Source organism: Pseudoliparis swirei, chromosome 11 (assembly GCF_029220125.1).
Source record: "Pseudoliparis swirei isolate HS2019 ecotype Mariana Trench chromosome 11, NWPU_hadal_v1, whole genome shotgun sequence".
In the NCBI taxonomy this organism is placed as follows: Eukaryota; Metazoa; Chordata; class Actinopteri; order Perciformes; family Liparidae; genus Pseudoliparis; species Pseudoliparis swirei.
The window spans coordinates 8,296,561-8,368,042 of record NC_079398.1 but is presented as its reverse complement, the minus strand read 5'-3'; the positions used below and the strand labels follow the sequence as shown (position 1 = coordinate 8,368,042).

The 71,482-nt window shown below is 45.5% G+C and overlaps 3 protein-coding genes across 7 annotated transcripts; 1 reads left to right on the top strand and 2 right to left on the bottom strand.

Moving 5' to 3' along the window:
- Positions 1-29,092: 29,092 nt before the first annotated feature.
- supt7l (SPT7 like, STAGA complex subunit gamma) lies at positions 29,093-33,440 on the bottom strand. 3 transcript variants are annotated; one of them, XM_056426316.1, is made up of 5 exons: positions 33,359-33,440; positions 31,424-31,887; positions 30,975-31,299; positions 29,886-30,120; positions 29,093-29,676 (listed from the first exon to the last, which is right to left on the bottom strand). In XM_056426316.1, the coding sequence occupies exons 2-5, from the start codon at positions 31,846-31,848 to the stop codon at positions 29,366-29,368; spliced, it is 1,296 nt and encodes a 431-aa protein (XP_056282291.1). In that variant the 5' UTR covers positions 31,849-31,887; positions 33,359-33,440; the 3' UTR covers positions 29,093-29,365. The 3 variants fall into 3 exon arrangements, with proteins under 3 accessions (XP_056282291.1, XP_056282292.1, XP_056282290.1); XM_056426317.1 differs by lacking the exon at positions 33,359-33,440 and adding an exon at positions 32,442-32,537 and having other exon boundaries at positions 29,093-29,670; XM_056426315.1 differs by lacking the exon at positions 33,359-33,440 and adding an exon at positions 32,442-32,536.
- On the top strand, positions 32,719-39,088 carry slc4a1ap (solute carrier family 4 member 1 adaptor protein). The gene is made up of 14 exons (XM_056426314.1): positions 32,719-33,600; positions 34,018-34,252; positions 34,419-34,547; positions 34,650-34,710; positions 34,806-34,945; positions 35,049-35,209; positions 35,794-35,863; positions 35,956-36,145; positions 36,440-36,536; positions 36,624-36,873; positions 37,092-37,178; positions 37,315-37,397; positions 37,486-37,555; positions 38,121-39,088. The coding sequence occupies exons 1-14, from the start codon at positions 32,791-32,793 to the stop codon at positions 38,168-38,170; spliced, it is 2,433 nt and encodes an 810-aa protein (XP_056282289.1). The 5' UTR covers positions 32,719-32,790; the 3' UTR covers positions 38,171-39,088.
- On the bottom strand, positions 33,597-60,751 carry si:dkey-16j16.4 (uncharacterized). Of its 3 annotated transcripts, none has more exons than XR_008833168.1 (6): positions 60,077-60,751; positions 53,093-53,174; positions 52,379-52,896; positions 44,437-44,490; positions 40,566-40,880; positions 33,597-33,636 (listed from the first exon to the last, which is right to left on the bottom strand). XR_008833168.1 is itself a non-coding variant. In XM_056426326.1 (5 exons), exons 1-5 carry the CDS (start codon positions 60,143-60,145, stop codon positions 40,755-40,757), a joined length of 849 nt encoding a protein of 282 aa, XP_056282301.1. In that variant the 5' UTR covers positions 60,146-60,751; the 3' UTR covers positions 39,423-40,754. The 3 variants fall into 3 exon arrangements, 1 of the variants encoding a protein (XP_056282301.1); XR_008833169.1 differs by lacking the exon at positions 33,597-33,636 and adding an exon at positions 51,656-51,747 and having other exon boundaries at positions 40,846-40,880; XM_056426326.1 differs by lacking the exon at positions 33,597-33,636 and having other exon boundaries at positions 39,423-40,880.
- Between the last annotated feature and the right edge of the window lie 10,731 nt (positions 60,752-71,482).

Genomic DNA, 71,482 nt, shown 5'->3' with positions numbered 1-71,482 from the left:
CGTCATGTATAGAAGCTGCAGCATTTATTTAAGGCTTATTTAAGACGTGATCTGAAGTTATAATCCCCTTTTTTTACTTAAATACTTTTTTTGTATTCTTTAAAAGTGGCCTAAAATAAAATGTCGAGGCTGCTTTTTCCTTTTTCCCACCTTTAGAGGAAATATAGTTAGATTTAAATATATATATATATATATATATATAAATACACTACCGTTCAAAAGTTTGGGGTCATCCAGACAATTTCGTGTCTTCCATGAAAACTCACTTTTATTTATCAAATGAATTGAAAATTGAATAGAAAATATAGTCAAGACATTGACAAGGTTAGAAATAATGATTAATATTTGAAGTATTAATTTTGTTCTTCAAACTTCAAGCTCAAAGGAAGGCCAGTTGTATAGCTTATATCACCAGCATAACTGTTTTCAGCTGTGCTAACATAATTGCACAAGGGTTTTCTAATAATACCCCTCCCCCCACCCCCCCCCGCCCCATCACCCACAGTTTCACGGACCGCATGTGGCTGCTGGCGCTGCTGTGTTGGCGCCCGGGCTGGCTGTTGGTCGGTCGGTGCTGGTTACCTTCTGCCCCTCTGGCCCCCCCAAATGATGTTGTTTAGATCACCTCTCCCTCCCCCTTCCTCCCTCCCCAAGTCATGTCTAAATGTGCGTGCTTATGTATGCTGGTGTTTTTTCCTGCTTTCCCCCACACTGTACCCCTCTCATAGTCGGGGGGGGGGTTTTTTTTTTCGCCTTCTTCCCTTATGCTGTAATCTTTCATCCCCCACCTCTTAATTTTCCGTTTGCTTTGTACCTATACAAGCAAACGACAAATAAATATATCAATCAATCAATCAATCAATCAATCAGATATTAGTCTTCTAAGGCGATTAGCAAACACAATGTACCATTAGAACACTGGAGTGATAGTTGATGGAAATGGGCCTCTATACACCTATGGAGATATTTCATTAGATACCAGACGTTTCCACCTAGAATAGTCATTTACCATATTAACAATGAATAGTGTGTATTTTTGATTAATGTTATCTTTATTGAAAAAACAGTGTTTTTCTTTGAAAAATAAAGACATTTCTAAGTGACCCCAAACTTTTGAACGGTAGTGTATATATTTGGCATAGTTTAGAAGTTGTAATTTTCTTTTAACAGTTAAACAAATTCCTAGAATAACTTGAGTTAAAAACTTTTACATGAATTTCTCTACAGTGCTATTAGTGTTAATTAGTGTAATGATCAGAGTACCGAGGACAGCAAAGAAATGAAACGGAAAAAGATGAGTACTAAAATGAAAAATAAAGGTCAACTCTGCAACCCTTTCCTTTCAGCACTTAGATGTGAACGTGGCATTTACCTTTCTAATAATTGCTGTTGTCTGGCAGTAAACAACATAGCTGTCATCCACAAAGACTTTTTTTCCCTTCTTTTTCACAAACACGCTTCGCCAGTTTTTCCCGCTCCGTATTCACGATCCATCGATGGTTAATGTGTTTCCCAGCCGCGGGCCGTGTGTGCTCTCGCTGAACGTGATGCATGGACTAGTGTTATTCTCACGGCTGGAACACGATTTAAAGTGTCGTGAATCTCTTATTGACCTTCTGTTACGCTGTTTGTTCATCTGTTGCATGAGGAAATAAGAGAAATACATCCTTCACAAATCCCTGCTGCGAGCAACAAGTGTTTTCATCACTATAATCATATTAATTTTGGCAAAAAGTTCTCATCCTGCTCTGTTTCGCTTATCGTCCAGCAGGAACACGTCCCTTTGTGGTTTTGGGTGTCGAGTTAGTGCCGTTTGTTCTGAATTATGCTCACTTCAAGGTTTCAGGACCTTGGAGTGTGTGTGTTTGTTTGTGTGTGTGTGTGTGTTTGTTTGGGTATGTGTGTGTGTGTATATTTGTGTGTGTGTGGGCAGGAAAAAGGTGCATCGACTATGACTCCAGCTGTCGAGCAGAATTGAATTAAAGATGAATTTTATTTTTTTCTTGGCAAACCATCATTAAGACAGCAGCTGTCACGTCACATCTCTGTAATTAAGTCTCTCACACTTTTCATACTAAAAATACTCGTCAATAACTTGCCATAATATAAACTAGTGATTATTTATATTTTTAGCTAAATATTTCACATCACAAATTAACTTTTTTTTGTACATACTGGAGCCAACGTACAAACTGTATGAACATTGGCTGTAAGCCGACTAACAAGAGAGGCCCTTGAACGCACCGCAGAGAAAAGTTATTAAAAGGTCTCAAAGCTAGACTACCAGAGACCTGGACCTCGGATCCCACTGGGCCAACAGATGCTGAGGTTCTCTCTTTGACTATTGGTTGTCACCGCAGTAGCTCCTCCTCCAAGAACCAAAGGATGCACATACAGGAAGAATATTTGGTAATTTCTTTTATTATTAAAGAATGCAGACTGTGTCTCCCGCTTCTCAGTCCCTACTGCTCCTTTATGAAGAGAGACGCACACACACACAGATTGGCCTCAGCTGATGCTGATTAACAAGCAGCACCAGAACCACACCCCCGCTCCACCCACTCTGCAGCCGAGCCTACACACTGCCCGCTGCCACACATTTGTACCACTAAACTTAAACATCCTCTTTGGCCTATTGTACACGGTGCCTAAATATAGGTATCAAACTAAAGCTACGCTACATCAAATGATGATGATGATAAAGGAACTTAATCGGGTTTAAACTGTCTGCAATTTTGTAAATCTAAACAACAACCAAATTAGTCATATAAATAGTACCGAAAGTGTAGTTATTGGCCAAAAACAAGCAAATCCCCCTTAAGGGTTGTTTAATGTGGAATTATGCAAGAGCTTTAGGATTCATACCCTGAATACCAAAGAGCTGCATTATTCTACATATACATATGCACACATATACAGTGTATATATATATATATATATATATACAGGACTGTCTCAGAAAATTAGAATATTGTGATGAAGTTCTTTATTTTCTGCAATGCAATTAAAAAAACAAAAATGTCATGCATTCTGGATTCATTACAAATCAACTGAAATATTGCAAGCCTTTTATTCTTTTAATATTGCTGATTATGGCTTACAGCTTAAGAAAACTCAAATATCCTCTCTCTAAATATTAGAATATCATGAAAAAGTATACTAGTAGGGTATTAAACAAATCACTTGAATTGTCTAATTAACTCGAAACACCTGCAAGGGTTTCCTGAGCCTTGACAAACACTCAGCTGTTATAAATCTTTTTTTTTACTTGGTCTGAGGAAATATTAAAATTTTATGAGATAGGATTTTAGAGTTTTCTTAAGCTGTAAGCCATAATCAGCAATATTAAAAGAATAAAAGGCTTGCAATATTTCAGTTGATTTGTAATGAATCCAGAATGCATGACATTTTTGTTTCTTTAATTGCATTACAGAAAATAAAGAACTTCATCACAATATTCTAATTTTCTGAGACAGTCCTGTATATATATATATCCTGGATATTCAGTGTATTATGAGCAGGAACATAGATGGCAGCCATTTCCGACGAGGAACTGAAGCCGTCATATCGTGCCTCCGGACGCCATTGACAAAAACTGTAATGTTTACCTTGCAGAACGCGGGAGTTTCCATACAGTCCTACCACACAGTGTCTATGTGCTCTTTGGTAAGAGATGGAGTCAACCTTTTTAAGCATCAATACAAATGAGCATCCAGACCTATGTAATCACAATACCACCACTTCCTTGTACTGCATGTCTCCTCTTCGCCTCTCTTTAACATTCCGTGACAATCTCTACTAAAATTCTTTAGTATTAAATATATAAGAGGAGAAACCTTCCTGTCACCTTGAAATCCCACTGGCTAGCCTCTCGTCCTATTTGTGTCCTCGATGAGGTGTCACAGACCGGCCTTGGGGCATAATCATCTCGCCGTGTGTAGTTCACTGACACCATCTTAAAGGGTTTTCCCGACTATTGAAGTTCCATTGCTTCAGACGGTTACCTCCGACGAAAGACGGTCAGCGCGAGTAACATCAGTCGAGGGTCAAGAAGGAGGCCACGAAAAACACAAGAGGAGAACACATAAACATATATGAAAATGGTAATAGGTAACCGGCTGCCCACATCCCGTGCCTCCCCCCCCCATCCAACCCCGGGATACTTGACTCACGGCGATGGCGAAAGCACACTCGGCGGCCCGTTACCAACCTCTCCTCTCATTAGCACATGGCACCGTGCCGTCGGACCCGGTGTCTGGCTTCCTTTCCCCACATTGGTTGGCGGGGGCTCACATCCTCCCCATAGCTGTAGCTGCTGTAACCTCCATTAGCCGGAATGGGCTTATTCCGTAAAGCCACAACCCACCGGCACACGGCTACGTATTCTCTGACACCGCTTCATGCTTCGAGGCACATTCTTCGGCTGTTGTACCGTCCTCATCAACGACGCCGCGACATTTCCCCTCAGGAAAGCGTTGCGTTAAGAGATCTGCTCGAGAAAAAAATTGATATCCATAATCTTGGCTGTGGTTTGAAGAGGAGGCTTTGTGTGACGATTTGTTGCTTTGTTGGCGATGTCTCATTTTGAGGAGGCTATCTGGGGGATTAGCCAGGAGAGAACCCTGGTTATAAAAGAGGGATATTCTTTTAGTCCACCTCTCAATCTTAAATGTTGGTGTTACTTGTGTCCTATTCTCACAGAAAATATGATTATTTTCGAAAATATAATAATATGATACACATAGTCACAACAAAAAAAAATCTCAATCATCACTTACGGCAATCCACATATGGGTTTGGGTCTAAGAAAAAAGGTTTATATGTCCAAAATGTGAACTATTTTCATTACTGTTCAGGCCAAAGGTAATTTGAGTAAAAAAAAAGATAATTTGGTGTCGATACAAAAGCTCTTCTTCGGCTGTGGAGTGACTCACCGGCAGTTGTGTAACGCCAAAGTTAGCTCAAACTGCTACAACGCGAGACAGTCAGATACCAAAAAAAACATCAGACAATGAGTGTCATGATTACATGTTGTGTCAAGTACATGTTCAGTGCTACAGTTGGTATCTAATTGTCACATTCAGAGTTTAGTCTTCATTTTCTTCTAGAACATCAAGTGACTGACGCGTCGTTAGTGCATTAATATAATCTCTAAATGAGCATTTCATCCCAATGACATAATATGTAATCCATTCTAAAAGTATAAACTCACATCCAAAATGAAATTAGTGAATTTTTAAAGAGTGACCGAGCCCTATCGCGCAGCTTATTTGTTTTTCCGGGACAGTTTCCATTTCTTTCTCCGTTGTGTGCGATAAGAAAGCCCTCCATCAGCTCTGGAAGACAGCGCTTGATGCGTGTACGGGGACATACTGTAATAGCCTTCACATAATGGACGTGCTGTGGGATAAATGTCCTTCATAAGGCTCTTCTAGCTTACAGCATCCATAAAATGTCCAGTTTTCTGAGTGCTTCCATTCGTTTGATTATATTTATATGACACTTAAGATGCATTATGTGAGCGTGTGGTTAAAAGGCTCTGGTTCGACTAAATGTCCTTACAGACAGCTTGAAAATATATGTCTCTCTTAACCCGCGCCAAACTCGTCTTTCCCCCGAGCACTTTCTCAAAGATATAGCTATGGCTGATATTAATGTAATATTCAGCTATAATTTCCATCCCGTCGTTCCCCCCGCCCCGTATTATGTATAACGTCAGTCTGGTAGCTGCTGTGAGGAGTCTCTCTACATCCGGACTGTGAACAGATTACAACACCATTGTGAACGGGAGGCGGCCCTCTGGGGAGCAGACGGTCGCACCGAGCCAGACGGCAGCGACACAAGCCGAGAGCCACGGACTCCGAGCAGCAGCAGCGAGTCTCGTTCTCATCTCATTTGCAAACATGAACACGCGTCTCGTCCGCCGAGCGACACATACGAGCCGCGAAGAAAAAAAAAGCGCACCGCTAACGTCGGTTTGCTGCCCGGAAAAGCTAATAAGCCGCTCAGCAGCAGCGTATTAGTGTCAGTGTCACTTGGTGTGGTTCCTGCTCTTTAGTGCCTCGAACAGCCCTGGAGATAAAATGACAGAGCTGTAAATCAATTTGTAGGTTGTGCACGTAATCATGAACCAAAAAGTATAAAGAACGCGAAAAGTCCCCCAATATGGACAGGAGGAGCGGTGGGTAGCTCAAACCTAAAGCGCCGTTCCTTAAGTACAGCAGTCACGTGACAAACACATCAGCGTTGACTCCACACGGGCAAAAAGTGTCGGCCTCCTGGTTGAAAGACCGTTTTTTTGGGGGGTTGGAAGTGAGTCAGATCTCAATAATTGCAAATGCACACAGAGAAACTCACAAATAAAAACACAAAATTTACAAATACAAACAAAGATTCACAAATACAAACACAAAGATTCACAAATACAAACACAAAGATTCACAATTGCAAACAAAAATATTCACAAATACAAACACAAAGTGTTAGAGCAGTCGCATATGTTGCATGATCATTTTATTATTGTGCTACATATCGTGTTTTTGCGTGAACAGGTACATTTTATTTGGTTTATTGTGATTATTTACTGTTTGTGTTATTTAACTCTACACTGACCTCCCTGGCTGTGCAGTGGAGACCCACATGACAATAAAAGCTGCATTTTTGGTCCAGTAGTCTCTGGCTCCAGTTTACTCCGGTTGTTGTGCCGGGTATATCACAGGGACACATACATATACATGTTCATCCCCTTGAACCTTTGAGTACTGTTTACACCGAGCACAGCTGATATCACACTACACTGATTTGAAAGGAAGAAAAGGAGCTTCGGGATCCATTTACACTCTTCTAAAAGAGGAACGTGGACAGAATGCCACTCTCCAGCTGTGTGGGACGACTGCAACGCAGATTAAACAGGACCAGAAGCTACATTTAATCAGCTTCAATGTTCTCTCAAATGGCCTCCTGGAAGCACATTGTCTGGAAATAAACCTGTCCTGTTACTGTGCACTAAGCTCCTGTTCACTGATGATGATGCTTTGTGGAACAGCCCTCTGGTCTCGAGGTTTATCACTTCCACTGTTGACAGGTCTGTTTTTTTCTGCCTCTGTTTCAGTTCATCCACGGCTTAAAAACACGACTGTGATTACACGGCGTAGTTGCACGTGAAAACTCTAAAGTATTCATGTTTGTTAACGGGGGATCAGTCACGGCCTCCATCATGAAACGGGAACGTGTCACTCTGCTCTGACAGACTGGACGAAGGAAGTTAGTGGAAAATTCCAGACGGTGTGAAGTTTCAATTCAGTTTATTTTGTATAGCCCAACATCACAAATTACAAATTTGCCTCAGAGGGCTTTACAATCTGTACACATACGACATCCCTGACCTTTGACCTCACATCAGATCAGGAGAAACTCCCAAGAAATAGAAAAAAAACTTTCACAGGGAAAATAAGGTGAAGAAACCTTCAGGACAGCAACAGAGGAGGATCCCTCTCCAGGATGGGCAGATGCAATAGATGTCATGTGACCAGAAGGAATCATTACAGAGTTACAACACATTCAATGAGTATGACAGAGTGTATGAATAGTTGGTAGTTTGAGATGTGCTTCCTCACCCGAGCTGTTTTCTTATGTTTCTCAGTCCCTTGCTGATTGGTCGCAGCAGAAACTATTTCTAACAATGAGACGGTGGCTATTAACATGGAGATTTCACCCTCCTCCTGTGTGTAGGTGTTTGTGTGTGTAGGTGTGTGTACATATTTCTTTATATCGAGTTAGAAGAATAAGGCTAAACAGACATATATGATTCTGAACTGGTACTGAACTTCCTTCACTCGTTTAAAAAAAAAAAAATGGCGACAGTCCAAAGTCTACTTGTGACAAAGACTCAATAAAAACATTAATAATTGAAGAATGTTTTACTGCCATACCTATTCATGTGCAGTACATGTTAGGACACAGGCCTGGCTTCAATCTTTTGATCTCATTTGACCTCTATCTCTAAATACAAAGGGATACGAGTGCTCTGTCTCATAAATTGGACCAACGTTACGCAGAAAAAATAATCATCATATGAGGTGAACTATCAACCCCTGAGGCCCATCAGGCGGGTTGAATTCCTTCAGAGAGTCATCCAACTATCCAATCTCAGCAGTGATGAAATCAACTTGGCGAGTAAGATGGAAGGAGCAGGTGGGAAACCTGAAAGCTTCTTCCCTGAAGTCACGACCCAGAGCAGGATGCGTGGTCTACGTTGTGGGTGGCTTAATGTCTGGTGGTCACTGGTGTTTGGGGCCCTACTTTGCTTATTCAACCCTCAAATGTTCCAACACGCGCTTTGCAGCTTGCGTGACTGGATGGCCGCCGCCTACCTGGATTTTATATTTAAAGCCAAAATGAAACTCTCCAGCGGGCTTTACCCTCCGCCTCGTCGCCACCTCCCCCAAATGCAGTGTCCTCATCAACTCAACGCAGAGCCCCGAATCGCCCACGTGTGAGCAGCTGGGACGCAATGCTGGGTCCAGTGGAGGGAGGTGGGGGTGAGGGGTGTGATGTAGAGCACAATGACCCTCGAGCGGATGGTCATCGGTGTGTGAACGGCGACGGAGCCGCACCAGCTGTAGAGGGAGGGACCGTCTTGTGAGAGGAACCGGGTTTTTTTCAAGCCATTTGTCCACATGTCTGAAGATACAGCCGACTACACACACACACACATTCTTGTGTTCCTCCTTTTTGGGCCCCACGAGGTAGGTGGGCCCCATACCGTTTCTGGGCCCCACAGACTAATAATTACGAGTACACACACACGCACACACGTGGCTGTATTTGAGAGGACACTCGCCGGCTGCATCCCCTTTAACAATTCACCATGTGTGACTAAAACCCACGCGTATGTAAATGTGTGCCTTGTATTATATTGTAAAGTTGAATGCTTTTTTTCCTTTTCCATAAAACATTTTGCATTACGAATTTCCTTTTGACTCAAAGATTTGCTTTTGTAACACTTTTCATATCCAGATGGCTGGATTTAAAAATAAATCATGTTGAGCAAGATAGTGACAAGAAAGACATACAACATTGAGTCAGTTGGTGTTGCCAATTGGCACATAAGATCATATATGTATTTATTTATTCATAGTGAGTACAGTGTGTGTGATATGTAAATTCGTCAAGTCTTCAGATCCAGCCGCTGCTAATCATGATGATTCTTTCAAACATGTTCTATTTTATATATATATATATAATATATATAATATATATGTGTATATATATATATGTGTGTATATGTGTGTGTATATATATGTGTGTATATATATGTGTGTATATATATATATATTTATATATATTTGTTTGTATATATATATATATATATATATATTTGTGTGTATCTCCATGGAGACTTACTTGTAAATAACAGTCATAACTGAATTTATTTCACAAAGCTCAAAGTCTCTTCCTTTTCGGGCCTTTTCTGTACATATTAAAACACAATGCTTTTTCATGCAGACTTTTAAATGTGTCTTCTTCTTTTTGGAACCGGCTACAAGGCTGGAAACAAAAGGCCTGATCTAAGATCGATGCCTCTGGTCAGGGCATGTGACTGGTGCCGCTGGGATGGCGAATAAAGAACACACGGCAGCTCCCTCGAACAAGTATTTCCTATATAAAAAAATGAAAGTCGTGAGAAAGTTAACTCTGCCTCCGTGCCAGGGAAAAGGAGAAAAAAAACGGGAGAAAAGATGCAGAAGCTTGTCAGTGTTTCACTGTGAAGCTTCTGTGAGTGAAACCCGAGGAGGTAGAGCCTGTGGTTTGATGCTCGAGATACCAAAGACGGGCTCGGAGCTGCTGCCTGGTGCAGCGCCTTTGTTATCAGTGCAGACACCGGTGAGGAGAGCTCTTCCTCCTGTACGGCTCGTCTCACGCTGACTTTCATGCCGAGTGCGGCGGCTCCCGTCACTGAAGTGGCGGGCAGAAAGGAACCCGATCGAAGAGGAGAAACTCTCTGGTCTGAGGGGAAGTGCTACAGCACTAGACGCTTTACATGCGTATCGCACTCCTAAAAAAAAGATGAAATATATAAATGACACGGGATGGAGGTTTCAGGCCGGGTCGGCACCTTTTTGGATTCAGAATTTGGGGAAGTGAATCTCAGCATGGCGTCGCTCTGCTAAGTGATGCAGCGACACAGCTTTCGGATGATGCATTCTGTAGCCCTCTATCAGCATCTTTCTCTCCATTTTGAAAAGCAGAAGGCAGGCTGTAACCGGCCTCTCGCTCGCTCCCAATCACCGAGGTAAAGGGAAGGGTTCACCGTAATGGGGCCAAAGAAACTAAACAGAATAAAAAAATTCAGCATTTCTCTGAGAGGCGTGAATATGGAGATTTGTGCCCCCGGAGATTGTCTTTGAAAAGCTCACATTCCAATCCAATATGCAACTCCAGCGCACCGAAGAGCGTACAGGCTTTATTACTTGTTTTTTATTTCCAAGTCGTTGATACATCTTTAATATTAATGCAAACCTTATTGAGGTTAAAGCTACGAACAATCAATGTTTACATCAGCAATGGATCAAATGATGATTTCAAATGTGACAGGTGTCTTTTTTTCTTCTTCTTTTTTTTACGGCAAGTCAACAGAATATTATCACCAACTCTGGCGTTCCTCACGGCTTTACAAAAGGCTTTCAGCCTTGAGCTGTCATCTACCTCAATTCCAGCAGAAACGAGGTCTGATACACCCGCCGTTCACTTCGTGCCCGGCAACAAGCGGCTTACAGACAACATTAGCGTCTAGCTGGTGAAGACAGGAGGGCATCCAGCAGCTAAAAAGACAAGATATTTGCCATAAAAAAGAAAGAACAAAAAAAAGGGGGGCATTTATTGGACTAACATTCAGGAATACAACTCAAAATAAATGGTAAATGGGCAATTTGTTTGCTGTGATACAGTTTGTCCGTTTTGTGTCTACCAGGCGAAACTTACGGTTCTGCCGATGCGGAAGTGTCTTAAAACGTGCATACTCTCCACTGACCATCAGGGGGTGACTCCTGTGGTTGTATAGAAGTCTATGAGAACATGCCTCTACTTCTCTCTTGATTATTCTCTCGGTACACAAACAAAGTTTTAAACTGAACCCGGCTTATTTTGACTTTAAAGACAGCTGGTGCTGTAAACTGAATGTTTTGTCAATTGAGACCCTGATGGTGTGTTTTTCCACAGAATGCTTCCCAGCGTTGGACGAATGATGGACGTGTTACTAATTGGAGGAACGCTTTCACTCGTGTGCCGCTTCTCTCGGATTTGAAACCAATCCAACATGGCAGCTCGTTTGGAACCTTTTTTCTCTTTTATTAAGAGAAAATAGTTCACAGAAAAGTGTTTCTGGAAGCATAAAATGCAGGAAAATGCCATATGGTTGTCTTTATTTTAGATCGACACGTTTAGAGCTTTTGTGAAGGCCTCAAGAGGCGAGAATCCTGTTGGACGCCCCTGATTTTCATAAAGTAGCCGAGACCGCAAATCTATGCAAATGAGGAGCGGCTAACGTGACGCCAAAGGGCGGTAACTCTCTCTCCTGGCCATCAGGGGGCGACTCATCTGGTTGTATAGAAGTCTATGAGAAAATGACTCTACTCCTCTCTCTTGATTTATTCCCTCAGTAAACATTGTAATCATGAGTCTATGGTCTCAATCTTGAGTTTCAAGTCTTCTTCAATACAGCGTGATGTTCATTCAATAAATAATGGTCATTTAGAGTCAAACAGATCATAATGCTAAGTGCTTTCGGCGGGCTTGTGATCGACAGGTCGCTGACGCTACCAGAGTCGTATATGGCGTCTCTACGTCATTATTTCTCATTTCAAATATGGAAACTTGTGTTTATCGGTTGGCAAAAAACTACAACAACAACGATCTACAGTCGTACTCCGAGACGGCAATGGCGAAATCACCCGGAAGGAACCGAAACCGCCCAAAGTCGAGGAATACTGGTTCAGTAAAGGTATGATAACCAGAAGAGACAAACAGCTAAATAAGAAGATAAGAGAAAATACTGATTGGACACAGGTGGAAACAATCAGGGACAGGGCAGACAATCACAGGGACAGGAAGTGCAGGGAAATAAAACAGGGAACAATAACTCCAGATCCTGAGGTGATAAGTGATCATTCAGAATAAGGACTTTTGTAACAGTCTGTCGACAAATTATACCGTTAAAATACAAAAGTAAAATAATAATATAGGCTTAGTTTTCTCTAAATCTATTTTTTTTCATTTAAACGTTTGGGTAAAATGCAATTTAACTTAACTTAATATAAGATAATGAGAAAACGTAATATAAGATAATGAAGAAAAAAACTAATATGGGGAATTACATATGAATTACATTCGTGACTCATCAATCTTTTCTAGTTTTCTCAAAGCGGTGGAGTGAATGTTGTACGAGCTCTTCGGCTGCTTCAGTCGCTCAGACGTGCAACGTCAGGCTGCACGAGCCAAACGAGGATAGATAAAGCATTCGCCAAGCGATTCCTCCCACAGCGGCTCCAAGAGTGGAGTTAAGACTCGCATTTCAAATGCCAAGTTGGGAGTATTTTTCTTTTAAATGTCAGGAGGAAAGAAAGTAGGCTGCCATTTTATACAGTTTGATGCATTAGGGTTTTCACAATAGTTTTCCCACCTCGAAGGAGATAAATATTTAACGTCGGTGTGAATATGAATGTGTACATGCTGAATTCTAGCACGTGAACCAAATTTTTTAGCAAAAGAAAAAGGAACTCGTGCTCATATGCGAGCCGATAATGGTCAAAAAAAATCTGTAAACACGTCAACGTTGCAGCAAAGGAACATTTAATAATCTCCGGCATCCCCCAGATGGGCAGAGAAAACCGAACCAGAGCCCACCTGCTTATCCCCGCTGCACTAATGCGGCATCGAGATGCAAAAACAGAAGTGGAAAACAAGTATTACAGTTGTATTTGCCATTTATTTCGGCAACCGAGGTGGAATTAACTTAAGGGGAAGCTCCTAACACACACACACACACACACACACTTTTATTTATTCCTTTCATTCTATGCATTCAGCTATTTTTGTGACCTAATGCCTTTCGGGTAGAGTGTTTGTTCAAGTCTCTGTCACATCTTCAGCCCTGATGAGTTTGCACTCCTGATTATTACATTTCAAGCGAGTTTATTAAAAAATGGCTGGTATTACCTAACCCTGCTTGCCTTGTTTTCCCAGCAGCTCTCTCACAGTGTCAGTGCTCCAGCTTGTTATATATTGTTAGATATTAGGTAAGCAGCAGTTTGCTCCCTTTCCCCTGGGTATCTAATGCAATACAGCCCGCTCTTCTCTTCCACCTTATATGTTTGTTATTTCCCCCCCCCCCCCCCATCCTGCAGATGATTCGGCGTACCGGCCCCCCCCCCACACTCGTGCATCCCAGGCACATCCCTTCCTCTTAAAGAGAGAGAACAGGGGAGAAAGTGAAGGGGAGCGATGGCGCCCTGTAGGTGGGGGGGAGGGTTTGACTGATGAACCGTCTCCGCTTCACAGTTGGTTGTCAGTGTCAAAATGGCCTCAGCCTCACATCCATTCAATCGAAACGATGGCGGAGCGGGCGGGGAGCAAGCGCCGCCCAGTTGCGTGCGTCAGGTTTCCAGCGGAATCCAGGTGACGGATGCTGCCGGAGAGGGCGATGCGAGTTCCCCGTCGCCTTCACTGGATGACACCGAGCCTGTATTACATTCCCCTTTAACTGCTTCGATGTTATATGGCTTTGATTCTCCAGCATTACCCATGATGCCTTCTCTTATACTTTTGAAGGCTGTGACGAGAAGTTATTGTCCCATTGCCGGTGTGAACTGGACTCGCGTTGGCACGCAGTAACATCCGTGCAACTGAGGATTTGTTGTGTTTTTGAAAAACTCAAAAAGGGAAATTTGCCTGCATCTGATATCCCACTGACGCATCCAGGTGTGGGCGGGAATTACTGACATTCAGTTATGTTGGCGACGTCGCCTATTTATTGATGTTGAGTCCTCCCTGATAGGTGAGAGGGCTCGCCAACGGATAAGCAGATGGGAGAATATGGGGGCGGGGGGGGGGGGGGGGGAGAGACTTTGAAAGAGAAAACAAATGAGGTAAAGAATAAAATGATGAAGTGGGAGGCCCATTATACAGTAACTACAGAAATTGTCCAGGCTTAAAACAATGGATGCAAGGAAAGCATGCGCAATTACAACAGCTTACGGTACACGGAGTCCTGAGGAAGCGTAATATACTGTCTGACAGACAGGGAGTACACCTCCATGGAGAGTCCTGATACCTCTCTGTGTGTGGCTGTGCATTTAAATCTGCACACATCTATTCCTGTCTGCGTGTCATGTGCAAATACTGCATCAACCTCCGCTGACATTTTCATGTAGATCTTTTAATTAATTTTTTTAGAGCTTTCTCAAAGGGAGCGCCTACAGTACAAATGTCATCGGGTGGTGACACCCACTCCGGATTACCCACAGCAACTGGCGTCTTGTCAGTCTGTCACCAAAACCTGCCGGATTCGACTCTCCTGCATCGGCGGCATCTAGAATGAAGGATCTTGATTCTGGGGGGGGTTGCCATAGCAACTGCTCATCCCCCCGTCGTGCAATCTGATCTTGTTTATTGAGTTCCTCTCCACGTCGGAGCGGCTGCATGGAAACAACCCCCGATGTCTCGCGGTACAAAGGAACAGGGTCCGATCGGAATAGGTATTGATCGCAAAGGCGATCAGAAGTGAAGCTTCTGAAGGATCCCAGAGAAACTCCAGCCAGAGTGTTAATCAGCCCATTCATTTGTGGAACCCATTTGTCCCAGTGTGGAGCCACACAGATTTCCTTGTGAAGTTCCTCATAGATAACTGTTGTTTCTATGTTTCTCAGTTCAACCTTTTTGTCCACAGCTCTGAGATCAATTGAAATAATATAATGATTAGCATATGTGTGGTGGTTGCTGACCATTGTTGTTCCAAAACTACCTGCATGACTGCTACAGTGCAACAGCCTCCACTTTTCCAGGAAGGCTTTCCCACAGAACCCAAGGCCAAGGCGTCCTCGCTCCATAATTGTCCAATATCAACACTTTGCTCGGTGCCCCTCAGGCTCTGATGCCAACTCACGAGGCACCCTTCAGCAACAGGCTTTCAATCTCCAATGTAAATCCATCTATGACGTAATCAGTTGGTTAGGTATACTGTTGAATAAAAAGCAGGAACATCTACATCGGTAGGGTGGCAGAGGTGGATGGACAGGTCAAACGAACACAGGACTTTCACTCGGAAACCCATCCAAGTATTTTTTTCACAATTAATTTCGGTTTTAAGTATCACAAAAACAAAAGATTAAAATGCAAAACTAAAAAAAAAAGAGAACAAGAAAAAAACTAAAAAGAAATAGAAAAAAAAAAGAATACAATGAAAAAGAATATATATATACACACAATATAATATATATAATGACAATATATATATATACAAAAATAATAGAATATATATATATATTATGTACAAATAATATATAAATAATATATAATATATATATATGTATTATGTTTATATGTAATATATATATATAATATATATAAAATAATATATAATATAATATTAATAATATAGATATTGTGATAATGTATTCAGTGTTATGTGAATCATATGGTCTCAGTCCTTGTTCAAGCTATCCCTGTTCTGCAGAAAGCAGCACTTGATAGCGTGCTTTGGTGCCACTGATACTATGCGTGCTGCCTGCTCGCCTGGTGGGGTGTACAGTTTGTCAGTATCAGGGTTTTTATTGTCTTGTGGCTGGCGTTTATATGTCCCCCAGCAGGATGGAGGATGCTCAGTATGTGGTATATGATGTGCTGACCGCACCTGCCTGTAGTGCCTCACCACTGTGGTGTATGTAGCCAGGGCGGTGCAGTTACCGTACCAGCGGTGACAGCAACCTGTCAGAACTGGGTGTACACTCCAGGTGGTTTTCTTTCCGGTGCCATGGGGGGATGTTTCCTCACAGGGAAGTTGTTGGATTTACAGGCCTGTTAGGAGGCGTTGGCGCCGTGGTGGGTGTGAATCCATCCGGGTGGAGGTGGTCGATTGAGGAACGAGGAACTTGAAACTCCTCTCTTGCTCTGCTGACCCTCTCTTGAACTGGCTCCTCTCTCCTCCTCCTCCTCTCTCTCTCCAGCCCTTGGTCTCCTCTTCTTGGCGGACGAGGCTGTTCTCGAGGCTGTTCTCACTAGTCACTGTACCTCCCCTCCTCCCCTCCTAGGCTCAGCTGTCCTCTGGGTGGTGGCCCCAGCTCAGTATCAGCCCCAACACTGTTGTGTTGAGATGATGCGTGCTGTGGCTGTGCATGGGTGGGTGTACCGGGCAGGGAGAGAGGAGGGAGAGCATCTCCCTGAGGCCTGAGGGCTGAGGTCTTTGGCTCTGAGCGGTACTGACCGCCCATCACCACACTCCGGCGGCCCGACAGGAAGTCAACATCCAGTATCATCCAATGGTAGAGTGCAGGCCTAGACCTCTGAGCTTGGTGTCGAGCTTGGCGGGAACAATAGTGTTGAACGCTGAGCTTGTTGCGTTGAGTAAAATCTAAACGGCAAGTAAACCTACCAGGTGAGTTCAATTTGAAAAGAGACTATGGAGGTAATGAGTGGAAATTGTTGCCGTCCCAGATTACAAAAACGTAGACGATTACCTCACAATTTGCGCTTCTGACCAAGTGGAAAAATGTTGACGAGTTTGGAAGAGGCAATGTGCTGACCAGCCAGCAGGGGTCTGCTCCCATGATGCCACATGTGGGATCAGGCAATGCCATTGGGCAATGAGGCCCGGCTGGCAGTCGGCGTTCCAGCTTCTGCAAAGGTGTTTGATTGGGTTCAGATCAAGGTTGTGTTTATTTTTATCAAAGCTTGCAACAATCTTTCCCAGGTAAAAGCATAAGTGAACCCTGGAGTACACATGGTTGGGAATTTGGTTGGGAATCTAGTTTCTGTTTGGGAATCTAGTGTCTGAAATATCATTGTTTGTTGAAGCATAAAATATTTCTCTGTATTGCCTTTTTCCCAGTGCATGCTGGGACTCATGGCATCACCCATGGAGTCCATAGAAATCCATTGGAACAAATGGTTGAGAGTTGAAAACAGGGAGAGTTGATGGGAAAGCTCCAGAGGGATTCAATGATTGACCGGCTGGGAACACACATTTACAACATATATTCAAATGCACTTAGAGAATTCGATTCAAAGTTTTGATTCCGAAATTGCTCCACTGTCATTGATTATGAATGTAATAAATCAGGGACCTTAATGACCGACGTTTTAGAAATCAATATCATGAATAAGTCTTTTTTTAGTTTGTTTAGTATTTGCCTTGGTAGTAATAGCCATGTCATTGGTATGATTGGTGTAAACATAACTTGTATTTTAATAGGCCTTTTTATAGCATTCAATGGCGCACAGGCAGGTCTCTCTTGTGAGTGCTCACCTGAACACAAACAACAATTAGTTTGGGACTCTCCTCTTGTACAATGACTGAATTTGTAATAGGAAATATAGGGTTTTTAATAGAAAATCATAATACAAGTGTCGAGGGCACGGGGAGTTAGCCAAGGTTAATTTCACTCTCTCCTCGCTCTCTGGCAGCGAAGCACTATCTCCCCTCGCACATTTAAAAGGAGCAGTAATTGAATCATTTGTGTAGCAAAGGCATTTGAAGGCCGAGCAGAAAGTACGAACTTCTTCGTGACACAGACTTTCAATCAGCTGAAATTTAGGGGGCGTCCAGTTAATTGAGCTCGAGTAACACTGTTGCTTTTCCTTAATTAAAGAGCTCGCAGGTTCGCATTCAACTTACAAGCAGCGTCTTGTTGGTCGTAATGAAAAGCACCTTGTCGGGTCACGGAATCACAATATGATGTTGTCTATTCATCTGGACCTGACTGAGTTACCATGACAACACCAGGAATATTCCTGGGTTAAATAGGCACACAGATAATCAGAGAGAGGATTGCTCGGCCTTTTTGCAGTGTGGACCAGTGGCCCCCCAGAAAAGATGAGAGCCAGGCATGTGCACAGATAGACCCCTAGTGGTGCTCAAGCACCAGCCCCTTTGCCCTGGATGAGAAAAGTGCCCTTTTTGCTGGAGACACATTTTTTTCATTCATCGGTATTTAAGAATAAAAGTTACTCTCTCGGTCATCAAGTCCCCCCAAATGTGATTTAATATCCGACGGGGCATTTATTTGAGTTCTTGTGAGAATTTCGCCCCGACCCGCTCCGACCTGTTCAGAGGGCCGGGCCAAATGTGGAGGCGGGCCGTTTTCGGCCCGTGGGCCTTAGTTCGAGGACCACTGCTCTTGGCTGTTGATGTCTATCAATATCGCTCATTTTGAAAATGACGTAAGAGGGCAATACGGATCCGTATCAGACCAGCGAGGAGGGCAATACGTGGCTGGCATGACGACCCATTAGCCAATCAGAACGCTTGTACTGTTGTTGCTATATGATAATTCATCTTTATTCATAAAGAAAATGTAAGCTAGTGGTCTGATGCTGCCAGAGGAAATGCAGGTCGAGGACAGCTTCATCGGTGTATTCAACTCTGTCAGAATTTTTTTTTGGCATTGGGTGCCCTTTTTTTTGGTTTGAGCACCTGCCCCCCAAAATGTCTGTGCACGTGCCTGATGAGAGCTGATCGCTGGAGTCGTCAACGATTTTTGAGAGACCCTGAATAACGGTTAGAAAGGCAATAACTACTAACTGCCAGAGTCCTTTCAACCTTAACAAAATGGACTTTCATTTAATATGGACGGCTGGAGCCGTGGATGCTCTGACTGAAGAACGCCGCCGCTCTCCTACCGAGCTGGGCTTCTTTTTCCCTGAGAAAAATGACCTCTTCCTGTAAAAGGTACAATATTTGCCCCTGTAGTGGAGTAGAAGAACAAGGTAGCACTGAATGGAAATACTCACGTGAAGTACAAATATGAATTGCACTTAATTCCAGTACTTGAGTAAATGTACTTAGTTACCGTCCACCACTGTTAATTATGAGAAAGTTAAGTCTAAATAGTGCTCATAGTGGCAGTTATTGGGTATTGCAAATAAATAATACTGAATATATGCAATTATATCAAATAAATACTGAATGTATGCAATTATATTAAAGAATTAATGCTAAATGTATGCAATCATATGAATGAAGTAATACTCAATGTATGTGATTATATTATAGAAGTGGCATTGAATGTAATAGTAGGTTAGATCACAGTCATATATCAGGATGTATTATGCAAATAGACCAGGTAGAGAGCACTGCATGTAATAATCAATCAAATCAAGTTAAGATCACAAAATGTATTTTGCAACTCTAAAGAAGTGAATAACTTTGAATGTGTGAATGAGAAGATGACATGCTCAGGAATGTGAGGTGCAATAAAGAGGGGGATGGAGGATGAAACGGGACACTACAGGACTGGAGAAATAAAAGATTCAATATCCAATCGTGAAACTGGAAATTTTGGACAACGAAAAAGAGGAGGATTTTCTCAAAGAAACAAGACTTGAGATTTGTGGAGAATCTACGGCTTTTTCTCGCGAACCATTGAACAGACCACAGACTACGATGTGCTGGGAGATGGGATGCATTCAAGGCCCCATTTTATGAAACATACTTTCTCGTACTTCAAAACATTATTCAATTCGAAGTACTTTTTATAGAAAACATTTGTATTTATCTGGAACGGTCGATTTTGGCTTATTTCTGTTCGACGGAGCTCTCAGACGGAGAAACTCGCTTGGAGAAAGCCGTCAGATCTTCAGGAGAGAAAACATGTTTAGAACCCTGTTCACAGTGTACGACCATACAGGCTCATTTAACTCTGAGAAAGAAAGAAAATTACTTTGAATGAACAATTTCCTCAACTGCTGTCTGTCCTTTTCATCGCAGCCGGGTGCCCCTCCCCATTAATCCCTCACTGCGCGACAAAGCAGACGATACGAATTCAGTATATATATTTTTTTCTTCCTTTCCTGAAAGCACTTATCCTGGAGAGTGAACGAGTGTGTCTCGATGTCAGCGATATGAGACACCGACGAAACAAGTGAACACTGCCGGGGCCGTAGGGCGATTCATCTGTAACGGAAGTGGAACACAGCGAGGTCAACGAGACGAACCAAACACCATTTGTTGCAGTTTATTTCTGTCACGAGGAAAGGGAATCGGCCTCTCGGCCCGGGTTTACTCGATTGCTCCGTTCCATCACATCTTCCCTTTTTTCTTTGTGAAAGGGTTTTTTCTATTTCTTTGGGAGTTTTTCCTGATCCGATGTGAGGTCTGGGAAAGGGATGTCGTATGTGTACAGATTGTAAAGTCCTCTGAGGCAAATTCGTAATTTGTGATATTGGGCTATACAAAATAAACAGAATTGAATTGAGTTGAATTGAATGTGTGCGTTTGAGATCTTAATGAGCCGCAGAATAATGAAAGAAAACATGTCAAAAAGCATAAAAAGTAGTGATGGGGGTGGGGATGAACACATGTTTGTGCCAACTACGCCATGGCCCTGTTGAGACTCCGCCAACTCCTCCTCTCTACCTTCATCTGCCTGATGGATCGTGGAGGTCTCCATCGGGGAATATGCCTACTATGAACTATTCATACACTCTGTCACATTCATTGAATGTGTTTTAACTCTAATCTGTCATTCTGTATACACATTACATCTATTGCACCTGTCCATCCTGGAGAGGGATCCTCCTCTGTTGCTCTCCTGAAGGTTTCTTCCCTTTTTTCCCTGTGAAGGGTTGTTTGTGAGTGTTTCCTGATGTGAGGTTTTGGGACAGGGATGTCTATGTGTTCAGATTGTAAAGCAATCTGGGACAGATTTGTAATTTGTGAAAATGGGCTATACAAATAAACTGAATTGAATGTTACAAAGAATGTGTCAGATTGTAGTTCATAGCTTCTGAATAGAAAAGTAATGTCATGACTGTGTTTGAGTGGGAGAGGAATGATAAGAGGCAGGAGTGTGAGGAGGACGAGGAAGAGTGTATCTTCACAGGTGCACTGTTGACTACAAGGAGAACCAACAGTATCTGGAGGTGGTGCTGTCTTCTTTTGCCCTGTTGATTGGAAGCCAACCGGATTGTTTACCTGCAACGTTGCTCCAGGGGAGATTCTACAGAAAGGTGAAGTCCCCACTTCTACACCACCTCGAGCAAGTAAACAAACTCTCTGCACGTCTAAGTTTGGTGGCTTTGTTGGGAAAAACGGCGAACAGCCATCACTATTCGACGGCGTTACGTGTGTGTGTATCAAAAGAACCGCGCGCCTCCATTCCGAGCTACATCTTCCTGTCAGGCCGCCGCCTATCGCTCTCTCGGCTTTCTTTTTTTTCTTATTTTTTTCGATCTCAAAAGTGTTTTGACAGTTCCGTAGAATGTGGGAATGGTGTCACACACTCGACAAGCCGACACCGAGGAATCATCAAAGCGCCACATGGAGTCGGCGTGCTCTACGAAGCCGCTCTCTTAGAACGGGCCGCAACCCGACGACATTTGCTATTTACATTGCGGGGACAGTGTGCGTCGGGTGATTGTGGTTTAAGGGGACGCTGCATTTCTACTGCAATCTTTGCTGCTTTTGTCTAGTAGTTTCATGTCCGGGCCCAGAGGTTTATGGGGGAATTCAGGATGCAAGCCGTGGGGGCTCAGATACTAAGTGAAGGGAAAGGGACGGAATGTTTCAATACCATAAAAGCACCCGGTGGCCACAATTGGCGTTGCACATTTTACTCCCTTCTAAATGCACACCACTAGAACTTCAGAAATATATTTTTTATTCAGTTTGATGTGACTTACACCTGCAAGATTATGTTACCTGCAACCCTCTTTATTGGAATAAAATAGTGTAAAAGTGTTTCTTAGAATCATAATTTTTTTTAGTTTTAAGCAATCCAGTGAGACATCCATTGGCACTTTGCAAACAAGAGCTGCTAACAGCTAATTTGAAACACTTTGGGCTTTTTCAGGACTTTAAACCAAATTTCCATGAGTGAAATCTCGGTGTATAAATAAAAAAAGTGACCAAATGTAGTATTTAAACTAACAAAGAGAATTCTAAAGTATACCATACGAACCTTGGACGACACATGAATGAGAGACAATAGTTTCATTAAAAGAATTAACATTTATGTCTTTTCAGTTAAGGTGCGTTCACTTGCAACGCGAAAAATGTGCGCGTATGAAAGAGCGTATGCCGGCTTATATTTAGAGCGTCATTCTTTTAAAAACATTAATTATTTAAAACCCAGCGTTGATGCACATATGATTTTAACAAATTGTCCTGTCCTTTCCAAAACTTCAGGGATAAAAAAAAAAAAATGGTGCCGGTTTTCCAAAATGTGAACAAATAAAGGCTGGAAACTAACATGGAATCAAGCAGCACTAAAGCCCCATGACCAGGGCAAAGGGCATCTTCAGCCTGTTTGAGTTTGAGTGAGTCTAATGAATATGAACACTAAGAGCTTGCGTACAGTAGATGGTGCGATCTTTATAATATCGATTACATCATCTTAAGTGCTCTCGGGCGCTCGATGTGAATACATTACCCCGCAGACGTATTAATTGTGGTGGAATGGAATGAGAAAATGGCGGCGGCTATTTGTGTGCACATCGCTGCCAGCCATGTGCAGGCGAGCTCCCCTTAATTGGTTATCGTAGCCCTCGCGCTCGACGAGGCAGATGTGAGAAAACAGTGAACTGAAAAATCTCGCTGACACGGATTGACAATTAGGGATTGGGAAAAAAAATTTGATTAATTTGTCTTTTTAATGAAAGGTGCACATTTCAGTGAAATGAAATGCACATTGAGATCAAATACTGACATCACAGTGGGTAGGAAAAAAACTTAAAAGTGACAAGCCTGCAGAAATGTGTATATATATATACATATATATATATATATATCTCATGATGAGGAACACATCCAACTGTTCACTGGTGCTCATTGGTGCTGCTGGGAGAGGACACGCTTGGTTGGTTCGATACATCCCAATCCGGACATCCAGGGGAACAAGCAGGAGCTAATTACTTGTGTTGAGTAAATGAAATCATTCAGCGGCGTCTCGGCGGCGCTCTGCAACATTCTCATGCCTCAGAAAATGCATCGCTCACTCTGCAAGGCTTGGGAGTGCCCAGGTCCCGGTGGTAACTGGGACAATGCTAAACCCTACATTTTGAAGGAGGAGGCTGCAGTGTGTGAGCGGCAAAGGACTGCCCTCCGGTGGAGGTTTGGCGAAGTGCAGCTACATGCAATCAGACAACCCCTACCACAGAAATGTGTCACTTCAAAAGACCGATGGTGGTTCCAGTAAAAATAGACTTTTCGCTGGAGAGCGATTAAAGCATCAATGCATATTCTATAAAGATGAAAGCTATCTTATGAAAGCACATTACTGGGCTACATAGAAATGGACTATTTTGCCCTGAGCGCTGCCTCCCCATTGAGTTCTACCAATCAAATGCTTTGGGGCGTAGGTGTTTCAGGTTCTGGGTACTGGGCTCCCTGTATCTGTGTCTACGGTTTATGAATGTGACATGCTTGTAAGTCGCTTTGGATAAAAGCGTCAGCTTAATTTAATGTTTTATTTTTATGTAATGAAGTACAATCACGGATGGGAAGAAAATACTCAAATAAAAAATACTCTAAGTTTAAACACTTTTTACTGAAGGAAAAGTCACATACACAATCATACACGACAAAGTGTTGATTCTTGTCTCGAGCAACAAGCAAATAGAAACATTTATGGAAAATTCATAAAAAGTAACAGTAAAACAATATTGCAGTATGTTTCAGAGAAATGTAATGATGACACAATGAAACAATGTTTTCAGATAAAACGTTTTTCAGTTAAAAGTATTTACTCTGAAATACATTAATGTCGAGGTGAACACTAGTAGAACAACATCACACCACGGAGCCCGATGTATAACCAACAATAAGTAAATGTTCTATAGGCTGCACTCGCGTTATACAACGTATTATTAATATACAACCACCCAGTACAGTCAGTGTAGCCTCACAAGAATTAACCAGAAAACGTGCACACACAACTCAGACGACACAAAATAAGAAGAGGTGACACTGCGGCGACAAGCATGATTAATAAATGAAATAGCCCGTGTTGAGAGTTTTATAAGTTGGTTATACTTTTGAGAACTTCGCTCGTTCTCAACAACTTAAGTAGGAACAGTCCACTTTCTGTCCAACACGACCCCCCATGGGTAGTCAGGAGTGAAAACACACTGCTCAAAGTGTGTCAACTCTTCAGGCTGAATGAGGTCACATCAGGGGTTATTGACACAAATGATCACAAAACAGCAAAGAGACACAAACAACTATAAAGAGACACAAAACAACTTCAAAGAGACAAAACAACCACAAAGAGACACAAAACAATTTCAAAGAGATAGAACAACCGCACAGAGACACAAAACAACCAGACACAAAACAACCTCAAAGAGACACAAAACAACCACAGAGAGATACAAAACAACCAGAGATAAATACAAAACAACCACAGAGTGACATAAAACAACCACAGAGAGATACAAAACAAAACAACCACAGAGAGACACAAAACAACCACAGACAGACACAAAACAACCGCAGACAGACACAAAACAACCACAGAGAGATGCAAAACAACTTTAAAGAGACACAAAACAACCACAGACAGACACAAAACAACCACAGACAGACACAAAACAACCACAGAGAGATACAAAACAACTTTAAAGAGACACAAAACAACCACAACGAGACACAAAACAACCACAACGAGACACAAAACAACCACAGACAGACACAAAACAACCGCAGACAGACACAAAACAACCACAGAGAGATACAAAACAACTTTAAAGAGACACAAAACAACCACAACGAGACACAAAACAACTTTAAAGAGACACAAAACAACCACAGAGAGACACAAAACAACCACAAAGAGAGACAAAACAAAGAGACACAAAACTGTGGGACTTCAGATGAAAAGTAGCCTCTTGGCTAACCCTGGCACATTTACTGAAATGTTTTCATTACAGTTTTTGTCCGTTGCTTGAACACTATAGACACATGTTTAAACCAAAGTAACATAACTTGAAGTTGTTGTTACTATACCTTTGCACTTTAGTTGCAATTCTGTAACACACTTTCTTCTTTCTGCAACACACTTGCTCCGAGACACTACACACTATTTCATACATAAGACACTTAGTTCAAAAATGAAATCTCAGGGTACCATTGGGAAAACACCTCTATTCAAAATTCAACACACATTGGTTAATTGAAAAGACATAGACACACACCTGAAAACACTTACTGACAAAACTGAACACCAATCAGCCAGCTACAAAACATTTTGTTACAGAGAATCTTGGACATGGATGGAGCTGCCCAGCCGCATGAATGTATTTACATTGACGAGGCTGGATTCAACCTTAGCAAAAACAGACAACGGGGACGTAATATAATTGGCCAAAGGGCAATTTTGCACGTCCCGGGGCAGCGCGGGGGAAACATCACATTGTGTGCTGCCATGAGTCTTCGAGGGCTCCTGCACCATCATGCCAAACTGGGAATGTGCAACACATAATCACATTTATAGATGCACTTCATGATGCAGTTGTACAGGATGGACCAGAGCAGCCCAGGTTTGTTGTTGTCTGGGATAATGTTAGTTTCCATCGGGCTGCTCTGGTCCAGAACTGGTTCACCAACCATGATCAATTTGAAGTTCTGTACTTGCCCCCTTATTCGCCATTTCTAAATCCTGTATATAGGAATTATTTTCCGTTTGGAGATGGCGCGTATATGACCGCCAACCACATGCCCGTATGCCTCTTCTGCAGGCAATGGAACAGGCCTGCGGAGACATCGAGGTGAGGTCAATCCAGGGATGGATTCGCCACACAAGGGGATATTTCCCCCGATGCTTAGCGAGAGAAGACATTGCTTGTGATGTTGATGAGATCCTGTGGCCAGACCCCAACAGACGGCAGGATCCATAAGCCCACTTGCGCACAATTGTGTTTTTCTGTGTTTACAGTAGTGTATTGTTTGTTTTATTTTTGATTGAACTAAATGTACTGTACTGTAAAATATACTAATGTAATGATTTTGAATTCAGTATTTCATTTTTTTGGTTGTTGTGAAAATATGCCCTCTATGGAACTGAATAAAAACATTGAAAACAAAAGCCTGCAGTTTTTTATATAAAGTAGACTAGTGTGTTGCTGCTGATCTGAAAGTGTATTCATATGATGCAAGTGGGCATCATTTTGTCATCAGAGTGACATTTTGACAAAGGATTGTTAGGTTTTGATAGCAGAGTTTCAATTTGACAAAGATGTGAATGGTTTATTTCCCAGTGTGGTGTCTTCTTTGCTTGTGTGTAGAGTTTTGACACAATGAGCCAAATTTAGCAAAACGTGTGTAAGCAATAGGCAAAAACTGTAATGTGCACTGTCCCTTATTAAATAAACCCAATTTAAAAAAAAATGTAAACAGCCACTGGAGGTTCATCAGTGAGTGGATTATTTTCACAATGCCGAGGTAAAACATTGTCAAGCTCAACTCAACCCATAATGACGTCCTCCTGCATTTCATTGCATCATTGTGCTTTTTCTTTTTACTGCTCTGGGCGTGAGCTGTGTGCAGAGTGTCTCCTCTCAGTTGCCCTTGTTTCCTTTGTTCCACAGCTTATCGGAACCCATGTTTTTCCTCTGTGATGGATTCATCTTGAAAATGTAGCAAAGTGCAATACTCGAGATTATCCTTTGACTAATTTACAGGACCAAACCTTTCACTTATCCTTCAGTTAACAGTTTAAAATGCGTAAGTCAGCCCAAGTGCACACACAAAACACACTGACTTTGTTACAGCAAGTTGAGCATGTGTAAATAATTAGTAACTCCCGAATTATACTTTTTCGGCCGGATGGATTGCAGGTGGATGAGACTCGTCGATTCCCGCTTCATTCTGACAGTTTCAGTCACATCCTCTCCCGGGAGGAAATCTGTCCATTGATTGATTGATTGATTGATTGATTGATTCAGACCGACACGCTGGCGGTGGCACGTGGAGCACGCGACCCTCTTTTTCAGCGGTCACATCCAGTGCGTCTGGCGATCCATCTTTCCCTGTGATGCGAAAACCCCTCGTCTCGTAAGTCAGTATTTGTCTCCACAGCATCGCTGACACGGTGACATTAAATAGGCTTCGAGACAGAGTGTCTCCTTTTGCGTGATTCGCTCAAAGGTGGATGAGCGCCCTGAAGGACCATTCAAGCTCATCAACACACTCTGAGTGTCTCACAAGAGACCCCCCCCCCCCCCGCCGCCCAACACCTTGACATTTTTGTGATTACACCTTTTCAGCCCAGTGAAGAGGAAACTGGTTGTTTTGCAGCCAATATATTTACTTTCAAAGTGTTTTTGTCTCCTTTTACCTGCCACATCAAAAGCTGTTAATTTATTATTATGAATACAAAATATTCACTGGAGAATAAAGAAAGAGATTGTCTGAAGTGGTTGCGAGGAGCTCAGCACATTTATTTAGTTGTTCTTAAGCACAATGTTTTACTTTATCCACTTTACTTCTGTTGTTACTCTGGGATGTTGCACATTTTACAAGATTTGATTGAAGCTGAAACAAATGCGATGTATGGTTGAAGATTAGCCCAGAGGGTTTAGCATAAATTGAAGTATAGGACAAATTGATGGGAATATCTCAAATTCCTTGAGTCTGGACCAAAAGGGTTTATATTGTATATATGTATATATATATATATATGAAATATAAAAATATTAAAAATTAAATATAATATATATATATATAAAACAAATCCATATATTAATTATATATATATACATAAAAAAATCTCCATATATACTTTATTAAAAAAAGAAAATTTCTCTAAATATATAATATCTATATATTTATTATATATGTACATTATATATCAAATATATATGATAATATGTAAGTGGTGAGCAGGGTTGCCCTTCAATCAGAGGTTCTCGTCTCCGTTGAAGCACTTCGAGTGGTCGGAAGACTAGAAAAGGTCCATCATGGATTTATGGACGCCGTCTTTCTGCTGCAACTGGAGTTTGTGGCAACCTGTTGGATCCACGGGACGTTGCTCACGGTTACCAGAGCATCGGCAGGACAGCCTTCTTCCGTCAGCAGTCTGGAGCACCGACTTGGTTTCCCCAGCTGACCCACAGCCCACCTGGAGTCACACGGCGCCGCAACATCCGACACGCTTTTAAAGTTGCAGACCCCCCAAAAAAGAAATCAGCTTATCAATGCAGCTTATTGAATATCAATATATGACCCACATCCGCACTCGCCCTTAGGCACATGCAATTACCTGCCCACACAAAAGAATACAACAATCACATGTATTCAAATGGGCCCGGCTTGTTTATCATGCAGAATTACGCACGCCGTCATTAATTTGCCATTAAGAGCGGATTGATGTCGCCGTCACGACGCAGACAAGCCGGCAATAATTGCCTCCAGTGTTGCGATTTGCAGCTTTGCCTCATTAATGAAACAGATGCTAATTTAGCAGAGTGGCTTCAGGTTGACAGGTCTGCAGTGTGTGAAGCAGTTGTGTGTGTGTGTGTCGTTCCACTCTGCTGTGCTACATGTACAGTAGAGTGTGTCGCAGAAAGGGAACACATCTTAACATGCAACAGCGTCTTTACGAGAGCGATGAGCCATTTATTAGGATTAAAAGATGCTCCGCTGAAAAAATAAATAATGTTTTCCTTTTAATCCTAATGAATGGCGCAGGCAGTAAGTGGTAATTAAAGAGAAAGACTTAATAGCTTCGTGAAAAACAAAACCATTCTGATGAAATATATAGCCGTTTGACAAAATGATTTGCTTTTGGACCACTTCGGAATTTCTGTTTCCTGAATCTCCAAATTCATGAGAGCTAATCGTCCCCCTCGTGACCTGAAAATAACTTAATAAAAAGACAGACAAAACTGGTACTCCCAAAGAGGTTTATTCTGTTGGCAGTAAACCCCGTTCTGAAGTCAACGGCAACGTCTTTGACAGAAACGATGAAAAAAATAAAAAAACTACACTTCACCCCCCCTCCCCCAGTTCAGGCCAGTCATGACATTAAAGTCGGTTTAAGCCGCGTCCGTTGAGCTCAACAGCTGCACAGCGGCTGCGTTTCACCGACAGATTTGTTCCTGCTGCTGGTGAGCTCAGGGTCCACCTCTCAAGTGCTCCCACCGGTCCGTGAACGCCTCCTCACATCTTCCTCGGACGTTTCTTGGGCCTCTGGTTGAAGACGGGGGAGGCGCCCATCAAGGAGTCGGGCGAATGAGACACGTAGCTGGCGTCTGACGCCACGCCCCCAGGAGAGGGCGCCGTGGCTACCCCCGACTCGCTCATGGTGGACATGGGCCCCCCCTCCTCGAACACGTCGCCACTCAAAACGGCATGGTGGTGGTGGTGGTGGTGCTGGTGGTGGTGGTGGCCAGCACCCTGGCCCACCTCCACATCCTGCGGCTCCATTTTGACCTGTGGCCACAGTGGGGAGTTGTTGGTGCCAGCTGCACCTTTAAAAAGAGCAAAGGTGATTTAAAGTGCATTAAAAACATGTTTTTAAAAAGAGTAGGGCTGCACAGGTCGTCAAATGTTATTGAATTATTAGATTATTTAATTGACGCCAAAAACCTGCAGTTCCTCGAATGTGCCACGTGAGGCTGGGTTCAAAAGAGTCTATCTCGAGGCGCCCACGGTTCATGTGCAAAGTCTGTGGTCTCACCGGAGGTGTGAGGAGAATGGTCACCATCCAGGCCCGGAGCCAGCCGCTCGCCGTGGGCCCCGAGGACCCCCACGGGCAGCGCTTGGTCCCGAGAGGCCGAGTCGGCCTCGTGCTCCTCGCTCACGGGGAACGAGATGTCGCTCATGGGCTCCTCCTTGATCCTCGGGGGCTTGGAGTCCTCCAGAGCCTTCGGGTTCACCAGTCGTTCGTATTCCTCGGACAGATCTTTGCTCACCTGGAGGATGAACATCTTTTAGGAGTCCAATTCTACTGATGAGATGAAAGAGACACGCGAGAGCCGAGCCGACAGGATCGAGTTTTTTCACTCATCAGTATGAAACCTGATCCACCACATTGTGAGATCACTGGGTGATTTGGATCAGCCACACGGGATCATTTAACATAATTACATCTGCCCACTGTTATTGCAAATAATTGTTTTGTCTACAAAATGTCCGAAGCTTTCCAAAGCCGGGGAGGGAATTTTGGCGTTTCGCCCTGGACGTTAGTTATTGGAGGTGGGACCTCCCCACGATGAAACGCTGTCGTGAAATGTCTTGTCTGAGCATCCCAAAAGTCTCAAATCGCCATATATTTAATTTATAATGATCTAAATAAGTGCAAAAAGTAGCAAATTCTCACATTAAAGAAGCTGGAACAAGACATCGGTTGATGTTTTTGCATTATAAATGAACAATTACTCGTTCAGGATCCATATTCTGTGGATGAACTATTTGTCCACTGCAGAGCAAGACGCTTCCTGATGCATAGCAGCCATGACTAAATGTGTGGGCACTAAGAATAAAGTCTTAGATCCTGATAAATGCCATTATATATCCAGATATCTATGTTTACTGACACACACAGGACAAACTGGCGGGAATACAAGAATGTAAAAAAGCTATGAAAGACAGAGCCGCTCATTGATTTAGAACATTGGCCACAATGACCTCATGACCACGTATTTTGAGGCTGATATCCCTGCATAGGAAGCGAGCAAAGATCACGGATGGTTGACACAAACATCGTCTCACAGGGCAGATGGTCAAGCGACGCCACCCCAGGACCGAATACTCCTCCCAGCCTCACCTGCAGCATGTAGCTGTGGTAGTCCTTGATCCGTACTTGCCAGAAGCGCTGCAGGGCGAGCACGCTGCCGATGCCCACCTCGTGGAACACTTGCTCCACCACGTCTGGGAAGGGACTCGCTCCGAGCCGGGCCTCGCGGTCCACCGCCACGCGCAGCATGTGGGTGACGCGCAGGTAATGCTCGTGGACCAGGTCGGTCAACGTCTCCAGCACGCTCTCCTGGGCCGACTCGAAGCCGGCGTGGGCCAAGACGGTGGCCACCGACTGATAGAGGAGCGGTCGACAGGAGGACCAGCTCAGCTCCGTGACGGGCTCTCCTTTGCCCCTTGTGATTGGAAAGAGCCAGAAGAGATGAATGATGATCGGTTGATAAATTATCTGAGATCATGGCTGTGAAAAATGCAATATTTATCTTGGCTCTGCCACACAAGTCAAACAGATTAACTCACTTATAGAAGTCACTTTCCGGGTCACTGTGGCGGAGCAGGAAGGGCTGCCGCGGGGCTTTGCTGTCCACGGGCAGCAAGTCGTCCGGCATCACGGGCGGAGTGGGCGGACGCAGGGGCAGGTTGGCGTCCGCCTCCTCCGGCTTGCCGCCGCCCTCGGAGGACGCTGAACTCTGACCGTGAGCCGCCGACAGGAGGCCACGGAGGCGGCGGGCATGCTGACACAGCTGCACGGTGTGGATAGTGAGGCTGCAGGGCTCCGAGGGGATGTCCAACATGGTGGTGGGCCGCGGACGCTGCGCCGAGGGCTGGTGCAGGGGAGGGTCCTGCATCTCCACCGTGCGGAACTCACGCTGGAGCAAGTCGAAGGAGCTGCGGCTCGGGGAAGCCCCCGCAGGCCCGGGGATCTCGCCCCAGTAGCGCATCATGGCGGGGGATCCCGGGCCAGTGTCAAACTCAGAATAAAGCTAGACAATTGAAAAAGTGGAAGCTGGATGAAGTGGGTCAAAACATGAAATTAATACATTTGCCACTTCATTCAATTTTTTAATTATATCACATTACGAAAAAGTTCAAACGCTGATGTGTGTTGCTGTTCCAGAGTGACAACAATGTACTAGTCTGATTATATATCGGGATACATCTGATCAATCGCAAACAAAGTGTTAGTCATTACAATCATGCCCTTATAAAGACTAACGGACACAGGCAACGTGAATGTAAAGTGAACGTTATTGCTGAAATCGGGAAAAAGCAATTAAGTGGACTTAATGTATGCCAGTTACAAAAGTAGACTGCATTGATTAGAGCAAACTATGACGTTAATGTTGAACACGGATGTCCGTTTGTCCGAAGAGCAAAACAACAACAACGTCTGTCAGGTGAGAAAACAACAAACAAGTCATCCACGGAGGAGCAACCACGAAGCTACGAACGGCTCACTAAGTACGCACCGTGCCTGTTTAGCTAGTTATATTATTTCTTAAATTAAATAATATATTAAAACCCGAGTATAACTCACGTAGCGCAGGGATAGATGAAGCGTCTGCTAACATTTATAAACAATACCCCTGATATCTTTGGAGGAAGTTGCATAGGAACTAGTTACGCGTTTTGGTCCTTCTTGTCAAAACAACTCGGGGTGAACTGCAGAACACGATATTTGGTTCCGCAAGAAAACCGTTTATTGTTTTACTTCTTTTTTTTACTGTTTTTTTTTTTTTTTTACAAATGAGAGTTCGATTAAAATCCTGTGGACTCGTGTTTTACATGCACTTTCTTGGGGGGGGGGGGAGATTTTATTTTTATTTTCTTCTATTTTATGGCGGCTTCGAAAACACGGACACATTTCACGGTAGGACCAAATAAACATGGACGCCTCCCCGCCGTCAGTCGTGTGTGTGCATAACATGGATGGAAGCACGAACCCCGCAGTGGAAACGGACGCGCGCTCGCCCGAGGAGAAGGATGGCGGACACCCGCGGGGAGCTGGACAAGACACGGACACTTTTAAAAAGCCGGCCCCCTTCGCGGCGCCCTCCCTCGCCGCTAAACGCAGTGGCGTCGCGGCTCCGTCCAAAGCACCAGCGGTCGAGGCGAAACGTGTGAAAGAAAATAAAGATGACGAGGTCCGAGACCCCCCGAGAGAGGAGCCTTCCGGTCTTGCCAGTGAAAACAGAACCACGGAAACGGGCCCCGGAGAGGAGGAGGACGGCGACGGCGGTGCGGCTCCTGTTAAGCCCAAGCCGGAGTCTCAACCCAGGGTGTTCTCTGCTCAAGGGCCCCCGGTGGGCAAGTTCCCCCCGATCCCATACACGGAGCCGCCATGGGGTGGCAATGCCCCGGATGTCCCCTATGCTCTGGAAATCATTAAAAACGGCACCATCGTGGACACGGTGCCCCTCGCGCACAAGAGCTACTTCGTGGTCGGACGTTTACCCGTGTGTGACGTCGCTCTGGAGCATCCGTCCATCTCCAGGTACCACGCCACCATCCAGTACCGCAGGCAGGCCGGAGAGGGCGAGTCCGTCGGGGAGGAGAGAGGCTTTTACGTGCACGACCTGGGCAGCACGCACGGCACCGTGGTGAACAAGAAGAAGGTCCCCCCGAACACCTTCATTCGGATCCGTGTGGGTCACGTCTTGAAGTTTGGCGGCAGCACGAGGCTTTTTATCCTGCAGGTAAATCCTGACGGGGAAACCCTCTGCACCTGCACGCTGATGGATGGTTACGATACATGTATTCAACAAAAAAACAATAAGATAATCCGTTCAGTCGCTTATCAATTACACAATAGTCATTTACTGTTTCCCTTTTTATTTTGATCATTGTCTTTTCTTTTGGACATCAGTTTTTGACTGCCATTAACACTGTACATGCATTGTGGGGATTTGAAGGGCATATGTGACTGTTATGTATTTAATAATATAATGTACCAGTGTTGTTGTGGTTTTAAATGCCATTGCACAAGAGCATGGAGTTGTGTTTTTTTAACCAATAACTTTAATCATAACACAAACATTTGGACTCTCAGTGGTGCGTTGCACTGTGGGTAATGTAGGCGGCTGATTGGACTGTTCCTCTTCCTCCTCCTCCAGGGTCCAGAGTTTGACGAGGAAGAGGAGTCCGAGCTGACGGTGACGGAGCTGAGGGAGAAAACCCGGAAACAGAAGGCAGAGCTGGAGAAGAGGATGATGGGAGATTGGTCTGATAACGACGATGATGATGATGGTGGTGGTGATAAGGAGAAGGAGGAGAAGGAGGGAGAGAGACAAGGCAGCAAGGGCCAGAGCAAAGAGTCAAACGAGGGATCGGGCTGCTCGTGGGGAATGGGTGAGCTTTTCATGCTTCCAGTACTTGTCGTGATCTGTGTTCACGCGTTGCCGTGGTGACTGAGCTGCTGTCGCCTTTCTCTCTCGCTTGGCGGGAAACTAAAGCAGCACAATAATCCCCCTTTCCCCCCCCCCTCCCCTTTACTTTTGTTTATTTGCCCCTGCAGATGAGGAGACCGCCCCGGAGGAGGACGAGAACGAGGAAAACCCTTTCTCAACGGAGTTCCAAGAGGACCAGGAAGCCGCCTACCTGAAAAACCCAAAGAAGGCTTTGCAGGGCTTCTACGACAGGGAGGGTGAGACGACCTCCCGTCAATCTGCAGACGTGTGCTTTCCTCTTCATTTTTGATCCTAGTTCTTGCACTTTATTGAATTTGTTGGCATCCTTTCCATCGTAGGAGAGGAGCTGGAGTTTGAGTACGAAGACCAGAGCCACGGCACCTGGCTCTGCAGGATAAAGTGAGTCATGTGGGAACCACCAGATGTCCCATTAAGGTGGGGTTAAGGAAGCGTGTAAAGGGGGTACGGGGTCACACGGTTCATGTTTCCGGCAGGCTTCCGGTGGACGACGCCGCAGGCCGGCAGCTGGTCGCCGAGGCGACCCACACGGGGAAGAAGAAGGACACTGCCGTCCAGTGCTGCCTGGAGGCGTGTCGAATGCTGGAAGCCCGAGGGCTGCTGCGCCAGGAAGCAGGTGCGAAGCAGAATTTATGAAGCGCCGCCTGGCGAGGGTCGAGCTTCGTGCTCTGCGATGGTTTTGAGTTGTTTTGTCTCCCGTTTGTCATCCGACGCCGAAGTGTCCCGCAAGCGCAAGCAGAAGAACTGGGAAGACGAGGACTACTACGACAGCGACGACGACACCTTCCTGGATCGAACCGGCACCGTGGAGAGGAAGAGGACGGAGAGAATGAAAAAGGCGGGGAAGGTCGACGAGCGGCCCGAGACCTACGAGTCACTGGTAAAAAAAAAAAAAATCATAATCTCCTGCCATTTATGCACACGTCTCAAGAATATCACAATGTTCTGCTCGGTGCTCACGCTGACATTCAATTCAGTTTATTTTCTACAGCCCAATATCACAAAATTACGAATTTGCCTCAGAGGTCTTTACGATCTGTACACATACGACATCCCTGACCTTTGACCTCACATCGGATCAGGAAAAACTCCCAAGAAATAAAAAAAAATCCTTTCACAGGGAAAAAAATTGAAAAACCCTTCAGGAGAGCAACAGAGGAGGACCCCTCCCCAGGATGGACAGAAGAATAGATGTCATGTGACCAGAAGGAATCATTACAGTAGTTTGTACTCGGCATGGTCCACGATCCAGAAAGGGGGGGGGGGGGTTGGCAGGGGGCATCAGCGACATGCTGCAGGTGTAATGGTTCCCATAGTTTAGTTAACATTTTGCACCATTTGCCAATTGACACACAGAACACAATACCCCAAAACTGAGGATCGTGTGGTGTATTCATGCACGCTGCGATGCTCGGCACGCTGCACGTTTCCTTGGTAACGCCCAGGCATTTGATCTTCATGCAGGTGGCCAAACTGTCGGCGGTGGAGTCGGAGTTGGCCGAGTCTCAGAAAAAGCTCAGCGGCGGTCGCGGAGGTGAGTCACGATTCGGGACGGGACGCCACGATGAACCATCGCTGCGCCATCGCTGCGCTTTAACCGCACGTTCTCGCCTCCTCCTCCTCTAGGCTTCTCCGGCTCCTCCGCCGAGGACCCGCTGGACGTCTTCATGACGGCGGTGCAGAGCGAGGTGGCGATGGACGCCGTGGAGCGCAGGAAGCTTCACGTGCACGTGGCCAGCCTGCGCAAGGATGTGCAGAGTCTGCGCAAGTTGGTGGAGCTCACGCGGCCCGCCCGGATGCCCTCGCTGCTGCCGAGGTCAGACACAACGTCATAGCGCTGGCAATATACGTATATGTATATATATATATATATTTCATTTTGAGAACTAAAACCATGATGGGACTAGTTAGCGGATGGCGAGCTAATGTTAACGAGCTACGGTAGTTCACATTGTTTCCCCCCCCAGTGTGGGCGGGACTTAATTGAGCTCCTTCTCTGTAGCTTATTTTAAGCATTCTCTTAGGTGAAAGTAAAGTATTTTATTCTAATCCATACTAGGAAGCTTATAAATACTTCTAAGTACACTTTGTGTGTGTGTCGGTGTGACAGTGGCAGCTCGGAGGCAGAGAAGCCCAAAAAGTCCTTACCGCTGTTTGGAGCCATGAAGGGGGGAAGCAAATTCAAGCTGAAGACCGGCACCATCGGGGTGGGTGGTGTTCCATAAGCCGGTCCAGTCATCCGCCTCTCTCTTCATTGGTTTTTCTCCGCTCTCTTTCCTCCACCAACGTTGTAGAAGTTGCCGGCGAAGCGCCCCGACTTGCCCGCCGAGCTCTTCAACATGAAAGAACTTGTGCCCAGTGGAAAAGAGGATGACGAGGAGGAAGAAGAAGAGAAGGCAGCAGCAGAAGAAAATGAGGATGATGATAAAGATTGTGTAATCACTCCTGAGACGGACTGTGAGGCGTCCGGAGCGTCCGTGGAGATGCCTCCGCCTGGACGCCAGAGACCAGCGCGGCAACCGGTGCGCTCACGAGAGCCAAAAGGTGCGAATGCAAAAAGAAGTGAAGGAAACTCCGTCTGTTCTCACACGTCTTGCAGTGCATCCCTTCTGCCACTGGGGGGCAGGAGATGTTTAATAGACTCACAAAAGCATCCTGTTAGTTTCTCCTCATATCAGTTGTATAAAGAAAAACAATCAAATGTCCAGCCATTTGTGCCGATGCTAATAGTTCCTACGTCTATGTTTGTGACTTCCTGTTAGAGCCAAGCCTCCAGCGGGGGGGAGGAGAGTCTGCTGAAGCTCTGCAGCAGGACCCCCGGCTCAAGGACGTGGCCTCGTCCAGTCCAGGTGGCTACTGTGTTCTCACCTTTTTCCATTTGAGAATGCGCCAACACCAGTTGTTGTTTTTAGTCGGCGTGGTATCGTCATACCTAACATGGTAAACTGTGTACACACACACACACACACACCTATGTCTCTACAGAGTCCAAAGCGGAAGTTGATGGAGGACTAGCAGCGAAGCCCCGGCCCAGAAAGAATTTGAAGAAAGCGATGGGCCCCAGCAAGGTACACACGCACACACACACACACACACGCACACACACACAGAAAAGCGTGCCGTCAACTGAAGTCTCCCGTTGATTCGTCTCCACAGCCGCCACGACAACTCTCGGAAAAGTATCCAGAGGACGATCCCGACTATTGCGTCTGGGTTCCCCCGACAGGTATGAACCGCCCGGCTGTCTGCACCAGACGGATCGACCAATCGGTCGCGTCTCCAGGTTAAAGTCGATCTCGCCGAGCGATGACCTCACAGAGGGACGCGAGTTCTCGAGGGAGTTGTCGGACCTGGTGAATAAGAATTTTAAGATATGCAGGGAGGTCCTGGCCCACTGTGGACAGGGAGGGGGAGGGGGGGAGAGAGGGAGAGAGGAGGAGGGTCTAGAGGCCGTAGGACCGTCTGTCATGGTCGACTCGTAGAGCTGAAATTGCGGCGACCGTTCTCCTGGAGGAATGCAGATCAAAGTCACGGAGAATCGATAAGATAAGCTGGAATGAAAATAAACTTTAAAGCGGCTGCCAGACGGAGCTCTGCTTCAGGGTTCAAGGCCAATCGTGCTGCGCCGTTTAATTCTTGGCGTTTGTGATCGGTTCGGCGATTGCTCGCGAGTCCGAGCGTACGTTACGTCGCTCTCATGGGACGTCTCGCTGTTTGTTTGACTCCTTTCTGTATCTGTGTGTGAACGTCCTTTCTGGATTTCAAATTGGTCTTTTTCCTTCCGCTCACAGATCAGAGTGGAGATGGACGCACACACCTGAACGACAAGTACGGCTACTGAGCGAGACCAAGCGAAGAGAGAGAGAGAGAGAGTGTCCACTTCACCAGCTTCTCATACCTGCAACACAAAAACCTCCTCAGCGCTGACCACTACCCCTCTCTGCCCGTCCCGAGGTGTGCTTCAGCCTCAGAGATGAGGAGCCTGTAACAGACCAGACATCGTAGCGCTGCACCTTTTCATCAGCAGCTTTTTTTTCAAAAGGGGGGGTGGGGGGTTGCATTCTCGGAAAACCAAAATTCAAATTAATCTGGCGGCTCAGGGAGAAGACAGCCGGCAGTTTTTACCCACGACAACAGCAATAGAGATGGGTTGCTCTTTAATTGTGTCCCCTTTAAAAAAAATAGAATGTTTTAATAATAATTTAAATTTTTTAATCATCCAAGCAAAGACATGGGAACGGGATGGAGCAGTAACTGATCTGAAATCAGCTTTCTGGTGTCTGTCTGCTCCTGCTGCTGTTTAATCCACCTGACATCCAACACGCATGCCTCCTCTTTGGCTTCAGTTGGTCACTGCCACAACGTGTGTGTGTGTGTGTGTATGTGTGTGTCAGAGAGGGAGAAAGAGAGCGTTGAAGCAGCTTTTCTGACCATCTGGACACTTGGATGGCTTACTGGATGAAACGCAAGCTGATAATGACTCAAGCTAAGTGGAGTGTGTGTGTTTACACACACACACACACAGCCCAACCTTCTCAAAGTTCTCTTTTTAACGAGATTGTCTTCACGAGTGAGTCAGCTGTTGGGGTGTCTGCCTAGAGCAGGATTCCTCGCTCTGTGAGATCCCACTCAGTGCTGTTCTGTTTGGTGTCCTGCCACCGTCTCTCTCTCTCTCTCTCTCTCTCCCTCTTGTCGGGGGAAGGTAAATAAACTGTATTTTGTTATATAAGTGTAAAATAAAAATTGTCTGTACAAAATCGTTGAGTTACTCTTTCATGTATTTGCTCTGTGCTCCATCTCCCCTCCATCGCCTCTGGTAACTTGTTGTTATCTTCCTCCACACTGAAGCTGCTCCTTCAGGTAGCTGCGGCTCAGTGAATCCAGAGACTTGGATAAAAGGTTTGTGACATTCACGCGTGTCAAACTGAAAGGAAAAGTATCTTGAACATTTTATTATAGGACGAACCAGTAGAATCTGTCTCTGTGGGGTTGACCACGCCGTTTGGCTGAGAGGTGTTCGGATGATACTTCACACGTCGTGTTCCCTTTGCCACAAAATGTTTTGTACAGTCATCAAAATCAAAGATCTCCTAAACAAGAGGCCACCGGGCATTTATTGATTCATTTTGTGCAACAATGGAGCAAAACATGTCACCGTGTCACATGTTCACTTCCCTTCTGCCAGACAGTGGAGACGTGGACCCGCTTTACACCGTGCGTTGAAATGCATTTTATCGTTTCCCGGTATGATTAACTTTTTACACCGGGGTATTAACGTGTCTCCGGGGACATGCACCCATCGCCTTTGAAATGACTGCTTTTCCTTTTAAGGCCGTCCAGTAAATTTCAATCCGATCGGCCAAAACGCACTTTTATTTATCCCTGGCCAGGGGTAAAGGAGGTCGTTGCGTTCATTGAGCCTATCGGCTCAACTCAAAGTGTCATACGATACGACAGGAATGTGATTTCAAGGCATTTTAAGAGATCTTTACAAAGACACTGGGGCGTCTTGGGTACACCAGCGTGGTCCTCTTCTACCTAGAAAGTAATGAGGTACAATATTGGAAAAATACATGGCACACTACAAGTAGGCTACGCGTAACCAAAGCACCCGTTACGCTTAATGTGCGGCGAACTATATTCTTGTACGTCCTCAGACCAACGCGTACCTTCTCTTTCGGCGTCCATGCGGGGAGAGAGCGGATGCAAGCACTCTACTGACTAAAAGTGACAAATTCATTCAGAAAACGTACATCGTCAAAGGTCGGCCGGTCGGCTGCACACACACACGTCATACATGTGTCATCTTGGCTCGTCTGAATATTCAATAACAGACGGACGAATGTGACCCGTCTTACGCTTGTGTCGCCATGTTTAGGACAGGAAGTTACTACGACTTTTACAAGATGTCCAGCAATCACATCGACAGAAGTAACCCTCACAACCGGTTGATTGTCTCATGCATTGTTTCCCTGGAATGTGGGTTTTTTTTACCCAGAATTAAATTCGGGTTTCAAAAAGCGTCCCTTCTTCGTTCCACCTTCTGACCCCAGAGTCCATTTCCCTTTCTGGGTCATCCAGTCACAGCGTCTTTTTGTCTTCCAGAGACACGCGTAATACCTGAAGCATCCTGTAGTAATGTCGTGTTTAGGCCCATTTTTTTGTTCCCGCTGGTCTCACCGGGGGAACGATGATCAAAGAAAGAGTGACTGCGTAGTTGTACAGGGTGGGATTACCTGAGTGTGCAATAGTTTGGCCACCGTGGAGAACGAGAAGTCTTTTCCAGCAGTCGGTTTTTCACCGACGGGGCCGCTCCTCGGTCTCGCCACAGAAGCCACGGAAAGAAAAGAACAAAGCAGCCATCTGGGAATGGTGAGCGAGAGGTGAGGGAGGGAGACGGTTATCTGTCGGTGGGCGAACGTCCTCTACGAGCAGGGAGGGTCCTCGGACGGGGTCAGCGGGCTGCAGGGGGGCACCGCGCTCAGGGAGCGGAAGCTGAAGATGGAGGGATCGTAGGTGTACCGGGGCGGAGGGCGACTGCCTGTCAGAGTCTGGAGAGAGAGAGAGAGAGGGTGATGACATCATCCGTGATCCGTATGATTATTCCGCGTTAACCGGCATAGTGTGAAGTGAAGTGAGGTTCTACTGACGATCGGTATCCACCAATTATTCCGTCAAATATGCAATCGACACATGGATACAATCATGACCGTGAAGTGATGTTTCAATGTAATGCTCGTTAAAACTTGAATAAGTTGTCTGAAGATGTTTCCACAGCAACATGTGTTTTATTGTTTACTGAAAACAAATAGACGGCAGCCTTGAGGAGCAGCTGCTTTAATCAAACACATGGATCTGTATCTCGATAATATGGATCATTATTGTTTTCTTTGTGCTGATGTAAACAGTGACCGTCGTCATCCATCGTTCGTCTTTTCCGTAAAAATAAACTGGGCTGTGAGAAAAAGTGAAAACCGAACATGAACATTGTTTCACGCCAACTTGTCCTTTTAACATTTGCGCTGCAGGTTTCGGTGTAAGATGAATGCCCCCCCCCCCCCTCTCTCTCTTCTTCTTGACTCTACAAATCTCCTGTCTAAAATTAGCCCTGGGCAGTTTTCCCCCCCTCCCTCCAGGAAACGGCAGGAAATGACTTTGTTGGATTTGGCAGTGAGGCAGCACTTTCTCCAGAGAAGGCTGTGTGTGTGTGTGTGGGGGGGGGGGGGGGGGGGGGTTTAAGAAGATGGAGGATTGAGAGCTTGGGACATATTCACTGTAATTAAAGAGCTGACCCGTTGGTGATATGGACAGCTGTCACCTCTCTGAGAAGTGAGACGTGCCAGTAGCTGGTAAAGTAGCCCAGGGCACGTGAGGATACAGGTGTCGCTATGACTTCAGCCAACATCTTGGGGGGATTCTGAGCCGCTGTAACGCGGCAACAATTCCCATCACCACTTAGTGCTCCTTTATCCACCAATGTTTGTATAAACAGGCATGACAAATGAAAGGAGGAGGAGGGAAAAACAAACTGTGGCCCAAGAAACGAGTTACACTAAACTTGATAGATGTGAGTCTTCATATGGGGGAGTCAGGGGGGGGGGAGTCGTACATCAGGATGAGTTCCTGTGCATGTTAGCGATCCCCACAGAGTCGTCCTGCAGTGGGGGGGCATGGAGGGCCCGGCGGGGTCAAACAAAGTGCAGGCCCTGAAAGCTTGTGAGAAAGATCAGGAAACCCGGCGGCAGCATCTCGTCGGTCGCGTTGGACAAAAGTGACTTTTTGTGAATTTTGATTTGGGCCCCATTGAAGAAAAGTTTCCACACTGCATTACCAGCACCTCTTTTAAAAGGAAGAGTTCAGTTTATTACATGGCTGGAGGACTGCATGGGCACTGACCCAAGGGGTGGGGGAGGTCAGAGGTCAGAGAAGGAGGTGGAGGCCCTGAACAAGAGCCTCTGTGTGAGGTGATTGGTATAAACATTGCTTGTTGGAAAGGTCAAAGGGGTCAAGTCAGTCGCCGTGTCGTGAGCTGTAGAAAGAGCTTTTAAAAACTCTATCGGCCCAAACAGAGTCCGACCCAATATGTGTTTGTGTATAAAAGTGAAACGGGCACTTCTGTTGATGCTTCGCTTTCATATTTCACAAGTGTGTATTTTTGTTTGTGGCGTGCCAGAAAGCTTTGGTAAGACGTCGCCTCTCAACGACTCCACCAAACACAATATGTCTGCTGGGTAGGGAGACCGTCCACGGCTAATTAGTTTTTTGGCAAAGTCGTCTTTGGCTCAGCTAACCGACGCAGCTTCATATTTAACACACAGATATGCGAGAGTCGTATTAATATTCCCAATAAAGTCTCTGCAAATCTCCCAAAATGTCCGCCCAACATGCCTCGACATCCCATCCAGGCCACTTCACTTTCATCAAAAATCAAAGTGGTACGCGGCACATTTTCCTTCAATTTACTTTTCCCCCTCTGCACTCCGCACCATTCCCCTCACCTCAATCAATCTTCGTCTTCCTCCCCGCCCGGACTTTTATTCACGGTGGCTGAAATCAGACGCCATCACTCTAGGCCATGTTGCAGCATGGGGAGCTCGTTTACCTCCAACCCCAGAGAGAGCAGCAGCAGCGGCAGCCAGAGCTCTGTTTTCCTACTGCTTCCACATTACCCCCCCACCCCCCTTAAGACACACACACACACACACACACACACACAGCCAATACCATCGACGTCCTCAGCGCCTGGAACAACTCCCATGCTTGAGCGCTTGAATCCAGCCTCAAAGCCGGGGGCCCCCGTCCAGATCCAGTGTCTCTGCTGGACCCTAGCCAGAAAACCCGGGGTGGACAGATAAAAAGAGGGGAAGAGAGAGAAGGCAGCAGAGAGAGAGAGAGAGAGAGAGAGGGATGTGGTGGATTCACCAAGTGTAGAGAGAGTCAAGGCGAGCCTCCGATTGGCTCATCAACCCACAGAACTCGCCGTGTACTCACTTCAAGAAAAATATATATTTTTAAAACTGCTCTCGGCGCTGGAGCCGCCCGGTGGCCACAGACGTCACTGACGGGGAAAACAACAGCGCAGAACCGAGGACGGTGAGCAATATCTCCATGGACTCGCTAAACAGATCGCAGCCGGCCGGGCTATAAATGGAAAATGACTTCATCCCTGGAAATACACCACATGGGGAACCGACAACACTTCACCACCTCCTCCTCCTCCTCCTCCTCCTCCTCTCCGTCTCTCAACGACACTCGCTCGTTCTTCCTCAAACACTCTTGCACATAGCAGATCAGTTTTTACAATTCTTGTTCATCCGTACTTCCTTACGGAGGATTAGAGCGACCTAGATGCTTTTCACACGTCGGTGTGTGTGACGAGGATCCACTGACACTAACCCACACAACGTGATAATAACGTGACTTTTCTCACCACACTGCGCATCCTTCTGGAGTACCCAGCTCCGTGCCAAGAGGCCCAGGCTCTTCCAGCACGCCCCCTGAACCACAACCAGCCCATGCGTGGTGGCAGTGGAGGCTGTGCTTTGGGAGGGGGGGGGGGGGGGGACACTGATGGGGAGATCAGTCGGGACACAATCTTGGGGGAAATATCTTTGTTTAGAAAGCTATTTCGGTGGGTTGAATGTGCACTTCTCAGACCGCTAATGGGAGAAGTGGAAGGAGCTGCCATTTAAAGGAGCCCAGGTATCACCGCGGTGAACTGGGTTGAGTCCGGCGATCTGACGGTGCTGTCGGGTTTGGTTTCCCCCAGATGTCTCCGGCTAGCGGGGCCTGGGAACAAGTGCTGTCGCCAGATGCCGTCCCAGTGTGCAGTGGGATAGACATCAAGGTGCTGGCCGGGCTGTTCACGGGTAAACCCTGCAACCATATCACTGCTGTAATGGAGACCCGCCGATTATGGGTCTGCATGAAAAGGTTTAAAGTGTGTGTGTGTGTGTGTGTGTACAGTCATATTTACACCGCTTGTGTGCACCACTCATCTTTACGACAGCCAGCAACCAGCGACAGGGTTTATAAACAGACAATTAACTGTCTAACTTTGTCACACTTGAATAAAACAAGAGGTTTTTTTTTATGTGGGAAACTCACCCGAATTTTTATAGTCCGCGTTTTCCCTCCACAGCTTTTTTTCAGCAGCATTTTCTGTTGACGACAAGAATACACAATGTCAGTCATGGAAGAAGCATACAACAACAACAACAACAACCACACTTCTATGTACGTCAATGTCACTTGTGAACCCCAAACAGCCCTTCTTGGATACAGTCACTCCATGTTTATGTGCATGTGATCGCTGATTCTAATTAGGGTCCTCGAGGAACGAGGAGCTGAGGAACGAGGAGCGACTCGCCGCACTTCAACGTGTCGTAAAGGTGCGTTCACAACAAAAGCGAAACTATTTTTTCAAGCGACTGAATCCCATGAAAAGTCAACGTACAGACGCGTGTGGCTGCGATAGACGCGATATTTTCCCGGGCGGCGCGTTTTGGGCGTTTTGGGTGACGCGATGTGGCCGACGCGTTTGCAGCGGCGCGTTTATTTTCGCCCCGAGTTGAAATATTTCAACTTTGAGGCGGTCATCTCGCAACTCGGGCCAATCAGCTCTTGAGTTCCGCTCTCGTAGCGCTGGAAGCGGAAGTCTTTCAGACGTAACAGTAACTTCATCGGTGAAAGTGACCGAGCTGAGTGAGCCTACGGGTGATGTCATGAACCCAAACACGAGGGCGGTAGGGTGTGGGATGTCCACAACAAATATAAAGCAGAACTAGTGGTTAGTTATTCTGGTGGATGAAGGAGATGATAACGGTCTTTACGGAGACGAGACACATCGGACCCTATGAGACGGCATAGATCCTCTCTGCCTGATGGATCATCGAGGTCTGGGTCGTGGAATTCCTGCGACCGACCACGCCACTGCCCTGTTGAGACTCCGCCCACTGTTGAGACTCCGCCCACTCCTCCTCTCTACCTCCATCTGCCTGATGGATCGTGGAGGTCTCCATCGTAGAATATGCCTTCTATGAACTATTCATACACTCTGTCATATTCATTGAATGTATTTAAACTCTAAATCTGTCCTTCTGTACACATTACATCTATTGCATCTGTCCATCCTGGAGAGGGATCCTCCTCTGTTGCTCTCCTGAAGGTTTCTTCCATTTTTTCCCCCTGAAGGGTTATTTGGGAGTTTTTCCTGATCCGATGCGAGGTTTTGGGACAGGGATGTCTATGTGTACAGATTGTAAAGCACTCCGAGACAAATTTGTAATTTGTGAAATTGGGCTCTACAAATAACCTGAATTGAATTGAATAGAACACCGTGAACGGTCGAGCGAGTAAACTCACGCGTTTTGGGTGACGCGAAAAATTGTTTCGCTTTTGGTGTGAACGCACCTTTAGAAGCTTCACAGGAAAGCATTATCAAGGTCTAATTTTCTAATTATATTACTGAAATTCAACCATTTCACATCCATCACTGGCAGAAATCTTTACATTAAAAACAGCAAAAAATAACAAACACCATGTGCTTCGGCAGTCAATTAACATTAGACGGTGATGATGGAAGACGAGGCCGATCCAGCTGTCTCACTAAACCAAACAGTCAGTCAGTGGCGCTTATGCAATATACTGTCTCCCACTCCCCAACTCATCTGAATTGTCTGGAGTTGGGAAAGTAGCTTCTGAAGGGGGAAGGGAGCACGGGAAAGAATGAAAACACAAGACTGCTGCTGGTGTGCACTTGCCCTCAGGCTCTCCTGTCAGCTCTGATTTTTTTTCTTTAGTTTTATGCTTGAACAAGGATAAAAATTAGAATAAACGTAACTTGTGTACTCTGAATCTATAGGTGATTGAGTAAAATAAAATAAAAATGATGTTCCTCAAATGGCCACTAGAGGCTCCAATAAGAAGTCAATCCTTCGAGTTGAAATGTCCAACTTTAGAGCTCATAAACATATTTACAGCCCGGTACAAAAGAAACGTTTTGGTCTCTCGAGCTAACATCCCCGTCCATAACAGACGGGCTCATCCAGCGTTCGGAGCTCTACCAACGAAGAAGAATGTCAGGTAATCAGTAGATACACCACGGACGTATTCAGAGTGCTGTGTGCGTTGTGATCGAGAACGAGGAGGTATAAAAACAGTATAAAAACAGGTCCAATAACCAGCGACCTCTCAGCTGGTGGTTCCCCGTTTGAAACGAGGACAGTTGATTTATTAGTCACTTAACTTGCGCGACGTAGTTCCTTAACTCACTGAAATCTAATGCAGTAGTTTTATCGCCCAACCTCAACAGAGTCGTTTTCTGTAAAGACGGAACTTTATTTTGAAAAGCTTGAAACTTGACACATGTTGCTGGACGCCCGAGAGGAGGAGGAACCTTTTTATGAAACATCGTTGAATGAGGTTACGCTGCTTTTCAGGGTGTGAATTTGTATATCACTCATCAGTTTAAATCTAATTATGGTGTAAAGTTTAAATAAATATTAACCCTTGTGTTGCCTTCGGGTCATTTTGACCCGAATCAATATTACACCCTCCCCCCGCCTTTGGGTCATTTTGACAATGTTTCACCCTCCTGTTACCTTTATATTTAATAACATATTTTACCCTTTGGGTTCAATTTGATGCCAGCAATTAAAACCTCCAGAAAATTATTAGAATTAATATTGTTTTCCAAGTTTAAGTGTGAGGCACTTTATGTTTGTTTGTTGACTACCGAAAGAACACCGACATTAAACATTGAATGGGGTCAAATTAATCCTAAGGCGGGGGGAGGGTGTAATATTGATTGGGGTCAAAATGACCCGAAGGCAACACAAGGGTTAAGGAATAAAATTGGTTAATTAAGCTCACAGTCGTTTTAACATTAGTTCTGTTCTAATACGTCACCTCACCTCAGCACCAATTCAATTCAGTTTATTTTGTATAACCCGATATCACACGATTTCCCCAGAGGGCTTTACAGATTGTACACATACGACCTCACCAATTACCTCTCTGCCCATTCCCACTCGGGTGACGTCAAGGAGACTCCGTCCATATCTTACGCAGTTCATTCTTTTTGTTCAATCCTATTTTTTTTATTACTCACTTTAAAAAAGGGCCGTGAATCTGTATCTAAGTAAAGTAGATTTTCTACAAACGAGTCAAAGGCAATATCTTATTGATCGGGTTTGAATATTGACTTTGCTTTCCATCCCATATGTGTTGCACCACCCTGACGGCAGCACGATCATCTGTTCACCGCCACCCTACACACACAGACACACACACACACTCACGGCCAACAGGTCGTGACTTGCCAATGAGCCACTTGTTTTGGTTATTCATCAGAAATACAAAGAGTAAGTTATCTTTGTGATTGTTTGGGGGGTGATTTAAATCACATTTCGTCTTGGTGACGGTTGGCCACGTTTCTTCTGTTGTTGTCTCAAAGATTCATGTAAATAATCTAAACTGCCTCATTGTGTTTGAATCCTGCTTCACAAATAAAGCTTTGGCTTACTTTATCTGGGCTAATCCCCAGTGAGAGCTATATAGCATAACCACTGGAGTGTATCACTTTCTTTATTGTTTTTTTTAAATATACGCTTCTAAATGCATAACAACACAACTGTAATTAAAGCTGCAGGCAGCGATGAACGGGTCCTTGTTCCTGCTTCGCACGTCGGGGGTGCCGGCCGGACGCCGGCCCCCTCGGCCGAGAACACATGCCCGCCATTCGGGCGTTTTACCGTTTGTCACGCGACACTGATTTGACTTTGCTAGTTGGTGGCGCTTTGCCTCTGAGTGAAAAAAGGCTTGTTGATACCCTCTGGCCGTGAATTCTATGAAGCATGAGAAGTTTGGAGTACATTCAAACGAGTCCAGTGTAGCCAGTAGGGGGCGCTTTGACAATTTGAACATTTACATGTGTCATGTGTATCCACGTGAAGTCTTGACCTTGTCATGTAAATTACATGTGAATGTGATGCTTTTTAGGCTGATTTGCTTTGGCCGCTCAGTGGCGCGATGACTAGAATTTAAAATTAGCATATGGATGTCTTCAGGGTCAGTATGTTATGACATACGAGGAATATGGAGCAAATTGGATAATGTATGGCCGAGTTACATCAACTTACATTTTAATGGCGAATGGTGTTTCTTTGCCGGTCCGGCAAACGCACATAGTTCAATATTTTTGAAATCCTTCAAATTTTTTTCAAGACAAAGGTCTCAAGATCATACTGCCTAAGTTTGGAATGAATCGGGTTTAAGCCCTAGGAGGAGTTAACTGTTTTACAACCCCTAAAATCATGAAAAAAGGCCCAAAGGGCATATTTTGAGGGATTGATTGTATTAAGGTAGGTTAAGGGTGTCCTTGTGGACATAGACTACCAATTTGGTGAAGATAGTCACAGTGATTTGGAAGTTAGGTGTCTTTATATATTAGGCCACACCCCTTGGATGTTCACTGGTCCATATCCTCTGAATGAAATAAGATATCGACAATTCCTGAAATTTTTTCCTTTAAATTGAACCAATAATGGACCTCAGACAATTTGGTAGGAATCGGAACAAGCGTTTTGAAAAAAAGTGCACAAAAACAGTTTTTTACAAAATTCAAAATGGCGGAAAATCTAAGTTGACGTAGCCTATGGTCATAATAATATTTTTTGTAGAGCAGGTCCAAGCGGAGATGTATGCTGAATAACGAGTCAATTAGTCATTGGAGGAAAAAAACGTGGGCTTTTGAACGAAAATTCATTCTAGGGGGCGCTATCGAGCCATATTGTCAATCCGAAGCATTCAAATCATATCAGGTAACTACATATTTGACTTTAAAGGTGTGTGCCAAGTTTAGTCACGTTTCGAGCATGTTACATTGTTTTTTTGTTCACGGCGAAGGATCAAAGTTTGCTGATGCTACGACTCGCCATACTTCAACGTGTCATTACGACCTTCACAGGGAAGCATTATCAAGGTCTTACATCTATTCTGGTATATGTTGAGAGGGATCTGAATAATCTGTGAGGAGAAGGGTATAAAAGTAGAAAACATGTAACTTCCTGTTGCCATTAGGTGGCGCTAAGATCATAGTTAAAAATTAGCATATGGATGTCTTCAGGATCAGCATGTCATGATATATGAGAAATATGGAGCAGATTACATAATGTATGGGTGAGTTACATCAACTTGGATTTTTATGGCGAATGGTGTTTTTTGATGTTCGACCCACCGCACAAAGTTTAATATTTTTTAAATCTTTCAAAGATTTTTCACGGCAAAGGTCTCAAGATCATACTGGGCAAGTTTGGAATGAATCGGGTGTAAGCTCTAGGAGGAGTTAACAGTTTTACAACTGCCCAAAACATGAAAAAAGGCTAAAAAAAGGCTAAAAATGCAGATATTGAGGGATTTATTGCAGCGCCCCCTAATGTTCAAATATTATGAAAAAAATTAAGTAGTTTAAGGGATGCGATATGGACATAGGCTAGCAATTTGGTGAGGATAGGCCAAATAATGTAGAAGTTGTGTGACTTCAAATATTAGGCCACACCCCTTGAATGTTCATTGGTCTATATTCTCTGAATGCAATAAGATATCAACAAGATTTTCAGTAGTTATGATGACATTGAACCATTAATCATGTATTACTCATGGTATTACTCATGTATTACTCATGGTATTACTCATGGTATTATTTATGGTATTACTCATGGTATTACTCATGGTATTATTTATGGTATTACTCATGGTATTATTCATGGTATTACTCATGGTATTACTTATGGTATCACTCATGGTATTACTCATGGTATTATTTATGGTATTACTCATGGCATTACTCATGGTATTACTTATGGTATTACTCATGGTATTATTTATGGTATTACTTATGTTATTACTCATGGTATTACTTATGTTATTACCTATGGTATTACCTATGGTATTACTCATGGTATTACTCATGGTATTATTTATGGTATTACTTATGGCATTACTCATGGTATTACTCATGGTATTACTTATGGTATTACCTATGGCATTACTCATGGTATTACTCATGGTATTACTCATGGTATTACTCATGGTATTACTCATGTTATTACTTATGTTATTACTCATGGTATTACTTATGGTATTACCTATGGTATTACTTATGTTATTACTCATGGTATTATTTATGGTATTACTTATAGTATTACTTTTGGTATTTTTGTAGTTTGGCTTTCTTGAAGAAACGTTACTTTCTTGATTCTTGTTGTCCTTGTTGTTTATACTCGTGGTTGATTCACTTACTGTAAGTCGCTTTGGATAAGAGCGTCTGAAGAAATTAATTGTGATGTCATGTAATGTCCTCCCATCTGATTGGGGGCGTGTACGATGAATGAACCAATCAGCATTGGGCGCAGTTTCTGTAAGCCAATCACGGCAATGTTATCAAACTTAAAAAAAATATGTTCTCCTCTCTGCTGCTGTCAGTTGTCGTTTCAGCTCAAACCGATCCGACCCTCGACCCCCGATTCTCTTCAATCCTAGAGGGCAGTCTGGCACGACTCCCCTGGGTTAGTCACCTTTAAATTAGTTTAGCAGCTCAGTCAGCTTTGAGTCTCAGGTTTTAAACTCCAGAACAGCACGTGATGTGAAAGAAAAGACGGTCAACGTGTAGAAGTTGAGTCAGACTTGGTGTCTGGAGGTGGTCCAGCTAAAGGGTTAATGGAGAGACTGGAGCTGAGTCTGCTGGCTACCTCTGTAGGCCCCCTATTGTATTCCCTGCAGCACCTCCCATTCCACTTGACTGAGTGTGCACACTCTCACACATACAGACACACTTGCACTGTGGAAACACACGCATGCTCACACATACACACACACACACACACACAGTGATACAGCAACACACTCTCAGACAGGAGAATGCAGACATGCACACACAAAAAGACAGGATAATAGACGGGTACCCCAGCATTTCTCTCTCACACACACACACACACACACTTTAATTTGTTTCTCTGCACCCCTCTCATTGCTGCCCGCTGTCCCTCATCATCTGTTCTTTCCCTCTAAGAACCCAATGGACATATGGACCCCTGAAACCTGCAGTTTCTATCTCTGCAAACACACACACACACACACACACGCACACACACACACACACGCACACCCTTTCCCATCCATTGGCGTGGGCCAACAAGTCTATTGGATTTTAATGATTAGTGGACCAGCTTCTCCATGACTCATTAGTGGCCGTGGTTTTTCTGTCGTGTATTTAATCCTCTCCTTCTGCCTTCACCCCTTCATCGTTTTCCCCTCGCCTGCCAACCTTTGTGAGGGAACGAAGGCGGACATCTGCCGTCCGTGCCTCCATCTCCTTCATCCCTCTCCAGCCGGACCACCGTGGCGGCGCGCGTCCGGCTATCGAAAGGAACACTTTGTTGTTGCCGTGCACGTTTGTATGGCCGTGGTTGTGTGTGTGTGTGTGTGTGTGTGTGTGGGAGGGGGGGTTAGTAGTAGTATTAATAGTCCATCATTGTATCGTTGGGGCCAAATCCTCGGCCCGACATTGGCTGTTAGTGGTGGGCGGGGGGGTTAGACATCTTGCTACAGTTAAGTATCAAACCTTGTGGGATAATGTATCATACGGCGTAACAGTAACCCCTGGTTACGGAGAATTACTCACTCACTTCCCTCTGAGGGGGCGACAGTTCACTATGTTTAAATTATTTTTTTTAGGTTCATAGTGTTATGTAATAATTTGACTGCAGATTCAATGTCTTAAGCCAAGCTAGTCGCCCTGACACAGTGCAATGTGCATTGAAGCCCTGGTCTAGAGACATGAAACTAACAGCTGAGTGATGATTTGCTTGGGCCCTTCACAATAGTGCGGAACATAATTGAAAACAATCGTGCGGAGCATAATATTCTAAAAGTGCTCAGCAAAGGTCATATAAGATACTTAAGATATCTTGCAACGCTGATATTTTGTCAAATAAAATAACAAAAAAAAGGAGTTGAGAGGTATCGAACCACAGCTTGGACTACTAACCTGTTGCATCTTCTCCAGATCCAGACTCGGCCTCCCCGGCTCTCTGCCGTAACTGTGCCGATACTTCCTATAAGGTGCTGACTGGTCAAAGTGGGTCAAAATGATGGGCCGCGCCACCGGCTGCACCGCCTGCAGCTGAAAGCGCATGGGCGGCGGCTTTAGGCTGCGCGGCGGACTGGAGCTGAACAGTACGGGGCTCGGGGAGATGGCCAGGCAGGCGCCCGCCTCGACCAGCGGCCTGGCGGAGGCGGCCGGCGACACGCAGCCGAAGAGGTCCCGCACCTCCTCGTCGCTGGAGGCGCTGCTGTGGTGGTCGCCGTGGCACGGGGGGAGTGCCGACACCCACTTCCGGCTGTCGCCGCGGCTGATCCGCTCGAGCTCCTCCTCCTCGGAGGAGTGGCGGTCCAGATTGGCGTCTAAGAGGAGGCGGAGGCGTCGTAACCGGGCCGGGGAGAGGGGGCCCTGGTTGTGTTGCTGGCTGGTGGCCAAAGGCGTGAGGGCACAGTTTCTCCGCCTCTCTGGAGGGGGTCGACCAACAGGGAAATGTCAAAGGGGGAAGGTGGAGACGCGGTTGCAAAAAGAACGCAAATGCCATTTTTTTGGGTATCTATTGACTTGAAACGTCTAATTATAATGTGCAAGAATCAATAAGCGCCGGGGAGGATCATCGTCTATTTACAGCGGAAACGTTTTGGTTTGACAGAGGGCGCCTACCTCTGTCAATCTGTGCAAGCTCCTGGTTCTCCCCCTCCGAGTCGTCACTCTCCCCTCCCTCTCCACTGCCATGGTAAGAAATCTAGGGAGGAAAAAAAGGAAAAGAAAAAAGGATTGAGCTCAAACTGTAGGTCAAACATGCCATATGGCAACGCCTCAAAGACTGAACACATGTTGTTTAAGTTCATTCGGGGGAAAAAAGGATATTCATATTTTCTCTCCAGTTCAAATGTGCTCTGATCCACTGTGAAGGACTTCAGTCTCGAACAAACAACGTCAAAATAGCTCCAGAGTCTATATAGAGCAACGATTCAATCCAAAATAAGGGAAACCAAATCCTGATTCGGAGTTCTGTATCATGTCGGAATTTCCCCACGAACCAGCCACACCGATACAACCTCATGATGACACCATCGTCTGCATCGTGTTCTGCAGCTGCACCACGTACTGTATGGAAGATGCTTTGAATGGCAACACGACTGTAAAGAGTTGGGTGGCGGTTCTGTCCAAGTCCGATCTGCTTTCTTCCCCCTTACAACTTGAACCAGCGTGTCTCTTTTGAAATCAAATTCGACAGCAGAAGCAACAATACAGAAACGCTGCAGACCGCGGCGCTAAGAGTTAAGTAATTACTACTGCGAGGCCGCGCCGAGCAGCTGCCATCTGTGCTCGCGTGTGCGCGCGTGCTTACACACACACACGTGCATCGTGTCATGCCTTCTACTCTCGGACACACACACACACACACGCTCACTTCCTTTCTTCCTGAAAGAGGGAAAAGGGAGAAAGGAGCCAGGGTCTCAGAGCCCAATAAGGGAAGACTGTCTGCATGGCAAGTGTGAATTCCAGAATATAATTTCACAGATCAAAAGGCCACATCGCATAAAACACATTACTGTGTTTTACAAATGTAAAAACTTCTCCTGTCATCACAAACATCACTGCAGCTCAGATAGGTAGTTTCCTAACATGCCTTTGAAACTCTGGCGTTGTTCCCCGCATCATGAATATGTAGTTTAATGTAGATATTCAGCATATAATGTAAGTTTTATGAGATATGAATAGATATGTCATGGCCCTCTGAATAGATCAGAATAGACACCAAAGAAGGCTAAACAAAGGTAAAACACTGCCAAAAGTCCCAGTTCCCATAAAGTGTTGTGGTCCAGTCCATGTTTACGGTATCAAATAGCACATTAAGTATCGACACATTGCCGAAGAATTTCCAGGTAAGAAGTTTCAAGATACTTTCGATAAGGCCTGAGTGCCGCCGTGTTGCCTTTTGAGGGTACAAGAGCTGTGGGACAGATTCTCAATGAACAATTCCAGAGCACGTGTTCAAGACCAACAACAACAAAAAAGGAAAAAAAATAGCAATAGCGTTGGCTCTTGAGGAGTCTCCAGCTCGCGTCACTTCATGAAATCTGTCGGAAAATTACACCGAGGAATAACTGTGGGAAGGAAATGTATTTTGGCAAGCGGCTGTCTCTGGGCTTCAGCTGCTAAACCGTGAATCACCGTTGGGCAGCGTCCATGAAACGGCTGAAAACCCTGTTGAAAGTCACTGCTGCGGGAAACCGAGAACGAAGTGGTGGTTCATAAACAAGTTTAGTCCGAGGCATTTGATTCATCGGGATCATCGCTCAATTTCCCGATGCTGAAACGCTAGAATAAGCAGCTTGGATTTCTCAGAGTCTCTCACCGCAATCGTTGTCTGTTCCGACTTGATGATGTGGCCTTCCTCGCCCTGTGGGGACCCTAGGTAGGGTCTCAGTGGTTGTTGATGGATCAGAGAACAGGCATGTAGCATGTAGCACGTGTGTCGCTAACTTGAGCAAGACTTTTAATGAGTTTCCGTCTGCATCGCAATATCATCACCTTGTGTGTCTCAGTTATGGGCCTGGACATTAAATGCACAACTCGCAGTGACTTCCTCAATGCACCAGCACACAGGTACACCATTCTGACCTGTGACACTCACTGTCACTTGGATGGCTAGAGCTCAATCTGAGAAATGGCGGCTCATGCAAAAGCAAGTCAGTGTCAAGTAACAGAACATAAAACGTTATGCAAATCTCACCAGGGACGTGGAGCGCAAAGGCCGAGCACAGCGTTCAAGTACTTGACGAGCTATTCGCTCCCAATCATAGGCCGCATGTAAGAAGTGGACGTAGTGGACGTAGAGGACGTAGTGGACGTAGAGGACGTAGAGGACGTAGAGGACGTAGTGGACGTAGAGGACGTAGATGACGTGTCGCCACCCGTTGGGCTTGTGGACTGAGGTTTTCAAGCATTGAGTTAGTTATCTTGGATTATTGCAACCAGTGAAGGGAAGTGACCATATTTAGACTGCGGAGGAGTGATGTAGAGACACCGTATACGGCTTTGGTAGTGGTAGCGACCTGTCAATCACATTGTAGCCCCGCCCTAAAGCATACTCTGCTTTATGGTCTATTTGACTCAAACTGGACCATCATTTACTAAATGAACATCACGGTGTGTTGAAGAAGACTTGAAACTAGAGATCGAGACCATAAACTCATGTTTTAGGATACACTGAGCACCTATCTCCTCTTTTCTCTCTACTTATGGATGAATCTACATCTCTCCATCACACATTACTAACAAACAGGGGAGCCAAAGACACATGAAGATGGTGTATGAAAAGCTAAATGCACCTCTCAAAATATTCAAATAGTGTACGAGGTGAGGATTTGGACCAGCCGTGACAGCTATGACAGCCATCAGACATGATATTGGCCTGCGGGGAAAAAACTGCACCAAACGAGCTTGGAAGCTCTTTCCATCTTTTTCCCTCCCACTTTGTCCACAATGTTTTGCCGTACTGAAGAATTACATTTCGAGGTCTGAGACCTGACCAAAGGGTTTCTAATCTTTGAAATTGATATGCTTATCTATGACGCAATGCAATCCAATGCAGTCCCATTCTAAACATAATTGAAGACTGGATGCACGCATTAGAGCAAATCGACTGCGATACGATTTGTTTCGAAAAAATATCTAAATATAGAGCCTATTAGGGAGAGAGCGAGATAAAAACGTCATTTTAGATTTCCTCCAATGTGCAGCGTCCAGACTGTGTTGATAAGGGAATAATCCTTTCTGGAGAAAATGCACGGCCAAATAATCAAATTGTCAAAAATCAGATTTTTTATTGACATTTTTTGTAACCCACACGAGAGTCTTCCACCAGCGTCTATTAAGCGTCTATAATCACAGACTGCTGTCGCTCACAGAACTGAGACGCATGGAGCAAAGTGAAGCTAAGACAAAGAGTTTGTGTGTCAAGAACATCTGACTGAAATCCTTGTCTGTCCGTTGCGTCGCTGAGCAGCTTGCTAAGCTGGATCAATGGCGATGTCACAGCGTACGCACACACGTCGGCTTTGCACTGTCCTTCTGCACCGACGACGTCTCGTGAAAACACACCACACAGGGTCCGAGGCGGTTCGTTTGCTCTTTGCCTCACAGTCGAAGGGATCGTCCTCACAGTACAGTATAAGTAGTCTTGATTAGTGTCGGCTCCTAGGACAGGCCCTGTGAGACCTTGAGACTCTTTTCACCTTAATGGCCCCAACATGGTCAATGAGCCCTCAATCACCTGGGGAGCAGCGTGGCAGACTTGGTCATGGTAGGGTGCACTACTCACTCGGTCGCCTCACGAACATGAATGTGGAGCCAAAGTTCTGTGAAGGAGACTTTTAGCGATGGAGACCGAGAGAGAGACGGACCTGTGAAGAAGACGAGCTCCATCGCTGCAGGGCATGAACATGGAAAGACATCGAACATGTTAACGCAACACCCAGATGTGTCGCTCACTGGAAGGAGGTAAAAGGTAGAGATGCCTTTTCCGGTTTGACAGCGTATCAGGACCTTTTGCCTTCTGGGAAAGTGTCTTCTCTCCGTTAAAAACCAAGATGGCAGTATCAAAAATAATTCTGCTACGTCAACAAATCCTCAAAAACTACATCTCCCAGAACCAGAATTCTACTTTACGAAAAATGTGGACGGAAACAGGGTTCACACCAGGTCCATCATGTTTCCTGAGGGAGTACACTTGAAGTACTGTGCTGAACACAGTTCAATTCAATTCAATGCTGTTTATTTTGTATAGCCCATTATCACAAATTACAAATTTGCCTCACATCGGATCAGGAAAAACTCCCAAGAAATAGAAAAAACCCTTTCACGGGGAAAATAAAGGGAAGAAACCTTCAGGAGAGAAATGAGTAGGCTAACGCAACTGATCCCTAAATGTACTGTTTGGATTGTCTTCATGTCATGGAACTGACCGGCGGAACTATTTTAAGATGCCCCAGTCACTGAATTTGGCCGCCGATACAGATTTACGATCGCCCATGAGCCACTTCGGCCGATGGATTGTTTTTGTTTTAGCAGATATGGAACACAGGGCTCCAGCAACAGAGTTATCATCTTGGGTTATTACTAGAGATGCACCGATCAGGTTTTTTGTGCCGATCACCGATCTCCGATCACTGAAATCAGTATCTGCCGATCACCGATAATACCGATCACCGATCACGGTGTCGATTGAAGCATTCTATTTATTGTGTAGCATTATTGCCTAGGACTATGAGGAAATACATATATAAAGCACCTCAAACATTAAAGAAATTACAGATTTCTTTAAACATTTAGGACTTTTACTTTGAAAAATGTCCTAATTGATACATTAACATTGTTTGATTGCTATTGTAGGGGATTTCAGATATGTATGGAACACATCTGCATTATTCATTTCCTGGAACTCTTGGGGAAATCTATTTACAGGACTTTTTTTAACATACAAAAGTCTGACTTATTTTTATAAACTCTTCCTTGGTACAGTAACAATGTTTTAATGTTAGCATAATTTAAGCTAAATCTCAGAAACGATCTATAAAGATACAAAATCAGTTCATTGTTTACTTTTATATGCTAGTGTATGATTTGTCGACATCTTATTTTGATAAACGGATGTTTTTTCACGTGGTTCTTTTCGCTAACTTTGCAAAACCGGATGTTGTCACTTAAATCCTTCCGATAACTTTATCAAAACCCTCGCGCTCCCGATCAAATGCGTTTACCGTCAACATCAGTCTATAGGGGCTCAGACATGTGAGAGTCGGCTGAGTCGACCCAGTGATTCAACTCTGGGGACGGGGACGCCGCTCGGCGCGTGAGGATCCCCTCGTGGACCTCTGACCTCTGCGGCCCTCGCCGGGCGCATCGTTTCCGTTGCGATACGCTGCGATTGAAACGTCTCTGATAGTTGTTCTCGCAGATGTTACGTCATCTGATCGGCCGTTTTGAGAACGCCGATCAAAACCGATAATGGGAATATCGGCCGATATGGATCGGCGCCGATCAGATCGGTGCATCCCTACCTGTTTCCATGTCGTACCCCTGTTTTCCCCCCTATACATTGGGCCACTCTTTCCCTTGTCTGTTGCTGGATTGTTGTCTTTTTTCCGTCGTCCTGTCTTTCGTGCGTTTACCTGATCCTGCCTGTTTCGACCCTGCCTGCCTGCCCTGAACCCCGATTCTCTGCCTGTCCCTTTTTGGACTTTGTTGTTTTTGTTGTAACCCGTTTTTTGCCTCATTAAAGAGCGCCTTTTTGTTATTCAAGTTTTGATCCTGCTTGTTTCTCTGCGCATGAGCTCCTGCACCTCGCTACCTGTGACGTCAGGCGTGACAGGAACAGTAGTCACCACTCACATTCACACATCCCGCAAACCACTTTCAGCAGGCACACACACACACACTAACAAAAGCAGACAACGGGGATGGCACGCTTTGCCCCGCATCCTCCAGCCTTTCAACTGGTGCACTTTTGCACAAAATGGCTACCATGCAACTTTAAAGTCGGTTGACACGCACACACACAGACACACACAGACACACAACCTTTGTTGCAGACGGAGCAAGTTGGTGACCCATGCAGGATACAATTCAACCCCTCCATCACCAAAAAAAAAAGCCATTATGCAAATCAATTGGGCCACAACAATTGTGGCACACGTGGGATTCTGTTGTGGAGAAACTGGGAAGGGAAAGACGGGACGATGTCGGGACAATCGAAGTTCACGACAATGAAGGGATTCTCGTCTTTGCTGGCCGTTACGCCTAAATAAACTTACCTCGCTACCACCACACCCACACGCGCACACACACACACACACACACACAACTATGTCCTGCTTCCTCTCTGTAGATGAAGGACCTGGGCTAATTTCACGAGTATCTTCTCTTCACTCACACACAAGTCTGGAAAATGAGCGTTGAGTGATTCACACTGTGTGCAAATGACACGACTGTCAATGCCAGAGTCACGGAGTGAATGATCTGTGAGTGAGAGAGTTTGTTGACACGCCACATGTTTGCTGGCGTGTTTGGTAGAACCGTACGGATTGTTTTTTTCTTTCTTTTCGTCTCGTAAAACATCTGGCTCGTTCCTGTAAGACATGCCAATGAATGGGGTCGAGTTGCTTGGAAGCAAAACAACAACAACAACCTACAAACAACACACTTTAAAACATAAAGGAGACACAGGCTGGCCGTACAGTCTACTATCTGTCTTATGGTGTGTGTGTGTGTGTGTGTGTAAGGGAAAGAGTGGTAATGAACTCACTATAACTCCCCCCCCACCCCCACCCCCCGGGCATAGGTCACGCAGGCTGTGAGCTCATCTAAGGTGCGTGGTGAAACCGGCCCACAGAGTGAACGGAGTCACAAGATTTATTATTTTTTTTAAGTAAAAAAAGAAAAGTAAAAGCCACGCTGTCCACAAACAAGCTAGTGTGTGTGTGTGTGTGTGTGTGTGTGTGTGTGTGTGTGTGTGTGTGTGTGTGTGTGTGTGTGTGTGTGTGTGTGACCGCAGCTGTGCTCGCGGAGGCCCCGCGGTGTAACTTACTGACAGCCGGCGCGGTGAGGACGTTGCGCTGCGGCGGCGTCACAACTTACCTTCAGCTGGAAAGGATGTATCTCGTTGAGCGAGTGTCGTCTTAGCTTCTTCGTCAGCGTCTTTAGCATTTTTCTTCTCCTTCTTCTTCTCCCCTCCTCCCTCCCTCGCAGTAGCTTATGGCTTTATCCCTGACTATTACGCTGTAGTACTGTTACCGTGACGGCTACGACTTCATTCACGCCGACGTGACGCGGTTAGAAAGAAGAAGGCACACGGGACTACGACTCGACTGTTAAACCGCCGACCGCACGGACAACATTTAACAAATACGAACAAAATACTGAATGAAACAACAACGGCGCGAGCAGCTGCAGCACTTCTCCTCGCTCCAAGTTAAGTTCGCTAGTGTCGGAAGAGCGACACACTGCGCAGATGCGGCGTGTTTTCAACGGCTGCGCGTAGAAAACTTGTTATTTCGAGTTCATTAGAGTCGCCGTCGTTGTGGAAAGTATGTTCTCTCTCTCTCTCGCTCTCTCTCTGCTCTCTCTCTCCGGTTCCTCTGAAAGATGCCTCACTCACCCTCTTACTTCCGTGACTTAATTCAAAGCTCTCTTTAGGGAGAAAAATAAATTAATAATAATAATAATAAATATCAACTTGTTGGCATTCAGACACGCACGCACGCACGCACACTCTCGCACACGTACACGCGACAAATGTGCACGCCACCTGCACGATCAACACGGAGTTGCTCCTCCGGCTCGAGTGGAGCTGCCCACTGATTGGCCGCGCTTCCGTGTGACGTCACGTTTCTCCCCGGAGGAGGAGGGCTGAGAGTTAAAGCCACATGGGCTTGACCGTTGTGCTTCCTCTTCTTCTCGTATCGGGATCATCACCCCGAATGCAATAAAAACATGTCCGTCTTCTGCGTGATTTGAGAAAGCAGCCCCTGCTTTTGATCAAGGGGAATGGCAGCCATTATAATTTCACTTTAACTGATGATATCATCTGTCAAAGTTGCTTTGTTGCCTTATCTGCTTGTGTTGAGGACAATGTTAATCCATTTACTGTAAATGGCCGATCAACTGACTTTTCTCTCTCTCTTCACAATATATATATATATAGACTTGCCATGTAATAAAAGCAGAGGTGTAATTAATACCATCATATTGGTGATATTGATAACTTTAGACATATTGTAGTTGTTTCCATTCGGTGGCATTGCTTTCCAATGAGTCCCATACTTCCATACAGGGACACTTTAATGAAGTAGAGCCATTGTTTATTAATTTATTAGTTCCACCTGTGACTTTCCACAGCATGAACTATTCGACCGTGTGCAATAAAAGCAAAGAGTCTATTAGTGCTGACTTTCTTTAGAAGGAGACGTCAGAGCAGACTTCTGAAATGGAGAAAGGAGGTCAAGTTATCCAATATACTTTCTCCTGGGATATAGATATCAAACTGTAATTGACCCAGCGGTGACAAAGTATTTAGATCCACACAACAAAATATCAAATCACAAAAAGAAAATTCTTGCATTGAAAATATATAATGTATTGGTAAATGCACTTTTAATAAAAGTGTCTGCATACAAGTGTATGTGTGGAATGTACATTTTACTTTTAGACTAGGTAAGTAAAATAGACTCTCCTAAATTGTAGTACAAATATCAATCCGCATGAATAATACTCATATACCTTCTGCTAACTTTCCACCACTTCAATTCATCATGACAAACTTGTCATATAAACTGAATGTAAAAAAATGTAAGTCATAATAATTGGACTGATCGGAATGACTTTTCTTATCCAAAAAAAGTTGTTGTAAATAAATTGTCTTACTACTATTGTGACACATTTTCATTTCCGGTCACACCAAGCTCAGTCTTACATAAAGATTACTATTATACCTCAATATTTCTTCTTTTTTTTATCAATAGAATAATGTCCATCATGGAGGCCAGCAACAACCAGACCATCACATGAAACTATAGAGGGAGAGAGAGAGAGAGAGAGAGATATAAAGAGAGAGAGAGAGACAGACAGACAGAGGGAGATGTGAAGAAGGAGAGCATGTCAGGTATAATTGGTGTAAGTGGGATCCAGTTTCAATGATGTCATTCTTTGCAAACATTGTCTGGCTCCTCTCAGATGTTGCATGCGTATCCTGCACTGTAGCTGCGTTTGTTGTCTCAAGCCGGAATGCGTTTCCTTTAAAAAGCCTCTGGCTCACTAGTTTTGTGTGTGAGAGGTTTTCTCACTTAAGTCCTCCGGCCAATGACCCGGTTCACTTTCCAGGGAACCTTCATGGCTACGGGTTTGAGCTTCAATGTAAATCCAATTTCCCACTGGATATAGCTCCATTTAAACAGTGAGTGCTTTTAATACCGTCCAAAATAACAATAAAAGATAAAAAAGTACATAATGGTTATGTAGGGAAGAATGTGGCTCAGTCAAGGGTCGTCTTTCAATCAGAGCATCAGTGGTTAGATCCCCGGCTCCGCTAGCCCATGTTGATGTGTCCTTGGGCTAGACTCGTCCCCAAAATGCTCCTGTGGCTGTGAATGTGTGTGAATGTTAGTTAGTTGGGGGTGGCTTTAGCTCAGTGGGGTAAGAGGGCCGTCCTGCAACCGCAGGGTTGTGGGTTCGATCCCCGCTCTCCCCATTAGTTGCAAGTCGAAGTGTCCTTGAGCAAGGCACTGAACCCCCAGTTGCTACCCGGGCGCTTCACCGCAGCCCACTGCTCCTTAATAACTAAGGATGGGTTAAATGCAGAGAACTAATTTCCCCTTGGGGATTAATAAAAGTGTATATTCTATTCTAGTCCTGATGTGCAGGTGGCTCCTCCCATCACTGTGTGAATGATGTCATCTATTGTTAAAGTGGTCAGAACACTAGAAAAGTGCTCTACCAGTCCAGCTCCATTCATCATGTGTGGTCCTGGACAGATTATATAAGAGACTAAAAGGCTCCGTGACTCATCCTGTGGGTTCTGGTCTCGATGTGTTAGGCCACAGGAGGGCAGCATGTGTGTATTCTGGTCCAGGGGAGAGGAACACATGGATGACATCAGATGAAAAGATCCTTAATTGAGTCACAAATGAACAGCATTGTGTGGGTGGTGTAGTTGGACTTCCTGTTTCTAATAAGGCCATGAGTGATGGTCACCATGATTAAAAAAGATAAAAAATTAACTTGTTATTGATACACTCCTCTTAAGTTTGCTCAACAACTACATGATGTTTAATTAATTTTACATTCTCATAATTATTTTGCCGAAACAACAAATTAATTTCGAAAATATTTTGAGTAATATTTCCTGATACATTTCAATTCAATTTAGTTCATTTAGCATAGCCCAACTTCACAAATTACAAATTTGCCTCAAAGGGTTGAACGATCTGTACACATACGACATCCCTGACCTTTGACCTCACATCGGATCAGGAAAAACTCCCAAAAAATAGAAAAAAAACCTTTCACGGGGAAAATAAAGGGAAGAAACCTTCAAGAGAGCAACAGAGGAGGATCCCTCTCCAGGATGGAAAGAACAATAGATGCCATGTGTACCGCAGTAAAACCTGCTCTTGGGATCGAGCCTCATGTTTGGATATACACAACAATACACACAACAACACACACAATACATCGCTGCAAACAGCAGTCGTCCGACTGATCGTAAATGTAACTTAATTGTTCTGGAGGTTTTTCCTCTAACAATACGTCATATCTCCCTGTAGCTACGTTTCCAGCAGCAGTCTGGTTTGCCCTCTGCTGGCCACTCCCTGGTACTGCACGGGCCATGTGGTGTGTAGGTGTGAGCAGGTCCTACGTGCAGAGAGGAGGGGTTTGAAAGGCGTTTGCTCGTGCGTGTGAGACTTGCAAGAAGAAGACAAAAACACTGGCAATTCATTGCAGGGTGGTAAGCTCATTTCCTGTCAAAGGTCATAGGTCAGAAATGTTCCTCTTTTTCCCGCTCAGGGTCAGTCATTTACCTTTGTGTCATACCAGGTTATTCCATTGTGTGTAAGAGGCTTTACACTGAGAGTTCATTTCAAAAGTTCATTATTGGCTCATCAGTCATTAATTTACAAGGTTTGACTGGACAATGTGTCACGACTCAGAGGGAACAGTTCCACAGTCAGAGGTCGGAAAGAACAGAGGAGAGTAGAGGAGAGGAGAGGAGAGAGGAGAGGACATGAAAGGAGAGCAGATGAGAGGAGAGGAGAGGACAGTAGAGTAAAGGAGAGGACAGGAGAGCAGAGGAGAGAGTAGAGGACATGAAAGGAGAGCAGAAGAGAGAAGAGGAGTGGAGAGGAGAGGAGAGGAGAGGAGAACTCGGGTGACCTCCTGTGGTGAGCATCAGGGACCAGAGACCAACTGAAGGTGACGCTGTGCTCCGTAGCCTCCAGCCTCCAGCCACCAGCCCCACTACGTCGTCCTGGTTCCCATATACGGCCCAACCTCAGAGCAAGGAAACAGCGCTGGCTTCCTCTCGCCTTGATGATTGCACAATCGGAAGAATGCGGGGGCGAGAAAAAAATTCTGTGAGCATGCACCGGTGATGTCAAGCCTTCTCCCTCGTTCCTCGTCAGTCTTTGTTAAAAATGCCGAAATAGCTGATGACAAATCCGCTGTTTTTAGCAGCGAGCGCTGCAAAGCCTACTTGGCCTTGGAAGTCCTTGTCTTCCTCTCCCCGCTGCCGCGTCGCCCACACTCTCCCCTGGATAGCGACGTGCGGCCACATTGCCTCTCCTCTCGCCTCCTCTCGCCTCTTCTCCCCTCACTCACTGACCCACTGGCGGAAAGCGTGGGGACCATCTGTGGTAGAGAGGTTACTTTTAGTCTCACAGGCTGCTATTCTCTCCTCACTGATTTGTATTTCTGTATTCGTATTATAAACTAGAGCACAGGCTGACGTACACAGTGCTCGTCTCACTATGGTTCTCTGATTCATTGCTTCATAGGTCTTGTGTACACAACAGCTCACTGGGCCCATTGCACCCTGACAGGAAAGAGGGGCCAATGTCAAATTTGGACATTATATTTTATTTCCCCAGTCGAGGAAAGGTGTAAATGTTTTTTTAAAGTGCAGTCTGATCACTGCGGATGTGTATTTATATTCATGTGTGGGGGTATGGTTGCTCATATAAAGAAGGGAAATCTATCTAATGTGCATGTTTTTTTCTCCAGTTGCTACTTCGTTCCCGTGGAGCCCACAGTGTCACTCACTGCACTTCCTGAAGAAATATGAAAACAATTTTGGGGAAATAAAAAAATAAATTTTGGAGAAAAGCAAATAGAAGGGTCTAATACAGTGGTAAGCCCCAAGGCGCCTGTAGCAGGTCTCGCGCCGCTACCCGTGGGTTTCCCCCAAAAGCTCCAAGTATCAGCCAGGCACAAAGAGGTTCCGGTTGACAACATGTTTTTTTCGGATCACACACAATACTCAGCAGACCGCAAAACTGCGCCTCTGCTCACTTTACTCCCCACTCTCCACTGAGCCCTTTTATGAGGGCGGCCTCGGCTGCTGACTGATTGCCAATCACCAGCAGCCGAGGCCAAATTGGAGACAGCTGCCACAGCGCCTTTTTGATATTGTGTTTTAAACGGTATTTTTAATGAAACATAAAACAAAAGAACAAAAGCTAGATGGACTGTACACGGACCAAGACGTAGACGTGAAAGTCACCGAGCTGCGTGAGCCTACGGGTGATGTGATGTATAAATATTGTAATGTCTCGGACGTAATGGCACTGATGACACGGAGACAGGACAACGTTAAAAATCCTTACTTTATTGTCTGTAAATGGTCTCCGGTACTCCGAACCGGCTGAACATGCCTCCAACCAGGGCCTCTACGACCGTCTCTGCCTCCTGGTCTGGGGTAGCATACGCCTCTGGCAATGATGCCAGGGCTTGCTCGAATGAGTTACCGTGAACCAGGATGTCGTCCAGGTAAACCAGGAACTGTTGACGGGGAATTCCGGGGCAAGAGGCACCTGGTAATATCAACTGCGAAGGTCCAAAGAAGAGAACCAGGAGGACCCCGAGACCAGGTCCAAATACTCATCAATGCGGGGCAGTGGGTATGAATCTTTCTTGGTTACCCCATTTCCAGGCCTGTAGTCAGCGCAGAGTCGCCAGCCGCGTATCTTTTTTGGAACCATGACAACTGCTGCTGCCCAGGGGGGCTGTCGGAAGGCTCGATGACATGGGCGGCACTTGATAAGACGTGAAGATGAGTTTGCCCTACCTCGTCTTCACTCTTTGCAAAACTGCCTCGGAACTTTAGCAGAAGCTGTCACAACTGCTCCTGCTGCTGAGGGTGTAGGCCGCCACAGTTCTTGCTCCACACCGCCCTCACCGCACTCAGCGTCGAGTCCACTTCCTCCTCCTTCTGGACCAACCTGAGCGGAGTACAAAGCGAGCTGGCACAGGACCAGTTCATCAGAGCAATCTCCCCCACTGAGTTGCGTGTCCAAGTGCAACTACAACACCCACAGTCGTTGCAGTCGGCCTTGGAGATGGCCGTAGAGAGAGAGAATGTGTGGGCTGTAGTGGCTGAAAGCGGTCAAAGAGAGGGACCACCTGCCGTAAGGTCTGCAATGCCGAGTCACTTAGAGGGAGAGAGACCGGCATGGATGACTGAAGTGACTGAACTGATTAGATCTGTGTCTCTACAACAAACACACCGACCACACCCCGGCCCCAGGCTCTGCTGGGGGTGCGGTCAACCAAGGCACTTAGCCAGGGAGTGCTTGGCGCTATTGGACACAGGGTCACAGGGTCAACGGTAACCCTGGTTAGACCAGACATGGTCCCAGGCTGGATTTGTTTCGATGCCACCACTGTGCGACTGCGCACTGTCACCGGAGAGCTGGCACACATGAAAGGCAGAGGTCTACTGACCACATCGGTGGGGGGGGGGGGGTGACGGTCTGTCATCGGGTGTGGATAGCTGCCGTACAGGACCCATGTATTCTGGGTGTGGACATTTTGAGGGCCACAGGCTGCCAGTTAGACCTGCAACGATGCACAGTGAGTTTCCAAGGAGGGCCTGCTATCGCGATGATCCCCAGCCTCACCCCTGCACTGCCTCCTCCCGGACCTCCCGCACCATCAGCGAGTACGGTAGAGACTGTCGACAGCAACCCAGACCCCCTCACCGTCTCCCCTGAGGCACCCCTCGCTTCGTCTGACCACACTATGAGCCACACATACACCCCCGGGGGGGGGCATGTGTACATAGGCCCTCCGTGATAAGCTTTCAATGTCATTGGCTAACACCCGCAGCGGCTCCCCAAGTTTTCTGCAGCGATTATTTAGCTCATTACGCAGGAGCTCCGGCTGTAAACATTGCCCAAACCGCCTCTGAAGAGCCCCCACCAGCGCTTGATAACTCCGCCTGTCCTCCGGGCTCAGCGGTAGGAGGCAGGACAGCGCATCGTCAGTGAGACACAACGCCAGCTGCAGCGCTTTAGTCTCCATGGACCATCCCCCAGCATGCGATAGAAGTTAAAATTGGGCAAGGAAGGCTTCCCAGGCCGACTTACCGGAATATTTTGGCGTCGGCATTGCAACTGAGTGTTGGCCGCAACCCTCTCCCGTTATCGCTACATTACGCGGAGAAACGGCACAAAAAGTTGCTGAGGGACTCATACCCGCGTCTCTGGCCATCTTCGCTGCGGACTCTCTCAGGCGATACCTCGCCTCCCTTGTAGCTCCTGTGAACTCTCTGGCGATGTCCTCTGACCATCCGCAAGCTCCCTCCTCCTCCATGTCTCCACCTTCTCTCTTTACCTTCGTCCCGCCGACACGATCCATGGCAAACAGCAGGCTAACTGGCTAGCTCTCTCCACGCTAGGTTAGCTCTCCACCGGATCTATCGATCTTGTTAGTCCGAAATCACTTCTGACACCAATGTAACGTCTCGGACGTAATGGCACTGATGACACGGAGACGGGACGACGTTATTAATCCTTACTTTATTGGGCATCGACCAACATAGACAGTGTGCTCCTCTCAGCAGCTCGAACATCAACAACAACGGTTTCCGTCAACCACCCCTAACTCCCGTTTTCCGGTTAACACCGCCTCCCCCTCTGCTACGCCAATCACAGGCACGCCCCCTCGACCAGCATGCACGATACCACACCGTGATTGACAGCCACTTTACAGGGTCGTTACACTGGAGCCCAACGTGGGGCCCCCTGGGAAAAAGTAGATGGAAGGAGAAGAGCCAGACCAGCAATGGAGTGGATTGGGGCAGATGCTGGGCTGGATCCAGGAGATGCGGCGGGACCAGGCAGAGGCTAACCGCCAGCTCCTGGGGGGCCTTCAGGACCTGGCTGCGAGGCAGACATGCGCCCTTGAGCAGCTGTTGCTGGCCCCTGCTGCCCGGGACCCGTCACCGCTGCGTCCGAATCCTGATCCCGGTGACCCGTCACCGCTGCGTCCGAATCCTGATCCCGGTGACCCGTCACCGCTGCCGGACCCCCGATCCCCGGGTCCGGTCGGCGGCGCCAGTTCCCCCTGCCCCGTGTCTCCATCCCGGCCGGTCCCAGTTCCCCGTTCCCCGTCCCGCCGGGCTTCAGCTCCCCGTCCCCCCATCCCGGCCGACCCCAGAGCCCCCTCCTCCTGAGCCCGGTCCCCCAGAGCCCCTCGTCCTGAGCCCGGTCCCCCAGAGCCCCCTCCTCCGCCCAAGCTCTCATGGGGGGGAGGGGAGTAGGTTAGGCCGGATGGAGCCCCGGCCTAAATCGGGCGGTGGGGGTGTATGGCAGCTGTGGGGGTGGAGTCTCCAATTTGGCCTCGGCTGCTGGCTGATTGGCAATCAGTCAGCAGGTGACGCGGCTCTCATAAAAGGAGCAGTTGAGAGTGGAGTGGGGAATGTGAGCAGAGGCGCCGTTGTGCGGTCTGCTGAGAAATAAAGCATGTTAACGAACAGAAGCTTGTTGGTGTTGGCGACTCCTTGGTGCTTTAGGGGGAAACCCATGGGTGACGGCCATGGAACCGTTACAATATATATATATATATGATATCAATGTTATGAAACCGAACACGAGGGCGTTAGATGTTTTGATGTTTTGTGGGATTTCCACAACAATTATAGAGCAGAAATATTGGTTGTATTGCTAGTGAAATTACTCTTTTATTTTCTTTCTATGGGTGACGATACATTCATTAACACTGGTAAACTATCCCCACCCGAAGAGCTTTAGCCTCATATGGGTCCATTAAACTATTAAACTATATTAAATGTATAAATGCGCATCTGTCTGTAACAACATCCGTTGCGCACTGTCAAGTTCGCATTCAAATGTCAAACAAATGTGTGATTCCTTTTAACTTTTCAAAAATTATAGTCTTATTTATCCATGAGAGAGGAGGTGGATTAAAACCTCTATAAATTATTCATACGCAACAATATCAAAAGGCGTACATCAAAACCAATAAGGAAAATACAAAACAGGCAATCAAGACGAAACAATAAACCTTCCATGGGGTTATTTCCAGTGGTTATTATTTCGTGGTGGATGAAGGAAATAATAACTGTTTCCACGGAGTAAAACCACAGAGATAAGCCACACCCCCTCGAAGGTGCGAATGACAAACCACAAATACTCATGCGAGTAAAGTGTTTGCAAAGGTGGTAAAAATATGTTACGCAAAATAAATTCAGCCCACTTGTATTATTTGTGACGTCACACTCTGCTTGGCCCTCATTGGCTGCTGCCGATAACGCCACATCTGATATCTGTGCTGCAGGAACTCGGTACGCCCAGTATTCGACGTGTGGCTGTTGTGATTCTACGTCATTTGTGATTTTTTATAATAAATCCTTCAATCATACTAACTATGTCGAGCAAAAAAAGAAAGTGGTTGGACGAATACGTAAACTATGGATTCCGTGTATAAAGGAGCGTGATGGGAGTCAGCGTCCTCAATGGCCAAGTTGAGCAGTTCTAGTCTAGCACCGGCAGAACTAAAGGAACACTTCCTAAAGCTACACGGCGATGTACAAGAACACAACGCTTGCTAAATTTAAGTTGAAGAGAGCCAGATTGCATGAGAAGGCGACATCGCCTGTTCTCGGCACTTGCCGAGGTGAAGCCGCGCATTTCTGAACTTGTATCTGAAAGCCAACAGTAAGTCACATTGATTTGCAGTAAATATTCATTGAATTCACGTTTTGTTGGTTTTGTTCTTTGAACACTGTGACATTGTGGACAACTGATGCATGGTTCATTTTGTGCACTCAGAAAATATTTACCTATGTTTGGAAGAAATTATATTTGGTTTTTCCAATTCCGAAGGGTTCGGCTAATGCACTGATGAAGCTTGCAGGGTTCAGTACCTCCAATAAGGTTAAGAACCACTGGTCTAATATGTGTTTAAAGAATACATCCTGGATGTTAACCATAAGTCATCAGCATAAACAGGTTGAAAAGATAAAGATACAGCCAAGTGATGGTGGGGGAAAACCAGAGTACCCAGAGTAAACCCACGCAGGCACGAGGAGAACTTGCAAACTCCACTCCACACAGAAAGGACCTGGAACGACCGGGACGACTGGGATTCGAACTCAGGGCCTTCTTGCTGTGAGGCGACAGTGCCAACCACTGAGCCACCGTGCTACTCTATAAGGAACAGTGTCGCATTTAGCAGACATGTTCGCAGAAATGGAATATACTGAAGGTGTGTGGGAAGAACGAGGAGTCTGGTATTTCCTTTTGGCCGTCACCTGTGACCATTTATTTCTCTTCCCAACACCTGTGATGACATTTACTTCCTGGTGCTCTTTTTATTTTCTGGGGGGGTAATATTTATTTCCTTTATAGCAATCCATCTTCCAGATGCTGAGATATTTCAGACTGGATTAAAGTGGTGCAACGAGCAACAGACCAACTGCCAGGTCATCCCAACAGAAATAGCGCTCGCATGGCCAGTAAAAATAAAAGCGCTCCAGATATTCGAAAGAGACACATGACATTTCAAACAACAAGTGTATAGTGCACTGGGAAAAGGTTATTATATGGACTTAGCCCCTCGGTATGAGTAATACTGCTCTGTGAACTGCAGCTGTTAAAGGGTCGCTCTACAGAGTAAAGCTTTGATAGAGACGGCTTCCAGTCTATGAAAGTGTTTTGTATCTGCTCATCCAAAATATGCACATTTTTCAAATATGTTGAGCCACTCTGTCAAAATAATTCGGCATTTCTGTTTTGGGATAGCTCAAAATTCATATATTTTAAACAACAACATATGATAATGACTATCTACTGATGATACATTAAAATGCAACATATGTCATCAAGACGCAACACCATGTGCTAAACCCAAAACAGACTCACAGATGTCATAATAATAGTGGTATAATAAAAAAAGAGATGCTTGCTTTTTCAGAGGGAAATATCCCTTTATGTTGTAACTCAGTGGGATGCATCCATGTAGATATGAAGA

Bases quoted from the DNA above. Each gene is read 5' to 3' on its own strand.
- supt7l (XM_056426316.1), bottom strand. From the start codon at position 31,848: ATGATGCGCTACTGGGGCGAGATCCCCGGGCCTGCGGGGGCTTCCCCG. The intron at 30,121-30,974 runs GTGAGGCTGGGA...TTCATCCTCCAG, and splicing joins ACCACAGCTACATGCTGCAG to GTGAGCAAAGATCTGTCCGA. The intron at 29,677-29,885 runs GTGAGACCACAG...CTCTTTTTAAAG, and splicing joins CCATTCTCCTCACACCTCCG to GTGCAGCTGGCACCAACAAC.
- slc4a1ap (XM_056426314.1), top strand. From the start codon at position 32,791: ATGGACGCCTCCCCGCCGTCAGTCGTGTGTGTGCATAACATGGATGGA. The intron at 36,146-36,439 runs GTCAGACACAAC...TCGGTGTGACAG, and splicing joins ATGCCCTCGCTGCTGCCGAG to TGGCAGCTCGGAGGCAGAGA. The intron at 37,179-37,314 runs GTGGCTACTGTG...ATGTCTCTACAG, and splicing joins CGTGGCCTCGTCCAGTCCAG to AGTCCAAAGCGGAAGTTGAT.
- si:dkey-16j16.4 (XM_056426326.1), bottom strand. From the start codon at position 60,145: ATGCTAAAGACGCTGACGAAGAAGCTAAGACGACACTCGCTCAACGAG. The intron at 44,491-52,378 runs GTTAGTAGTCCA...TGTCGTCAACAG, and splicing joins ATCTGGAGAAGATGCAACAG to AAAATGCTGCTGAAAAAAAG. The intron at 40,881-44,436 runs GTGAGTTTCCCA...CTCTCTCTCCAG, and splicing joins CGCGGACTATAAAAATTCGG to ACTCTGACAGGCAGTCGCCC.